The 60,948-nt window shown below is 49.8% G+C and overlaps 2 long non-coding RNA genes across 4 annotated transcripts in view; one reads left to right on the forward strand and one right to left on the reverse strand.

The window, feature by feature from the left end:
• Nucleotides 1–5,748, forward strand: part of LOC103878268 — a 10,559-nt gene extending 4,811 nt beyond the window's left edge. Inside the window, exons 5-7 of one of the 3 annotated variants that reach the window (XR_004182673.1) lie at nt 3,681–4,126; nt 4,766–4,869; nt 5,336–5,748. This is a non-coding gene — a long non-coding RNA (uncharacterized LOC103878268). The remainder of the gene's footprint in view (nt 1–3,680; nt 4,127–4,765; nt 4,870–5,335) is intronic. The other 2 variants (XR_638406.4, XR_638427.4) reach the window with 2 other exon arrangements.
• A 21,903-nt stretch (nt 5,749–27,651) lies between these two features.
• LOC103878296 lies at nt 27,652–60,305 on the reverse strand. The gene is made up of 3 exons (XR_638450.4): nt 59,904–60,305; nt 43,420–43,648; nt 27,652–28,312 (listed from the first exon to the last, which is right to left on the reverse strand). It is a non-coding gene; the product is annotated as an uncharacterized LOC103878296 (long non-coding RNA).
• Between the last annotated feature and the right edge of the window lie 643 nt (nt 60,306–60,948).

The raw sequence follows: 60,948 nt of genomic DNA on the forward strand, positions 1-60,948 counted from the left end.
AGAGCTAGGGTCTGTCGCTCAGGCTGGGTGCAGTGGCTATTCACAGGAGCAGTCATAGTTCACTGCAGCCTGGAACTCCTGGTCTCAAGTAATGCCCCCACCTTAGCCTGTAGCTGGGACTACAGGCATGCATCACCACACACAGCTTATGTGACTGTACGTTTTGATGATTTAATGCAACAGAGACTGCTCTTTGTCTTGGAAGGAACCAAGGCAAGCGTTTTATCCCAATGGCTAAAAAACTCTGACTGTCCTCCTCCACACCCTTGACAGAGGGCCATCTGCCAGTGATTGGGAATGCACTAGACAGCCCATCCTCATTTTGGACAGAATTAATTGTTAGAATCTGCTTTGTAACACTAGGCCAAATATATCTCTTGTAAGTCCCGGTCTGGCCTTCAGGAGCTGCACAGACTCAGCTCCTCTTTACGGCATTAAATATTTGGCGATGGCCCTGGGCTCTAGGCCACCCTGATAAGGCCTCCAAGTCTTCTGTTCACAAATTGAACACCTTACCCCAACAAAAAAGGTGCTTTTTTGTTTTCTTAACGATGCTTTTATGAAAATTCTTCTACATAAATCTCTTCATACTTGCCTTTGGATACATTTCTATAAATGAAACTTCTGAGACAAATGGCGCATTTTATAGTTTGTGCTCTCTATTTCCAGATTACCCTCAGAATGGATGATTTTTGCTTGTACGCCCACCAGCAATTTACAAGAGAACCTGTTTCCCCACACCTTACCTGCCAACATGGGGAGTTTTCATTCTTTTAATCATTACCAATCTGATAAGGGGAAATGATTATTTCATGGTTGCCTTAATTTTCGTTTCTTTGATTATGAGATTGGACATGTTTTCCAACCACATCCTGTACTTTTGCAGTCGAGTTTTGTAGCTCAGTGCAGGACCTTACATGTATTCCAGTTAAATTTTATCTTGTTGGATTCAACCAATCATTCCTTCCTGTTGAGATAATTTTGGACCTGACTCTGCAGTCCCAGCGTGTTGGCCTTCCTTCCCAGTCTGGTGTTATTTGCACAGTTGATAAGCAGTTATCTTTGGACTTATCCAAGCTGTTGACAGAATGTTAATGAGTGTAGGGCCAAGGACAGAACTGCTTGGCATTCCACTAGAGAAAGCCTTGGGATGATACCGTCCCATCTGCTGTGACAGTTCAACCTCACCATGCCTGGGAGTCATGGCTGTGTTAGGAGCCTTCACCTGGGACACAGGGCCTGCGCACAGATTCCGGCCCTGGCCCTGATTAGTTGCGTGGCCTTGAGAAAGTGCTGTCGTCTCTTACTGAGATGTACTTTTGAGCTCTAGCAGCCTTTTTCTCACTATTCTGTCCATAAGAATTTCATGAGAAACGGTCAAATTGTTGTCAAAAGTCATGGCACTGTCACAAAGTATTCACCCCATTTTCTAATTGAGTGGAAGCAACATAATGACAACCCTTTGTCATGAACATTGACCTCTGGGATCACCCTTCCTATGTGCTGGTCAACCATTTGTTTGATTTTCTGCCCCAGAATTTTGCCCATGATCAACATGAGGCTCAACAGCCTTCAGTTTATCCAGTTCGCCTTTTTTTTTTTTTTTTAAATACAGGGTTTTGGCCTCCTCAATTCTCCATGATTCCTCACAGCACCCTGAGACGTCAGAAGCGCTCAGCACTCCCTACCAGGGCTTGTTGGTTCTGTCGCCCTGGTTCAGTTTTCTTTCATATCAGGAAGGAGCAAGGTGGGAGGGCCACCTCTCCTCCAGGCAGGGACAGAGGGCCAGAGTTCATTCACAGCTGTGGCAGCATTGAAAGGAAATGGGGAAAATGCTTAGTTTGGCGGAAAAGGGACTTTGTGAGACTGACACATGGCATCTGCCCAAGTCATGAGCTGAAGAAACAGCTTCCATGGCCCTGCCAGAGGGACCTCTGGTTATGCATCATTCTCTCCAGCCCTGAGCTTCATCAAGAAAATAAGCATCAGCAGTATCATCTCCAAGTGAAATGGTGGCACATTATGTCACCTTTCTTTCCTTCAACATCAAAATCAGACAAGACTATTCTAAGGAGGGAGCAGTAAACATTAACCCCATGTAACAGATAAAAGACTAAAAGAGAAATTAGATAACTGGTTTAAGTGACACAGGGAATCCGTCATAACTCTGGTGACATGGCTTCTTATCATGCCTGGAATGTAGTTACTGATTTACACCTTGTAAATTTCTCAGTACACGATGTACAAGTGGCCACTCCGTACTGTCTGTTTATTCAGACTAATAGTAATCACGATAATATGCCAGGCACAGTGGCTCACACCTGTAATCCCAGCACTTTGGGAGGCGGAGGCAGGAGGATTGCTTGAGCCCAGGAGTTTGAGACCAACCTGGGCAACGTGGCACGATCCTGTCTCTATATAAAATTTAAAAATTAGCTGAGCATGGTGGCGTACTCCTGTGGTCCCAACTACATGGGAGGCTGAGGCAGCAGGATCGCTTGAGCCTGGGAGGTCAAGGCTGCAGTGAGCTAGGTTCACACCAGTGCACTCTAGCCTGGGCAACAGAGCGAGATCCTGGCTCAAAAAAGATAGGTAGGTAGATAGATAGATAGATAGATAGATAGATAGATAGATAGATAGATATTATATAATATATATATAAAATAGTAATAATGATAAAGGCTGCTGTGGTTTGTTTGTTTATTTTTGCTTGCTTGTTTTTTTGAGACAGAGTCTAGCTCTGTCACCCAGTCTGGAGTGCAGTGGTGCGATTTGGCTCACTGCAACCTCGCCTCTCAGGTTCAAGCAATTCTTCTGCCTCAGCCTCCCGAGTAGCTGGGTGCCACCATGCCTGGCTAATTTTTGTATTTTTAGCAGAGATGGCATTTTGCCATGTTGACCAGGCTGGTCTCAAACTCCTGATCTCAAGTGATCTGCCTGCCTCAACCTCTCAAAGTGCTGGGATTATAGGCGTAAGCCACTGCGCCCGGCCAAGGCTGCTATGGTTTGAATGTTGGTATCCACTCCACAACTCATGTTGAAGCCGATCCCCATAGCAGTGGTACTGAGAGTTGGGGCCTTTATAAAAGAGCCTGAGGGAGTGAGTTCAGACCCCTCGCCCTCCCGCTTACTGCCACCTGAGGATGCAGCAAGAAGGCCCTCGCCAGACACCAAATGCTGGCACCTTCATCTTGGCCTCTCCCAGAGCTCTGAGAAATGAACTTCTATTGTTGATAAATAACCCAGTCTGTGGTATTTTGTTAGAGCAGCACAGATGGGCTAATACAAAGGCCGGTGATCCTTATCGAGCCCTTACCACGTTCTCAGTGCTTTGCAGAAATGAACTGTTTCCTCTCACACGCCCTTGAGGTAGGTACTGGCTTCACTCCTTTTTTTATAGATGAGGAAATGGAGGCACAGGAGAGAGGCTAAGTAACCTGCCTCAGTTCACCCTCCTCCCATCCAAGACCCGACCCTGCTTAGCTTCCAAGATGAGGCAAGATCTAGCCCATTCAGGGTTCAATGGCCGCAGACAGGCCACCCCTCTTCTAAAGGGTAGAGCTGGGGTTTGAACTCAGGCTGTCTGACTCCGTGGTTCAGGCTCCGAATGGTAATGTTCTGCTGCTTCTATAAATAAATGAGGATAAGAAAGGAGTAATTGGAAATGATTTCTCCCCCAGACTGTGAAACTGCATTGCAAACAGTGGTCTCAGCTACTAAGGAGTAACAAACAGCTCTTTCATCTCCTAGAAGAACTGTGTGCAAAGGAAGGAGTGAGGAGAGAAGGGACACCCGGAGCCTGAAGAACCTGTGACTTGGATGCAGAGCCTCTAAGTAATCCCAAGTGAACCGTGTGAACCTGCAGTCAGTGTCTATGGCCACGAGGCAGAACACACAAACACCAGGCCTCAAGATTCTCACCAAGATCGTGTCATGAGACAGGACCTCGCCGCCCAGCCCCCGCCTCCCAATAACAGGATTACGAGGCTCAGTGCGGTTACTGCTGGCACAGCGAGCCACAGATGTAGCCAGGACTGGGTGCCAATCGACGGATTCCCAATATTGTCTTCCAGTTGCTAGACTACGCTGCTTTCCAGTACATTATTTGGAATATAAAAACTAAAATGTAAGTAAAGCATTTTCATACAAATAATTTCAACCGCAACAAGGCAATTGGCTTCTGATTAAGTTGGCAAGAAGAGGTAGTGCTCTCATTCCGATTGACATATTTGGAGATTCTCTTGCCAAATCCAATTGGCAGCTTCATAATTATGGAAACGTCCATGTTATTTCCACTCAACCAGGGTTAGGGCTGCTGGTATCTGATTCAATGTTTACTTCATGAATGAGGTCAGTTCCCAGCACAGCTGGGGTTTCAGCAAAGGAGTCAGCAGACAGCATTCCCACTAGAATCTGACCGGCGTTTGTCACAACTTCCAGGGCAACCTTCCCCCAGCTCCCCCAGGTCAGCTGCTCTCCCTAGCATTGTCTGGGGCCCGGCTCCTCTCCCTGTAGAAGCAGACCCAGCCTTGACATGATGAGGTCACATCCGAGCTTCCCCTGGCACAGCGGTTCATTCTGCAACCTGCCCCCTTGGTATTGCAACACCTCGCTCCTGGACAACCCCCGCACACCATGAGCTTCATGCTGCCAGGAAACGGTAGGGTTTTAAGAAATATTTATCCCAGGATGGTCCCACATGTGTGGTGTGAGAGTGACTCAGAGTGCCATGGAAGCCACCTCCAAAGGTAATGATGTCCCACAGGTCAGAGTGTCCTTTCAGCCAGCTCCCCACACTGATGAAAACAAAAACAAGTCACAAGTGCTCAGAACACTCCGGAAGAACACACATTCATGGAGTGGCCATCTGTGAGTTCACGGAGTTCCTGGGGAGACTCAGGGCAGAAGGGAAGGGCGGCACCGCACAACAATGCCAGGGGTCTAGCTCCCGCTGGCTCGAAGTGGCAAAGGGCTGGAGTGTCACTGACCTGTTTGTCCAAGTCCTGAGCTATTGCCATAGGATAGCGGCAGCAAGAAAGTCCATGGTCCAAGTCTGAAGCAGCTGTCTCTGCCCTGGCAGCAGTTTCCCTACCTGAGCGAGGTAAGCTAGGAGGAGGCCAAGCAATAGTGATTTGGTTTGGATCTCCAAATAATCGTGGCCATCGTATGATGTGATTATTTTTGCCTAAGAAAATCTGAAAAGTGCCATGGAGAAAAAGAATCTAGAGTGGGAGATGGTTTAGGCATTGGAGGCAAAGGCAGATTCAAGAAGAAACTTCCTCTGCCCCAATGTTGACAACCAGACTGACGGCCACACCCCATGCTTTCCCAACAGGAGAACAATGTGACCGAAGGCAATTGATGTGAACACAAGAATCAACAACATAGAGGAGACACAGTCCCAGGTGTAAAGAGGGGAGCTGTCTCTCCCTGTGGCCTCAACAGAAGGAGAGGGTTGTCAACCTAGGATGCAGACTCACTGTCTCATCCTAAGGGTCGGTCCAGCTGCCATAGGAGATTTTGGAACAACTGTCCTCACTTGAGGGTTGACATGCTGTACAGTCCATGGGGACCGCTGGACAGTCGCGGTCCCAGATCACTTCTCCTACTGGCTTTCCTCAGGAGCTCACACTACCCGTCTCAGCCCCAGGATGTTCCTTCTGTCTGCTCCTGTTCCTGACTCAAACACGGGTTGTTTGCCATCAGTTCTGTACCCTGTTTTATCAACATTGTTATTGTCATATCTTATAATGTTTATTTGTTTGTTTGTTTGTTTTTGAGACAGAGTCTGTCATCCAGGCTGGAGTGCAGTGGTGGGATCACAGCTCACTGCAGCCTCCAGCTCCCAGGCTCAGGTGATCCTCACACCTCAGCCTCCCAAGTTAGCTGTAACTACAGGTGCGCACCACCACCCTCAGCTGATTTTTTTTGTATTTTTTGTAGAGATGGAGTTTTGCCATGTTGCCCAGGCTGGTCTCGAACTCCTGAGCTCAAGCAGTCTGACCTTCCTGGTCTCCCAAAGTGCTGGGCTCACAGGCATGAGACACCACACCCAACCTCATTTTATAATCTTTTAAAATTATTTTTTCCCTTGAATATTCTTTGGAAAGTTTTTGAAGATATGGCTCTGACTTAGCGTGTTTTGTGCTGCTCTAACAGAATGGCTGGGACTGGGTAATTCATAATGAACAAAAATTTATTTCTCACAGTTCTGAAGGCTGAGAAATCCAAGATCAAGGCGCCAGCATCTGGCGAGGGCCTATTTACTGCATCATCCCATGGCAGAAGGCAGATGGGCAGGAGTGGGTGGGACAGAAAGACAGACCAAAGGGGGCTGAACTCGTTCCTTTATAAGGAACCCACTCCTGAAATAATGGCATTAATCCATCGTCCATTAAACACCTCTGAAAGGTCCTACCTCCCAACATCTCCGTATTGGGGATCAAGTTTCCAGCATATGGATGTTGAGGGACACATTCAAACCATAGCAGGCACTAAACCAAGGTCTTTCCTTCCCCCTCTCTGGCATCTCTACCCACTGGGCACAGCTGCACTGGCCGCCCTGCTGATGCCCATCGACACCAGACACACACCCACCTCAGGATCTTGGCACATGCCCTTCCCTCCAGCTGAAACACTTGCCAGGCCATCCCCACAGCTCCCTCCCTTCTTTTCCATCTTGACTCACATGCCCCCTCCCCTGGATCTTGCATGCATGTTCTTCCACACGTGATTCCCCCGGCTTCTATCCCCATCTGAAATAGCACGTTACTTGTTCCTTATCTGCCTCCCCCTCTAGAGTGCCAACTCTGCCTGGCAGGGATTTTTGACTCTCGCCTACTGCCACAGCCTGGTGCCAGCACAGTGCCAGGCATGTCCACCCTGCAGCATTTACTGAGTGCCGTGCCCACTGCACACCAGGCCCTAGTCTTGGATGCTTTTGCAAATGTTTCTCCAGTGATTGAAGAACTAAAATTCTTTAAACTCAAAGGAACCGTTGTGTCTTCTGATTCCTCCGAGAGGTTTGAGGAGCTGGGCAGATGCAATGTCACTTTGCTGTCTCCCTCCACCCGGCTGCCCCTCTGACTTCATATATCAGCTTTCCCAACAGACGTGGGAAAGTGGGGTCATTCCCAGGAAAGGCAGAGCCTTCCATGACTTAGGAACCCAGGTGTTTGCTCCACTGGGGCCAATTGCTCCTGACTTTTTCTGAGCTCCTAGGAGGAAATGCATCTGAAATGCTGTCACCCTCCCCTGATCATTAACAGAGCTGTTGAACTGGCGGAGTTGTCAGCGAGGCAACCACAGGCAGGCAGGCAGCCATCGCACCGGCTTTGCAGAGAGGGCTGGAGAGCTGATGCCCACGCCACGGGAAAGGGCCGGCGCCTCAGCCAAGAGCCTGACTGGAAAGTGTGTGTAAGGGACACCTGGAGGAAGCAGGGGCCTCCAGCGCCTCCTCCACCAACTAGAACCCGTGGTGCTCACCCGCCCGCCCTGGGGGCTCACTACCCTCCCTGCCCAGAGATACAGCAGGGCTGGAGGCTCACCAGGCTTTGTGATCCCAACACTCACAAGAGTTCTCCCAACAAATTGGAACTTTTCTTTCGTCTGATTTGAAAAAGTCTTTTGTGAGCTAGCAAGTGACCCCAAAGTAACCTCTCTATTCCTGTTGGAAGGGAAAATATTTCCAGATCAGAGAGACTGCAGCGCCAAGCCTTGGCCTATATGAATACTTGATTATGCCTCCTGAACGCAGTCTCCTGAGCATGTGCCAGTCAGTTTCAGAAATGATCCCTGGCTGGGTGTGGGGGCTCACGCCTGTAATCCTAGCACTTTGGAAGGTCAAGACGGGAGGATCACTTAGCTCAGGAGTTCAAGACCAGCCTGGGCAACATGGTGAGGCTCTGTCTCTGAAAAAAAAAAAAAAATTTTTTTAATTAGCCAGTATGCTGGTGCACACCTGTAGTGCTAGCTACTTGGGACACTGAGGTGGGAAAATCACTTGAGGTGGGAGGGTTGGTTAAGTCTGGGAGGTCAAGGCTGCAGTGAGCCGTGATCCACTGCACTCCAGCCTGGGTGACAGTGAGGCCCTGTCTCAAAACAAACAAACAAACAAACAAACAAACCCCTTAAGCAAAGTAACTGTCAATCAAGAGGTTTATTATTTGCCCCATTGAGTATTTTAAGACCGAAGCTTCACATTTTCAAGGGTGTGATGTCATGAAATTCCCACGTATGACCACATTTTGAAAAACAGTCGTCGTGTATGTTTTGGAAAGTGAGAGGGTTAGCCTATAATGTGGAAGATAAACTCCTAAAGTGGAAGTTTGAGATGCACAGGCAGAATGGGTCACCAAGCTATAGCATTTGCTACGGTGAACTCATATGACTGCCCCAGAATTATCTGGAAGTTCAGTGTTCATCTTCTGAAAAGAACTGGGACCTCGCTGTGCCAGCTGCTGTTGTTCTAAGTGCAATGTAAGCAGGTTTCTATTTAAAACCTTCACACCTGGCACTTGAGTAGTGCTTGTTTTCCAAAGGGCACCCTATTTCCCTCGGATTTTTCCCACCTTCTCCTTTTCTGGTTTAGTCCGGTTTATCTCAGCCTGCTGGCATGAAGAGAAGACAGTTATAAAAGCCATTTATACAAGTAGGGAGGTAATGGTCTTTTTGTCTTTGCTGCTGAAACGGCTTGGGTAGATACAAGATGGCCTGAGAAACAATGCTGGGAGTAAGGAGCATGGACTGGCCAGGGCGACAGGAGGAAAGCAGGTTTCCCTGTCTTCATGGTACACAGAAGGCAAAGGCAAGTGCTCAAGGCCATGTACCTTCCTAGACAACTTGGGTGAGGCCCTTGGACGCTCCCCTGGATCCCACATGCCCAATCAAAAACTCCAGATCTGAGCCAGGCGTGATGGTGGTGCCTGTAGTCCCAGCTACTCAGGAAGCTGAGGCAGGAGGACCACTTGAGCCCAGGAGTTTGAGACCAGCTGGGCAACATAGCAAGATCCCATCAAATTCCAGATCTGTCACCATCAGTTGTCTCTAGGGAGAGAGGGGCTCAAGAAAGGAAGGAGAATTTAGAAGTGGGGTAAAGAAAGGCTAGAAACGGGGAAATAGGGGACACACAGCAAAAACAATTTAAGGAAGAGACCAAGACTAAGACGGGGATGTCAGGAAACGAGCCCATAGTTTTTTTCTTTTTAATCCTCTACGTCCAAACACATCTTCATCACCTTAATTACAGACTGAGAAATGACAAGGCTAAAATAATCAAGGACTGGGAATTTAAGGTTGTAAAATGGGCTGGGCGTGGGGGCTCATGCCTGTAATCCCAACACTTTGGGAGGCCGAGACAGGTGGATCACCTGAGGTCGGGAGTTCGAGACCAGCCTGGCCAACATAGTGAAACCCCTTCTCTACTAAAAATACGAAAATTAGCCAGGCATGGTGGCGTGTGCCTATAATCCCAGCTACTCAGGAGGCTGAGGTATGAGAATCACTTGAACCCAGGAGACAGAGGTTGCAGTAAGCCGAGATTGCGACACTGCACTCCAGCCTGGGTGGCATATTGAGACTCTGTCTCAAAAAAAAAAAAAAAAAAATTGTAAAGCATCTCACTTCTGACCTTCAGAGGGTCCTCCCCTTCCTCTCCCTCCTCCTCCCTCTCTCTTCTTCACCTCATCCCCCACCTCCTTCTTCTCCCACTACCCCTCCTCCCTTCACCCTGGGCACAACCCGTCTTGGAGGAGCAGGAACCGCTCTGAATGACACTGGCTGGGACAGCAGTGCCCTGGAGTCAGGCCTGAAGCAGTCAGGCCCGAACAAGGCAGCAGTTGTGCACAGGAGCTTTTCAAGGAGGCTTTGCAGATACAAGGACGTTGGACAGAGAGGAACAGAGAAATTCCAGAGATTTTTCACGTGCAAGCGGATATTTCCTTTGAGAGTTTCTAGACTAAATAATACTCCTTGTGTCTAAGGGGACGGTGTATACTGCTGACCTGGCAATGTTCTCTGCCTGCGGGATGAGCACAGGCAGGCCTCGAGGCTGCCTGGAGGGAGCTGTAAGCAAAGGAAGGTGAAGTGGCCTGAAGAAATGTCCGCACTGGAGACAGTTGGGGCTGTGCGCCTCTGCCTGACGCAACATCTTTTCAGACATGGAGGAAGGATCTGTTGGCAGATCTTTGGACTCAAATGGGCTGGACTTCTAAGAAAAGATATACCCAGGCCTCTCTATTCCACCAATTTTCATTCTTTCATACATACATACATATTTATTTATTTATTTAAACAGACTTTATGTTTTAGGCAGTTTTAGTTCACAGCAAATTTGAGCAGAAAATGCAGAGGTGCCATAGACTTCCTTACCCAGCATACCCAGGGCCTCCCGCTCTGTCAACACCCTGCAGCCGATTCATCTTACAGTCGATGAAACGATATTCACACATCATTATCACCCAAAGTCCATCATCGACATTACAGACTCTTGGTGTCGTACATTCTGTGGGTTTTGACAAATGTACAGTGACGTGTACCTGCCATTGCGGTGTCATACAGAATAATTTCAGCGCCTGATAATCCTCCATGCTCCGCCTGCTAACCCCTCCCTCCCCCAACCCCTGGTCCCCAAGGCTTTGCTTTTTCCAGAGTGTCACATAGTTGGAATGGTATGGAACATAGCCTTTTCAGAGTGGCTTCTTTCACTTAATAATATGCATTTACGTTTCCTCCATATTTTTTAACGGCTTGATAGCTCATTTCCACTGAATAATATTCCATGGTCCAGATGTAGCCATTTTCATGTATTTTTAAGAAGACAGACTCTTTCATGGGGTGACATAATTTGTTAATAACTAGTATTATAATTAAACTTACAATAAAAGAAATGCATGGCTTAAATGAAACAACCATATGTCAACCCTCTGAATACTGAGGCTATTTTTATCCTTCTGGTTGCGTTAAGTAAACTGAAGCACAGAGCGACCCTGATTTACCCACAGCAGATAGGTCAGTGATGTGAGGGCCACAGGAAAAACAGAAGGGGCTGATGTGGTGGCTCAGGCCTGTAATCCCAGCACTGTGGGAGGTCGAGGCGGGCGGATCACTTAAGGTCAGTAGTTCGAGACCAGCCTGGCCAACATGGTGAAACCCCATCTCTACTAAAAATACAAAAATTAGCTGGGCGTGGTGGCATGCTCCTGTAGTCCCAGCTACTTAGGAGGCTGAGGCAAGAGAATCTATTGAACCTGGGAGGTGGTGGTTGCAGAGAGCCAAGATCACATCACTGCACTCCAGCTTGGGTGGCAGAGTGAGACTCCGTCTCAAAAAAGAAATGAATGATAAATAAATAAATAGAAATATAAAAATAAAGGAAAGAAAAAAGCACTGAACTAGAAAGAAAGTGTACCTAATCTACTTTCAGGGAATCCTTTGAGCTCTGAGAGAAATCTGACTCAAAAACTAATTTTAGACCAGAAATTCAACGTAGTAGTTGAATTCATACAATTCAGTAGTTGAGTTCATACAATTCTCTGTAGAAAAGGTCTACACACAACCAAATACAAATGAAGCTAAATTTCCATAAAAAACATTAAAGCGGCATCTAATTTTTGATGAAGTGTTGCAGAGACCCGCCCCCACCCCCACTTCTGTCCTAATGGTTTGAGACACGTTTTCGTTTTCTTTTTTTTTTCTTTTCTTTTTTTTTTTTTTTTAAAGACAGTCTCGCTCTGTCGCCCAGGCGGGAGTGCAGTGGCACAATTTCGGCTCACCACAACCTCTGCCTCCTGGGTTCAAGCAATTATCATGCCTCAGACTCCTGAGCAGCTGGGATTACAAGCACGCACCACCACACCCAGCTAATTTTTAAAAATATTTTTAGTGGAGATGGGGTTTCACCATGTTGGTCAGGCTGGTCTTGAACTCCTGACCTCAGTTGATTCGCCCACCTCGGCCTCCCACAGTGCTGGGGTTATAGGCGTGAGCCATCATGCCTCGCTGAGACACGTTTTCAAGCCTTGAGGTGCATCCCAGTACACCCAGCTCACTTTGTAATATCTGAATTTTCCTGAGTCAAGGTTTAAATTCCACTTCGATGATACGGACCACGATAGTAAAAAGTGTGATGTTTGCATGAATGTCTGTGTAGGGACTCTACTCGAAGTAGGATGAGCCCGTTGAGAATGGAGCCTGATTTCCTGTATTCAAAGTGTTATCTACACAGTGTCATTCATGTGAGTCTGTTAATAGTATTTGGTAATGAGGAGGAGGATGGGAAGGATGGGAAAGGCATTCCCGGGGAACAGCCAGCACCCTGGTTCATGTGAGCTGCCCAGTGATGCTGATGCTATAGGTTGACTAACATATCACTGTTCCCAACCCCCTTCTTGCTTGCCATCTCCACTCAGGAGGCTGGGAAAGCCGGATGCACCTGGCCCAGTCTACCAAAGGACACACATGTGCATGCCTTCCAAAGGCCCTCTAGGAGAGGTCTTGCTCTTCTTCAATAAGAGATGGATAGGACTAGAAATGCCCCTTCCCCTTCTTCCTACCTTGACTCTGGGCGTAATTCCTAGAGCAGCAGCAGCCATTTATGACCATGAGGTAACCAGCAACTTTTGAAGCCACTAGTAGCCTACAATTACTGCAGTAATTGTAGGACACTGGAAATGCCTAGAATATCAATAAACCAAAGACGACCAGCTATGCTATTAAAACTATCTCCTGGTCCTGCTACCTTCAGCAAATAGAAATGGAACAAGGTGTTAAAAATGATTCTGTTTGGGCTGGGCACAGTGACTTACACCTGTAATCCCAGCACTTCTGGAGGCCAAAGCAGGCGGATCACCCAAGGTCAGGAGTTCGAGACCAGTCTGGCAACAGGGCGAAACCTTGTCTCTGCTAAAATACAAACATGAGCCAGGTGTGGTGGCACATGCCTGTAAACTCAGCTACTTGGGAGGCTGAGGCAAGAGAATTGCTTGAACCCAGGGAGCAGAGGTTGCAGTGAGCTGAGATCGAGCCACTGCACTCCAGCCTGGATGACAGAGCAAGACTCTGTCTCAAAAAATAAAAATAAAAAAGATACTGTTTCAATTCTGGCAAAACTCCTGAGGAGGAAAACAAACCAGTAGGTGCCAACTCCTCCAACGTTCCAAAGTGAGGTGCTGAACCAGCTCACTGGGGCCTGCAAAGAGGCTTCTGGGAACTTGTGACCACCCCCAGGGCAGAAGGTGGCCAGGCCAAGAAAGGTTAGAATGAGAGACGAGTTGTTTTTTTTTTTTTTTTTTTTTTTGAGATGGAGTTTCATTCTTATCGCCTAGGCTGGAGTGCAGTGACGTCTATTTCAGCTCACTGCAGCCTCCACCTCTGAGGTTTGAGTGATTCTCCCGCCTCAGTCTCCTGAGTAGCTGGGATCACAGGTGCCCGCCACCACGCCCGACTATTGTATTTTTAGTAGAGATGAGGTTTCACCATGTTGGCTAGGCTGGTCTCGAACTCCTGACCTCATGACAGGTGATCCACCCGTCTCAGTCTCCCAAAGTGCTGAGATTACAGGCGTGAGCCGCTGTGCCCGGCCGAGAGATGACTTCTTTCAAGAGAGTGCTTGGATGCTGGGGCACATTTCTTCCCCATCCCGACCCTGCTATGGATGAAAGAGGGGGTGCCTAGCAAGAAGAACCTCAAGGAGACCCTTCAGAGAGCTGTCAGAGGTACCCAAGAGCTTGGGGACCTGACAACTGGTGTCTGTCACCTGCCTAAGAAATCCTAAAGGCAAGAAGCCCTAAAGTCAAAACAAGGAAAGGTGAGGCTGGGTGCAGTGACTCACACCTATAATCCCAGCACTTTGGGAGGCCCAGGTGGGAAGATCGCTTGAACCCAGGAGTTCAAGACCAGCCTGGTCAACATAGCGAAACCTTGTCTCTACAAAAATACAAAAATTAGCCGGGCGTGGCAGTGCATGCCTGCAATCTCAGCTACGAGGAAGGCTGAGGCATGAGGATCGCTTGAACCCAGGAGGCGGAGGTTGCAGTGAACCGAGATCGCACTACTGTGCTTCAGCCTGGGCAGCAGAGCGAGACTCCATCTCAAAAAAAAAAAAAATAGAACAAGGAAAGGTGGCTTCCCTGGGGAGAGTCTGACCCCTTGGGACAAAGGATGCATGAGTGTTTCCCATGGACCGGATATGGACCCTGAGAAGGAACTGCCCAGGGGGGCCACCAGGAGTAAAGGCTGAGCCAGGGAACCCAGGCATCTGCTGAAGATGTCCTCACCCCCAGCTTCCAGGAAGTCTCCAAGGAACCCTACAGCCCCTCACAGGAGAAACATTTGCTTGAAATACTTACACAGCCAAAGGAAACAATGGTGGGGGTTGACAGGGGTGCCGCCCCCTCCTCCCACTTCACCCTCCAGGAGTCCAGGCAGCCGAGGGAGTGGGAGGGAGGCCAGCAGACAGAAAGGCTTGCTGGCTGGGAAGAACTTTAACTTCAAGGGATCCCTGTCACAAACAGAGCACTGTGGATTCGAAGTGACTGGAGGATTTTTCTTATCCAAGAGCTGCTGGGAAGGTCACGTGGCTGTGAGAGATTTCATCTTAGGACTGGGGGCAAACCAGCCCCCACCCCACCCAGCAGTGTTAGTGTTGAACGTTCCCTGGAGAATTAAGAAAAGGTTTCCTTCTGCTGTAGCCGCAGACCTGCCTGTGTCCCTCGCCAGTTTCATAAACATGGCGTGTGATCCCCACGGGGTGCGGGGAACAGTTGTATTTTTAGATGAAACCTGAGTGTTTATCTGGTCTCTTCTCCCAAACGCTAACCTCCTCGGAGATCTGTGCAAGTTCTAGAGCAAAATACTACGTGGAATTTAGGTCCCCAGTTTATTAAATAAGAAGTAGCTTCAAGGAGCCTAGAATTACATAGTTCCTTTTCAAATGTGCACGAAAAGCAACTCTTTTCCCCTGTCATTTTCCATCCTGCAGGCATCCTGCTGGAATTGGGAAGATTGGCTCAGACTGAGTTCCAGGCTATGTCTTGGCTGTTGAGAGATGAGGTGGGTCTTTGCACCAGACAATCATGTTGAAAATCACCAGACCAAAAGCAGCTGATGCTTATCTGTCTCTGTCGAATTCCCAGGAATCCTGCGGGGGAGGGGGGTTCTGAACCCACGTGGGAAGTACTGTCAGCCTGTGCCTGGGGGCATCAGAAGAGGGAGATTGGGCAATTTCTGCTCCTTCACACCCGCCACCCTCATCTCGCTTGGGGCTCACTCTTTCCAAGTTCACTTCGCCCTTTTGCCAAGGCAGGGGAGACCCAGCCAGGATATTTATAGTGTTGGTACATGACTGGGCAGCTAGTAGGAGCAGATGTTTTCTGATATGGGCAAAGGGAGCTATTTCTCCTGGGAGCTGGATGAAAATTAGCCAGAAAGGAAGCCGCAGCCATAACTGATGTTGCTGGCCTCTCAACACTGGGGAAGGTACCCCACGTCCTTACATGAGCGTGTTCCCCATCCTCGCTGCCTGGACAGCTCAACCCAGCAGATGCGGCCTGTGTGCCAGGCACTGAGTGGGCACTGAGATAAATAAGACAAGGCCCACCTCTTATGATGGTGCAGGAAAACCACTTGTGTTGACCCACTCCATCCCTACAGGCCAAGACCCCGTGAGAGCCCGGTGACAGCCACATGGTGGCAGCTGCTGGGCCTGGGGACGGTGGTGGGGTGGCAAGAGGGAAGGAGTGGTCAAGGTGAGCCACACGGCCAGTGATGGCTCACCTGGCTTTGAAGGATGGGTGGGGGAGGTCCAGGTGAGAAGGGCAGAGGGAACAGAGGCTTTGCTGCCTACCCGATGCATTCTGGGGACATCAAGACGCATTAGATGGGGCCAGAAGGCAGGGGCTTTCCTGAGGGTGTCAGAGGAGGAGGCTGAACAGGTGAGCTGGGGCCAGGCTGCAGAGGGTCACCTTCCACACTCACGAATGTGGACTTTGGTAGACTTCAGCTTTAGGCGGGAGGAGTTGGTAAAGGTTTCTAGGGAGGAAAGGGATTCTTATTCTAGGAGACAATGAGAACTGTGGATCTGTGAGCAGATTTCTCCCTGTGCCCCCGTGTCCTGCGGCACTGTGCCTGGCACGGCCATTGCTCCGTAAGTGCTTGTAGAAGGAGCAGACCCACATGTGGCATCTCTGTCTCCAGACTGTCCATGAGATGAGACGGTCACTAGGATCACTAAGTGTGGCAGGCCTTCCTCAGGGCCCCGACCCCAAAACAGGTCCAAGCAGATTCCTGCATGCCTGACAGCAGCTGTAGGCATTATCTCCTTCCAGAGGGGTTCAAGCGCACCCAGACCCTGCAACAGGTCCAAGCCTCCCCAAGGCTTCTTCTCCTGGCTGCCACCTGCCCTGGAGCCCAGCCCCTGCCCTGTCCCCGCTCTGATCCTGTCTGAGCCTATGCCTGCAGCTTCATCTCCGAAAACTAAGTCCTATCATTGGGGCCCATGAATTTAATCACTCACTAAGCTGGGTGGTTACAACTATATATACGTACCAAGGCAAAGAAAGAGACCCATCTGTGCAGGCTGGAGCCTAGGGGACAGGAAAGAAGCTATTTCAATGACCTTACAAGGGAAGGGTAAACACTCCGGAGGGCCGGGCGCTATGGCCCACACCTGTAATCCCAGCACTTTGGGAGGCCCAGGCAGGAAGATTGCTTGAGCCCAGGAGCTCGAGACCAGCCTAGGCGACATAGTGAGAAATCCCATCTCTACAAAAAATACAAAAATTAGCCAGGCGTGGTGGTACATGCCTGTAGTCCCAACTACTTGGAAGGCTGAGGCAGGAGGATCATTTAAGTCCAGGAGGTGCAGGCTGCAGTGAGCCATCATCCAGCCACTGCACTCCAGCCTGGGTCATAGAGTGAGATCCTGTCTCAAAAAACCAAATGAAAACAAAAACACTCCTGGGCAATTTATCAGCTTTCAGAGAAGGAGATGATGGAGGTAGTAGAAGAAAGGCTCTTGGCTAAGCTTCAGGGATAGGGAGGATAGGAGAGTACAATGACAAAATCAGGAAGATGGAAAGAGAAGCAGAAAATAAATGGAGTTTAAATGCATTGAGAGGAGGAAACAGAGTTGGAGAGGCTCCCATGCAAGGTTGCGATTGTCTGTGAGCTCTAAACAAGCAGAGCCCAGCACAGCCAAGGACAGGACAGCGGAAGGAGCTCTGGACGGGTGGGTCTGGGCTGTACTTGGCAGACAGCAGTGTTTCCACCAGCAGAGCCCTCCAACCTTGGCCCTGAGTTGCTGTCAAGTTCTTGGTGGACCTTGTCTTTCTACAGGGATCAGGAACTTGCTGGAAAGCCCTGGTGTACTGGTGACCCTTAGGTATGTTCAGTTAAGTGTAGCCTAACTCTGCCTCCTTGCATATTCTAAGTTCAGCCTAAAGGTTTCTCCATGCATAGTAAACTGTCACTTCACTGAATGTGTAAACAGACTGCAACCTACTCTAGTGCCAATCACCAAGTTTTGGCCAATCAAAAGCAGTCAACTGTTCAAACCTGGTTCAAATAAGGTGAACATCCAGCTGTAACCAATCCGACTGTTTCTGTACCTAATTCTGTTTTTTGTACATCACTTTCCTTTTTCTGTCCATAAATCGTCTCCCACCACATGGCTACACTGGAGTCTCTCTGAGCCTACTCTGGTCTAGGGGCTGTCCAATTCGTGAATCGTTCTTTGCTCAATTAACCTCTATTAAATGTAATTTGTCTAAGGTTTTTCTTTTAACAGGTGTTTGGTTCAAATTATCTGTTTCTTCTTGGCATGCTTTGAAGGCTTTCCAGGTAATCTAGATTATTCTTCCCACTAACTTGGTATGTTCTTTGTCACATAGCCATTTGGCTTGGTCAGGGGTTCGTGGAGGAAGCCGGGAGGCAGACAGCTGGATGCTGCTGGGCTAGAGGGAGCAGCCACGTGCACGTGTGCACACACACACACGCGCACACACATGCATACACATGTGTGCACAATTACACGCACACACACGTGCATACACATGCACACAAGTGTGCACACATGCACTTATGCACATTCATGCACACATGCATACACATATGTGCACATACACACGCACATGCACACCCATACACATATGTGCACATACATACACATATGCATACACATATGTGCACACATAGGCACACACATACATGCATACACATATATGCACATATACACACACATGCACACACACACATATACTCATACATACGTTCTCAAAAGAGCCACAGAGCAGTTTGGTGGCACCAGAGAGATGCACTAGAACAAGCGTACAGAGATACAGAAAGGTTGCTATTCATGTGAACTTTCAAAAAAGCAATGCCAAGTGCTACCAGAGGTGGACACAGCCCAGAGGTGGAGGAGGGAGGGTGCATGGGAGAGAGGTCCCAGGTCTGCAGGGCACGCCGGGCCTGAGGACACATTCACAGATGTGTAGTGAGATGAGAAGGAACAGGACAGAGGTAGGAGGTTTCTCATCAAACTAAACGTAGTCCATCCAGTTAAAGGCCATCTGGTGGTCATCTATTCTGAAATTAAGTAATCCCATGGGAAGAGCTAAGCTCTCCTCTCTTTTATAAAATGAGCAGGGCAGCTTACAGAGAGGGCTTCAGGAGGAAGGCCTAGGATGAGAAATGAGTTGTTCTGCCTCCAACTCCATCTCCTCCCCACAGCCCTCCCCCACTCCCACCGCCAAATGAAATCTCTGTTGTAAAAATGTCAAAGGACAAAAACTTGCTTAAACCATGCCAAGGGGCATGGTGTGCACAGAGGCCAGTGCCATTCGGGGCAGTGGTGGCCAAAACACGGGTCCCCAGAGGACAAAGGGGCCAAGCTGAGCCTTAGACACCCTCAAGGATGCAAGCGCTGCTTTTGAGGTCCAGGGACCCAGGCTGTTCCAGGAGTGGCCTGGGAACTCCTGCAAGCAAAACACCTAGCTTGTGAGGCCTCCCGGGCTGCCCTGCCCGACATCCATAGCTTCCTGGGCGCATGGGTGGGAGAGCACAGCGGGGCCAGACCCCTGTCCCTGGTGGCATCATCTATAGGGAGAGGTGCAGTGAGACCGACCGCCTTCAGGAAATTTACAAAAGACACAGGCCCAAGAGCCAAGAATGGAGACTGCCCATGTGTGTGAACTCCCACACCTCCAGGCAGATGCTAGGAGAAGGGCAACCCCTGATTTGCATCCATGCGACTTTAACACACATGCACTCACATGTGCACTCACACCACACACTCAAACACATGCACACATGCTTATAGGCACATATATTTTGTGGCACAACCCCCTACCTCTTAGTCACTTGGTCAGGGAATCAAGCTCGCTACCTTTCTGCTGAAGCACGAGAATTGCTTAAACCTGAGAGGTGGAGGTTGCAGTGAGCCGAGATCTCACCACTGCACTCCAGCCTAGTCAACAGAGCAAGACTCCGTCTCAAAAAACAAAACAAAACAAAACAAAATTAAATTGGTTAACCTCCTCTGCTAATCTCTGCTGTCATAGGATTACAGTTTTTAAAAATTCCTTTACTGTTATTTTAATGGAGCTTACAGGAAGGGTGAAGTATACGCATTCATGTGCCGTTTCAAACCAAAAACCCTAAACCTCTGGCCTTTTAAAATGGAATTCCAGGCCAGGCACAGTAGCTCATGCCTGTAATCCCAGCACTTTGGGAGGCCAAGGCAGGTGGATCACTTGAGGTCAGGAGTTCGAGACCAGCCTGGCCAACATGGTGAAACCCTGTCTCTGGCTTCACCACTCACCCCACAGGACTCCTGAGCTGTGGGCTCCCTCAGAAAAAGTGCTCCGAGCAGCTTTCACTCATGAACCCCATGCACAGCGACAGCTAGGGCCGTGGAAATTCTGTGCCTGGGCCAACCTCGTCTCGTGCAGCGTGGAGGGGGTGCGTAGCCCAATGCTTGGGTTGGGAACCTCTGTCATTGTCTCCCTCACGGAGATGAACAGCTACTGAGAAAGAAAAAAATGTCTTCACGCAGTTTCTTGGAATAGTAGCTGCACCCGCAATTAATAGGGTCTGTTTCGGTAGATCTTTTTTAGAGAAAGGAAAACTGTCACCAGCTCCATTTTGTCAGGTTCATTTCTGAGGAATCTCTTGACCACCACGGCTTCCAAGTGGGATCGATGCTGGACTTGCAAAAGGGGAAAATTATTTTTGACTCATACACTGGAATGGAAGCCAAGGAAGAAACTCAGTTTGTGGTCTGCTGTTGCTAAATACAAAAATCGATTATTTTATGGAAGAAGAACCATGGCCAGGTCAGCTGTTTTTCCCTCATAAAATCACTCAGTGACCCGATAGGAAACTGCAGCGCCTAGGAGTCGTTTGCAGAGTGGTGCAACTGTGAGCATCTTCCCTGGAAGGGCTGCCTGACCCCTCTCCTGAGCCTCTGAAACTCGGAAGCGAGGCCAGGATGGTGATAAAGGAGGAGTGTGGCGCCCTCTGGCGAGAGTGGGACTGAGTCCCTCCCGGGAGCCCAGCCTGGGTGTCCCTCTGCAGTAAAGACCCCGTGGTGCACAGCGCAGAGCTTTGCACGGAGTCTGCACCTTTGGGCCACATGGAGCTGATGTGGTTGCACGTTGGAAGAGCTCATTTAGATTCCAGCCACGTTAGGAGAGAGGTGTTTATCCCAGCTGGAGATGCACAGGCCTGCAAAGGGCTGAGAGCAACCCAAAGCCGGAAGGCCAACGGGGCTTAGACCCCCTGGCCCCAGGTGCTGCCCCAGGAAAAGAGGCCATAATGCCATCTTACCCAGCCATCATTGCAGCAGCAGAACCTGTCTCCAGGTTAAGACTGAGCAGACATCAGGCAGCCTCCAAGTTGACCCAAGCATCTCTCATGTGGAATAAAAGTACTTGTCAAACATGATTATTCAGAATCTCAGGGAAAATAAAAAACGAGTTCTAAGGCTTGTGAAAGGGCATGGTCTCGGGAAAGCCCAACACCAGGACTTTCCCTCTGGGTCTGGTGGAAATGTTTTGAAAGGCCAAAGAAGAGGGTTCCGTCCTTCCCAGGCCCCGACTCAAAGCCTAAAGGAAGTTGTAGGGAGTTCTGGACGTGACACTAATGCTTCAAGAAATCTCTCCAAGCTCAGACTTACATGCCTGATAGTTCCAGGTCTCAGACTGAGATTTTCATCCAAGGCTGGGTGATTTGATTCCCATAAATCACATCTGTAGCTCTGTAGCATTGATAAGGGGCGCTCCGGGCGTGAACCTGGAGCCACTGGGGATCCAGAAGGAATTCCTGTCTGCGCCGTATGTGGGGGGTTCCTTCCAAACTTTCTACAGTTTCCTGGAGGGATCAGGAATGGCCACCAACAAGGGTTGCCCTCAGCTACTCAGGAGCACTCTCCTTCCTCCATCCTCAAAGCAGCAGTGGCACCTCGGGTCTGTCTCTCACTTTGAATTTCTCTGGCTTCCTCCTCTACACCAGCCAAAAACTGCTCTCTGCTTCACAGTCTCGTGCAATTAGCTTTGGCCGGCAGGATGATCTCCATCTTCCAGTCTTAAGGTTAACCATGTCATAAGCCATAATGCAGCAATGAGGGCGTGACCATGGGAGGAGAAACAGCCCAGACAGAGGGGCCAACATCCTCCCTGGAGGAGGAAGAGGCTAGGTCTGTGTGAGGCAATGAAAGGCCCCTGGACTGCAGGACAGTGAGCAATGGGCAGCGTGGCCTGAGGTGGGTGAGCGGGCAGAGGAGACCCCCTCACCCATGGAGGCCCTGGGAGACAGCTGTGGACAGGGCAGAGCCAGAAGGGTCCCAGGCCCAGGGCACTCAGCAGAGACCGCTCTCTAGAATTAGACCTCAAAATCCTGCTTTTTAAAAATAGCTTGATTGGCTGGGCATGGTGGCTTATGCCTGTAATCCCAGCATTTTGGGAGGCTAAAGCAGGCAGATCACTTGAGACCAGGAGTTCGAGACCAGCCTGGTCAACGTAGTGAAACCCTGTCTCTACTAAAAATACAAAAATTAGCCAGGTGTGGTGGCGCACGCCTGTAGTCCCAGCTACTCAGGAGGCTGAGGCAGGAGGATTGCTTGAACCTGGGAAGCAGAGGTTGCAGTGAGCCAAGATCATGCCACTGCACTCCAGCCTGGGCAACAGAGTGAGACTCCACTGCAAAAATAAAAAATAAATAAATAAATAAATAAATCTAGTTCAATTAAGGTATGATATATAATGAATAATTGACATGCAATAAACAGCACATATTTAAAGCGTACAGTTGATAACTCTTGACTTAGGTGTGCACCTGTGGAGACATGTCCACAATCAAGATAATGGAGACCTCCAGCACTCCCAAAAGTCACCTCAAGTCCCACTGTCATCCCTTCCTCCATCTCCCGTGCTCCTCCCTTTTGAGGAAACCAGGGTCTCCTTCCTCTCACGGTAGAGTAGTTTGCATTTTCTAGAGTTTGATGTAAATGCATCATATGGTATTGCCATGAGCTGACTTATGTCACCCTGAAATTCATACGTTGAAGTCCTAATCCCCAGTACCTCGGCATGTGACTGTATTTAAGGATAGTGTCTTTAAAAAGGTAATTAAGCTAAAATGAGGTCATTAGGGTGGGCCCCAACCCAATATGATTGATGTCCTTATAAGAAGAGGAAATTGGCCAGGCGCCGTGGCTCATGCCGGCTGTCTCAGCACTTTGGGAGCCCAGAAGTTCGAGACAAGCCTGGGCAACATAGTAAGACCCTGTATCTACAAAAATTACAAAAATTAGCCTGGTGTGGTGATGCGTGCCTGTAGTCCCAGCTACTTGGTGGGCTGAGGTGGGAGGATCACTTTGGAGCCCAGGAGGTCGAGGCTTCAGTGAGCAGTGTTTACATCACTGCACTCCAGCCTGGATGACAAAGTGAGACCCTGTCTCAAAAAAAAAAGGCAAAACATACTCAATCTATTAAAAAGAAGAAGGAGAAGGAGAAGAGGAAGAAGAAGAGGAAGAAGAAGAGGAAGAAGAAGAAGAAGAAGGAGGAGGAGGAGGAGGAGGAAGGAGGAGGAGAAGAGGAAGGAGGAGAAGAAGAAGAAAAACAGGAGGAAATTGGAACACAGACAAGTGAAGGGACAGTGATGTGAGACCACCAGAAGGCCCATTTACATGCTGAAGACAGAGGCCTCGGAAAACCAAGCCTGTCGACACCGCTATCTCAGACTTCCAGCCCCTATAATTGTGAGAAAAGAAACTTCTATTGTTTAAGCTACCCTGTCCGCAGTGCTTCCTTTTGGCAGCCCTAGCAAACGAACACAGGTATATACTTCCTTCTGCCCGTCTTCTTTCATTCAGCGTATTTTGAAATTCATCTATGTTGTCATATGTATCCGTAACTCTTTTTTTCTTTATTAATAGTCCAGTGTACAGATATGCCACAATTTGTTTATCCATTCACCTGCTAATGGACATTCAACTTGTTTCCAGTTTTTGCTTGTTACAAGTAACACTGCTGTGCTCATGCATCCCTGTACAAGTCTTCATGTGGACATGCATTTCCTTTTCTTTTAGGTAAGTACTTACTGTGAGGTAAGTACCTAGGAGTAGAATGCCTAGGTCATAAGGCAGGTGTGTGTTTAACTTTTTTTTTTTTTTTTTTTGAGACAGAGTTTTGCTCTTGCTGCCCAGGCTGGAGTGCAATGGCGTGATCTCGGCTCACCCCAACCTCCACTTCCTGGATTCAAGTGATTCTCCTGCCTCACCCTCCCAAGTAGCTGGGACTGCAGGCACCCACCACCACGCCTGGCTAATTTTTTTGGATTTTTAGCAGAGACAGGGTTTCTCCATCTTGGTCAGGCTGGTCAAGAACTCCCAACCTCGGGTGATCTGCCCACCTTAGCCTCCCAAAGTGCTGGGAGCCACCGCGCCCAGCTACGTTTAACTTTTTTAAAAAACTGCTGAACTGTTCTTGAAAGTGGTCGTACTATTTTCCATTCCCACCAGCAAAGAATGAGAGTTCCAGTTTCTCCACATCTTCACCAGTGCTTAGTATGGTCATTCTTTTCCATTTTAGCCATTCCAATAGATGTATAGCAGTATCACTTTGTGGCTTTAATTTGCATTTCTCTAATGACTAATGATTTTAGTACCTTCTCATATGCTAATTGGCCTTCCAATAAGCAAAATATAGGCTTATTAAATAAAGAAGTAGTTGTTTATTCAAACATTTTGTCCATTTTTATTTTTATTTTTTGTGACAGTGTCTCGCTCTGTCACGCAAACTGGAGTGCAGTGGCACCATCACAGCTCACTGCAGCCTCGACCTCCTGGCTCAAATGATCCTCCCAAGTAGCTGGGACTGTAGGTATGTGCCACCATGCCAAGCTAATTTTTTGACTTTTTGTAGATACAAGGGGTCACTTTGTTACCCAGGCTGGTCTTGAACTCCTGGGCTCAAGCGATCCCTCGGCCTCCCAAAGTGCTGGGATTTCAGGTGTGAGTCACCATGCCCAACCTGTCCATTTTTTAAATGGGCTGTTTTCTTACCAACTTTTGAGAGTCCTTTATACATTTTGAATACAAATCCTTTATCAGATATATGACTTACAAATATTTTCTTGTCACTCTCTTCACACTGTCTTTAAAAAAACACAAAGCAGACAGGCGCCATGGCTCACGAGGTCAGGAGTTTGAGACCAGCCTGACCAATATGGTGAAACCTCGTCTCTACTAAAAACACAAAAATTAGCCAGACATGGTGGCACGTGCCTATAATCCCAGCTACTCAGGAGGCTGAGGCAAGAGAATCGCTTAAACCCAGGAAGCGGAGGTTGCAATGAGCCGAAATCACACCACTGCACTCCAGCCTGGGTGACAGAGCAAGACTCTGTCTCAAAAAAAAAAAAAAAAAGTTTTAACTTTTCGTTAAGTCCAATTCTATTTGTTCTTTAATGGATCATACTTTTGCTACTGTATCTAAGGAACCTTTGCCTAACTCAAGGTTATAAAGTTTTTTCCTATGTTTTCTTCCGGAAGTTTTGTGCTTTTAAGTCTTATATTTAGGCCTACTTTGAATTAATATTTTTATATGGTACAGGGTGTGAATCAAGGCTCATTTTTTCACATATGGATATTCAGTTGTTCTAGCACATCTTTTGAAATGACCGTACTTTTCCCACTCAATTGCCTTTGTTTTTTGTTTGTTGTCTGTTTTTGAGACAGAGTTTTGCTCTGTCGCCCAGGCTGGAGTGCAATGGCAATCTCGGCTCTACCGCCTCTGCCTCTTGGTTTTGAGCGATTCTCCTGCCTCAGCCACCCAAGTAGCTGGAATTACAGGCACCCGAGTAGCTGGGATTACAGGCACGCCTGGCTGATTTTTGTATTTTCCGTAGAGACGGGTTTTCTCCATGTTGGCCGGGGTGGTCTCAAACTCCTGACCTCAAGTCACCTGCCCACCTCAGCCTCCCAAAGTTCTGGAATTACAGGCGTGAGCCACTGCGCCCGGCCTCACTGAATTGCCTTTGAACCTTTGTTGAAAATCTGTTTTTTTTTTTTTTAATGTGGGTCTATTTCCGGGTTCTCTCTTCTGTTCCGTTGATCTATTTGTCTTTACATCAGTACCATACTGCCTTGATTATCATAGCTATATAATAAGACCGGAAATCAGATGGTATAAGCCCTCCTACTTTGTTGTTTACCGAAGTTGTTTTGGCAATTCTATGTCTTGTGCATTTCCATTCGAATTTTGAAATCAATTTTGTCCATTTCTTTTTTTTTTTTTTTTTTTTTGAGACAGAGTCTGGCTTTGTCACCTAGGCTGGAGTGCAGTAGCACGGTCTCAACTCACTGCAACATCTGCCTCCCAGGTTCAAGTGATTCTCCTGCCTCAGCCTCCCAACTAGCTGGGATTACAGGCATGCGCCACCATGCCTGGCTAATTTTTGTATTTTTAGTAGAGATGGGATTTCACCATATTGGCCAGGCTGGTCTCAAACTTTCGACCTCAGGTGATCCGCCCACCTCAGCTTCCCAAAATGCTGGGATTACAGGAGTGAGCCACCACGCCCAGCTCAATTTTGTTCATTTCTACAGAAAAAAATCTTGCTGAAATTGGGGTTACATATCTGTAGATCAAATTGGAGTGAAATTTTGGAAAGAATTAATATCCTAACGATATATTTTTGGTTTTGTTTTTTATGATTTTTTTTGTTTGTTTTTTTGGTTTTTTTTGAGACGGAGTCTCGCTCTGTCACCCAGGCTGGAGTGCAATGGCACGATCTTGGCTCACTGCAACCTCCACCTCCCAGGTTCAAGCGATTCTCTTGGTTCAGCCTCCTGAGTGACTGGGACCACAGGCATGCGCCACCAGCCTGGCTAATTTTTTGTATTTTTAGTAGAGATGGGGTTTCGCCATGTTGGCCAGGCTGGTCTCAAACTCCTGACCTCAGGTAATCCACCAGCCTCGGCCTCCCAAAATGCTGGGATTACAGGCGTGAGCCACGGTATATTTTTAAGTCAAGATATAATTTATATACCATAAAATTCACCACTTTAAAATGTACAATTTAGGCTGGGCATGGTGGCTCATGCCTCCCAAAGCGCTGGGATCACAGGCGGGAGCCACCACAGCCGGCCCGCTATCAGCTTTTAAAGCACGTGTATTTGTCGTTCTTCCTCACAGTACACCGCATATTGCCTGGGAGTGTGGCTGGCTGGAGTTTAGACAGTCGCTGAACTCTAGAACTGACAGGAAACTTAGAAATGGTACAGTGCAGAGGTTGCAAACCGGCTGCCCAGAGGCCAACTTGGCAATCAGATGTGTTTGTGTGGCCTATACAGGATGTCCTGAAGGCGTGAGCCAACGTTTCAGAATTTGGTAGCTTTCACAAACATTTTTTTAAAAATCAGCCATCTGGCAGCCCGGGCCCACATCCCTCCTGGCGATGGTGGGCTGTGCAGGGTGGAGGAGCCTCTCCCGCAGGTCCCCTTGGTGCCTGCCACCCACACAAAGCCCCAACGCCCTAATGTCTGCCCTCTCCCCTGCCTCCACCACCCCAAAAAGTATGCCTTTCAGAGATAAACCCTGGAGAGGTTCCCTAATTTTCCTGGGACAAACCGTGCACGCTGACCCTGAAGCCTGTGCTTCTTCCCGCTCTGTGGACGTCCCCTCCCTCCACAGTGACCAACTCAGTCTGGTTTACTTAGTCTCTGGGTTTGTGTACAGAAAGTCCTGTAGCCCTGGAACCCTCCCAGTCCCAGGCAAAGCGGGATGTTTGGCCACACGACCGCTCACTTCCTACCCTTCTCCCCCACCAAAAAATAAAATAAGATAAAATAAATTGTAATTTAGGCAGGGTGCGGTGGCTCACACCTGTAATCCCAGCACTTTGGGAGGCCGAGGTAGGCAGATCACTTGAAGCCAAGTGTTCAAGACCAGCTTGACCAATATGGCAAAACCCCGTTTCTACTAAAACTACAAAAGTTACCCAGGCGTGGTGGCACCCCTGTAATCCCAGCTACTCAGGAGGCACAAGAATCACTTGAATGCAGGAGGCACAGTCTGTAGTGAGCCGAGATTGGACAGCTGTACTCCAGTCTGGACAACAGAGCAAGACTCTGTCAAAAAAAAAAAAAAAAAAAAAGTAATTTAATTAAAAAGCAGAGTTTTGTTGAACTAAGATTTCATCTCCTCTCTGGCCTGCTTGCTGGGCTAGACACGGAAGCTGCCAACGCCACCATCTCTTGATTTCTTCATGGTGGAAGAGGTGAGTTGTGCCGTCCTTCACCGCAGTGACCTCCTGGGGCCCAGCGCCCGACTCTGTACCTGTGATGGAGGACGCCTCGCATAGGATGGGCCCCAAGTCCCAGCCGACAGCAGCGCACGGACGCCTCCTGCCAGATGGCAGCGCGAGCCTCTGTTTATGATTAGGTGGCAGACTACACTCGGAACCCAGCAAGCCGATGATGAAAGCTGTTAAAAGAACATTGTTATATGACTTTTCATAGTTTCCCAAGTAAATATTACACTCACTGCTGCTTGAATTACTAATGCTTTGGAAGTGGAGGCCGAAATCCGTTCCCAAACAGACTCCCTTTTTTTCCCTGTCACCTAGGCGCTCGGCATTGTTGTCGAATTGTTTTCCCGGGCTCGCCCGTCCTCACAGCTCAGTACATTCCCTCCGAGTGATCTCTTGGCACCTCCGAAGCCCGAGTTTGCACAGCCACCTCATTTCCCAGCTCCTCCACGCCAGCTCCCTCCGCAGCAGGCAGCTTGCCGCAGGCAGGTGACCCTAAGGTCCTCGGCTGGAACGGCAGAAAAGGGAGCGAATGAAAGGCAGCCACGGCTCTGCCGAGCCTCTCCAAAGAGACCGGCTTTGCACAGGCAAGTTCAGGTGGAAGGAAAGGACCCTGCTGGAAGTGTCACCTCTAGGCCCGCACTGCGGCACTTAACCTCTTCTCAGGCTGCCCGGAGAGACAGCCGGAGAAAGTGCCTTGGACCCAAACAGCTCTTGGGTCCTCACTGTTTTTATTACTGCTTATAAAAGCTAGTAAACAGATGGTTTGGGTTAGAGAAAATATGCAGTCAGGGTTATTAAAAAGAAAAAAAGCAAGCAAGCAGAAGAATGAGGAGAGGAAAGGAAAAAGCAAGAAGGCTTGTATAACAGCGAGGACGCTGACAGCTCGCCAATCCAAACGCCCCTGGTCCTGTGTGTGTGTCTCTCCTGGGCTGGTGGTCTGTCCCAAAAGAAGCCCCCAAGAAGTCCAATCTCACATGGAAAACGCACTCCCTCCTCTCACCAGCCCACTTCCTATATTCTGTCCCACACATACTGGTGACATGCTGGTAAGATGAGTTTGGTGGTACCTGGAGCCAGAGGAAGGGAATGAAGGTTGACCCCAGAAAAGGCTGTGGATGGCCACAGAGGTAGACAGGGAGGGAGGACAGGAAGCTTACAGGTCTCTCTGGAGGAAGAGGCACCCCGGCTGTGAATTTCCTGCAAGAATAGAGAGGGCAGCCAGGGCGCTGGGGGCTCCGTTATGTACCTGCCAGCGACCTTGGCTGAATGAGGCTGCTGGCTCACACCAGTCCTAAGAGACCACAGGACGGATGGGCCTGGGATTGAACCACAGGACTAAGATGCTTAAACAAGGAGGGGGCAAAGATGCTTCTTCCACCCTCCAGAGACAGCCGCTTCCCTCGCCCCTAGCAGCCCCCAAGGAGAGAAACTGGGTACAAGATTCTGTGCAAGACATGGGGGGAAGAGAGGATCGGCAGGGACATGGTCCTCGTCAACCTGTATTGTGGGCCTATCCAGCTACTGAGGGAACTTGTTCCACATCAGAGAGGAAGAAGCCACAAGAGGCCAAAAGAAGCCATGTGTGACCCCTGAGCATCTAGAAGAAACTTAAGACAGCAAGGCCTGGGTGCTTGGGGCCTTGGGGCCAGGACTCCACAAAAGGTGGGCAGAGGTTTCTGTCTCTTTCACTTCAGCTAAAGCAACAAAGACAGAATCAGAATGAAGAGGGGGACACCAAGGAGCCGGGAAGGAGCCCGCAGGGTAGATGGAACTGCAGTCCTTCCAGGTCAGCCATGGGCAGAGGGCTGGTCCAAGGCAGTGGCCTCCAAGTGTGGCCCCCAGAACTGCTCCTGGTCGGCTGATGGTTTGCTGCTAGTCTGCCACAGTGTAAGTATACAAATCAAGAGTTAGTTGGCCGGGTGCGATGGCTCATACCTGTAATCCCAGCACTTTGGGAGGCCAAGGCGGGTGGATCACCTGAGGTCAGGAGTTCTAGACCAGCCTGGCCAACGTGGCGAAACCCCATCTCTACTAAAAATACACGAAAAATTAGCCAGGCATGATGGCAGGTGCCTGTAATCCCAGCTAGGCAGCTGGGAGGCTGAGGCAGAAGAATCACTTGAACTTGGGAGGCGGAGGTTGTAGTGAGCAGAGATCATGCTACTGCACTCCAGCCTGGGCGACAAAGTGAGACTCCATCTCAAAAAAAGAAAAAAAAAAAAGAAAGAAATCAAGAGTAAGCGCTTAGAAACGTTTAGATACCTTTTTCCCCTTGTCATGTTTGTTCTGCTTATATTTTTTGAAATGTCATATGCAGGATGGGTGCAGTGGTTCACATGTGTAATCCTAGCACTTTGGGAGGCCAAGGCAAGAGAATCAGTTGAGCCCAGGAGTTCAAGACCAGCCTGGGCAACATACCAAGACCCCGTCTCTACAAAAAAAATCAAAATATTAGCGGGTGTGGTGACACACACCTGTAATCGCAGCTACTCGGGAGGCTGGGGCAGGGGAGGATCAGTTAAGCCCAGGAGGTTGAAGCTGTGGTGAGCTGTGATTGTGCCACTGCACTCCAGCCTAGGCGACAGAGTGAGAGCCTACCTCAAAAAAGAAATAAAGGCCAGGCATGGTGGCTCACGCCTGTAATCCCAACACTTTGGGAAGCCAAGGTGGGTGGATCATTTGAGGTCAAGAGTTAGAGGCCAGCCTGGCCAATGTGGTGAAACCCCGTCTGTACTAAAAATATAAAAATTAGCCAGGAGTGGTGGTGCATGCCTTTAGGCCCAGCTACTCGGGAGGCTGAGACAGGATAATCGCTTGAACCTGGGAGACTGAGATTGCAGTAAACTGAGGTTGTGCCACTGCACTCCAGCCTAGGCAATAGAGAGAGACTCCGTCTCAAAACATAAAGAAATAAAAAATAGGGGCTGGGCATGGTGACTCACACCTGTAATCCCAGCACTTTGGGAGGCCGAGGAGGGTGGATCACTTGAGGTCAGGAGTTTGAGACCAGCCTGACCAACATGGTGAAACCCCGTCTCTACTAAAAAATATATAAAATTAGCCAGGCGTGGTGGCGCACACCTGTAATCCCAGCTACTTGGCAGGCTGAGGCAGGAGAATTACCTGAACCTGAGAGGCAGAGGTTGCAGTGAGCTGAGATTGCACCATTGCACTCCAGCTTGGGCAATAAGAGCGAAACTCCATCTCAAAAAAAATGAAAGAAAGAAAGAAAAGGAAGGAAGGAAGGAAGGAAAGAAGGAAGGAAGGAAGGAAGGAAGGCCGGCCGGCCAGGTGCAGTGGCTCACACCTGTAATACCAAGACTTTGGGAGGCCAAAGCCGGCAAATCGTCTGAGCTCAGGAGTTTGAGACCAGCCTGGGCAACATGGTGAAACCCCGTCTCTACTAAAAATACAAAAATTATCTGGGCCTGGTGGTGCATGCCTGTAATCCCAGCTACTCGGCGGGGGTGAGGCAGGAGAATCCCTTGAAACTGGGAGGCAGAGGTTGCAGCAAGCCAAGATCGTGCCACTGCACTCCAACCTGGGCAACAAAGTGAGACTCCGTCTCGGAAAAAAAAAAAAAAAGGAGTGACTGGAGCCCGCCCTGCAGTGGAGGGATGCCGTGACTGCAAAGACTATGGAGCTGCCCCCAGCATCCCGCCAGGAGAAATGAGGACTTTGGGGGCCAGGGTTCCAGAGACCCCTCAACCCGCCTCAGGCTTGTCAGTGATACAGTACTACTCTCCGTCCCCTAAACTGACACCGGGCGGATACAAACCCCAGTTACAAGGTACAAGGGAAAATGATGCTGGGCCTTTTAAAATAGTCAAGACCATGGCCTGTGGGCACAGGGAAAGTGCCTTCAGGCTGCGCACAGTGGCTTGCGCCTATAATCCCAGCACTTAGGGAGACTGAGGCAGGCAGACCACCTGAGGTCAGGAGTTTGAGACCAGCCTGGTCAACACAGTGAAACCCTGTCTCTACTAAAAATATAAAAATTAGCTGGCTGTGGAGGCTGTCACCTGTAATCCCAGTTACTTGGGAGGCTGAGGCAGGAGAATCACTTGAACCCAGGAGGCAAAAGTTGCTGTGAGCGGAGATCGTGCCACTGCACTCCAGCCTGGGCAACTGAGCAAGACTCCAGCTCAAATAAATAAATAAATAAGAAAGTGCTTTCTATTTCCTTTATTCTCTCCTCCCCGGTGCTGGAGGTGAGGAGACCAACTCAAGCCTAAAAATCCCACTGGCTTCAACCCAAAAGAGAACAGAGTGTATGATTCCATTTATATAAAGCACAAAAACAAGCAAAAGTAGCCAATGAGGAGACGGCATGATCTGTGCAGCAAACCAACACAGCACCCACTCACCTACGTAACAAACCTACACATCCCGCACATGTATCCCAGAACTTCAAGTTAAAAAAGAAACAGAAAACAAACTGACCAGCAACCAGCGCCGTGAGAAGTTAGAATGGCACTCACTTTGGGGGTGGAGTGACAGGGACTGGGGAGTAAGGAGGACTCCGGGGGGCTGGCTGTGTGCCTACCCTTGATCTGGGCGTGTTCCATTTGCAAAAATTGCACAGTTGGTGAAAGGTGTATGCTTACGGTTTGTACACTTTGTACATGGATATCAAACTTCAATAAGAAGTTTTTAAAACCTGTAGGGTCTAACCACACGCAAAAATAAAATATTAGCACCGAGGTCTTGTGAGACTCCTGCTGTGTTAAAAGCGCGCCATTGTAGGGACCCCAAAAAAAGAGCAATGACCCTGCAAGAGAAGCCGGGATTCGATTTTTGGGTCACTGTTTTCCCAGGTGGTTGCGGGGCAGGGGGTGGTTGACTCATTTTCCCTACTCCCCCCGCCCTGCCCTCGTCCCCACCATGTGGGGCTGGATGGGGGCCAAGGGCTGGGAGATTTGGGCCGTTGCCTTGGTGATGCTTAAATATTGGCTTCAAGTTGTGATGGTAAAATAAATAAGCAAGAGGCTTGGGGAGCTCCAACCGGCCCTGCCCGCTGTTCCCAGGTCGCCATTCAAAACCACAAAGGTGCCTCAAGTACTGTGAAGCCTGGAGCTCTCACCTGGGTGGACGGGGGACAGGTTAGGAGCAGGATGTGTCCTGGATGCTCAGGGATCCACGCTGGCTGCAGATGTCCGCTCTGAAGAGACTCTCCTAAAATCCTAGCTCGGTTTTCTGGCAGCGTAGCAGCCAGGAATGCAAATCCTGAGCATGGGGAAGTTTGCTCAACCTGCGAAGGCTGGATGGGCACTGAGGGAGTTCGAGAGCTACAATTCTGCTGTCAGGAGACGTGCTTGCCTTCAGAAGGGAAGGGCAGAGAAAACAGAGCTGTGTCTAGAGGTCAGGAGCCAGGCCACATCCAGCCTCTAACCCCTCTAACCTGCCCCCTGTCCCCTGTGCTCCCCAGGTGAGAGTTCCAGGCTTCACAATACTTAAGTCACCTTTGTGGCTTTGAATGGGAATCTGGGAACAGCGGGCAGGACCGGTTGGAGCTCCCCAAACCTCTTGCTTATTTATTTTACCATCGCAACTTGAAGCCAACATGCAAACATCACCAAGGCTTACATGATGCCCCAGGCCCATCCTGGAACCAGGAAGCAGAGGAGCTGAGATTCCCAACAGAGCCCGAGAAGACGAGGACCGGAAGTAGAGCAGAGCTTTGCCCAAGATAAACTCTCCGTTGTGGTCCTGCCTCTCTTGCCAAGATGCTATTTGACTTGGAGGTGTATAGCAAGTTCTTAGCTCCTCCAGGCCTCAGTTTCCCCATCTGCAAACCATTATTTTTATAGAGGAAGGCAGGAGAGAATGGGACTCCAGCCCTGGGAACACACCCTCCCAGGCGTATCCCAGCGCTCCCTGGCCAGGCAGCTGTGGCAGATGTGCAGAACATCTTCCAGGGTTTACAACTCGGCTGCCCTCAGGGAAGTGGAAACTGTTGGCCTCACCCATTCCCAAAGCATCCAAATCATAAACCGCCACTAAAGCCTTGGCTCAGAAGGTCTGATTGTCCTGCTGTGTGTGCAGGGGAGGGGAGAACACACAACGCTGGGCAGGGGTGGGGTGGGGACAGCTCCCTCCGGGCCAAGTTGAAGCACTGGGCAGAGCTGGGAGGGGCCGTGAGTGTTTGACAACTAGCATGAGGTCACAGCCGTCCTCCTCCTGGGGTGTGATGTGTCAGCAGGCAGCGATTGGCCTGTGGGCCATGATTCACAGCTGCCAGCATCCCTATCGAAGGCCTCAGCCCTCGGCCCTGCAGCTGCCCTTCACAGCAGACTCCTTGCTTTCCCTCCACCTCTGTCCTTCAAGGGCTCCAACCTCAGCCGCCAGCCAGCAGGGCAGGGTGACACCCAGCAGCAGCAGGAGCTGGGGGCCCCTGGATACCCCGGGATGGTCCCCTCCAGGGCCACAGGTTGCTGCTCTGAAAGGTGACAGAGCTATCCTGACAGTCCCTCTTCCTGTGTCCACACCTCCTACCTCCCACCCCTGCAGAAGGCAGCACAGGGATCCTAGTGGTTGTTTATTGAGCACCTACTATGTGCTGTGTGTCAAAGGCTTTAGGTGATAACTGTCCTTTGAGAGGGTGTGTTCATTTCCTGGGGCTGCCATTTCAAGTCGTCATAAACTGGGTGACTGAAAAGAGCAGAAATGAGTTATTTTGCAGTTCAGGAGTCCAGAAGTCCAAAATCAAGATATCGGCAGGCCACAATCTCTCTGAAGCCTTTAAGATAGAATCCCTCCTGGCCTCTTCCAGCTTCCGGGAGCTCCAGGCGTTCCCTGGCTGGTGGTCGCATCACCCCACTGTCTGTCTCTGTCTTCCCACAGCCGTCTCCCCTCTGTGAATGCCTCCACGTCTCCTCTTTTTATAAGCACACCAGCCATTGGATACAGGGCCCACCCTACATCCAGGATGACGTCCTATCAGGATCCTTAATTACCTCTGCAAAGGCCCTATTTCCAAATAAGGTCACATTCTAAGGGTCTGGGTGGACATGAATCATGGGGGCCTGCCCACTTCGTACAGATGAGAAAACTGGGGATCAGTGGTGTGAAGTGCTTTGCACGGCGTCCCTCAGCTGGGAAGTGGTAGAGTCAGGATTTGAACCCAGGCCACCTGGCCCAGGACCCACCAGCCGTACTGTCTTTGCCAGAAGCCGACCTCTTCGAGAATTCCTGTCCTGCAACATCCAAGCAGCGGGGAAACACGTGGGAAATCCTCGGCCTTCAAGAGCAAAACCCGGTCCTGGCCAGGAGCGATGGCTCACACTTGTAATCCCAGCACTTTGGGAGGCCGAGGTGGGAGGATCACTTGAGTCCAGGAGTTCAAGACCAGCCTGGGCAACATAGCAAGATCCCCATCTCTACAAAAAATCAAAAATTAGACAGGTGTGGTGCTGCACACCTGTGGCCCCAGCTACTCAGGAAGCTGAGGCAAGAGAATCACTTGAGCCCGGGAGGTCGAGGCTGCAGTGAGCCGTGATCGTGCCACCTCACTCAGCTTAGTTGACAGAGTGAGATCTTGTCTAAAAAACAAACAAACAGGCCGGGCGCAGTGGCTCACACCTGTAATCCCAGCACTTTGGGAGGCTGAGGCAGATGGATCACAAGGTCAGGAGATCGAGACCATCCTGGCTAACTCGGTGAAACCCCATCTCTACTAAAAATACAAAAAATTAGCCGAGCGAGGTGGCAGGTGCCTGTAGTCCCAGCTACTCGGGAGGCTGAGGCAGGAGAATGGGGTGAACCCGGGAGGTGGAGCTTGCAGTGAGCCGAGATCGTGCCACTGCACTCCAGCCTGGGCGACAGAGTGAGACTCCATCTATAAAAAAAAAAAAAATGTGGTTCCATACTCCAGTTATCCTCTAACTTCAATTTGTGGGAAAATCCCTGAAAGGAGCTTGCAGAATCAACTTGAGATTCTGACCCATGCAGCGGGTGGAAGTGGGTGCAGGCGGACTAGACCCCCAGGCCGGAGCTTAGCCTGTCTCCAGCTCAAAGAAGGAGCAGAGACTGGGCTCGGTGGCTCGCGTCTGTAATCCCAGCACTTGGCAAGGCCAAGACGAGTGGATCACCTGAGGTCAGGAGTTCAAGACCAGCCTGACCAACATGGAGAAACCCCATCTCTACTAAAAATACAAAAATTAGCTGGGTGTGGTGGCGCACACCTATAATCCTAGCTACTGGGGAGGCTGAGGCAGGAGAACTGCTTGAACACAGGAGGCAGAGGTTGCAGTGAGCTGAGATTGTGCCACTGCACTCCCCTGGGTGACAGAGTGAGACTCTGCCAAAAAAAAAAAAAAAAAAAATCAAAGAGGAGCAGAGAGCACAATTCAGCCCAAGAGACGGGTCCCCATGTCCACGCCAGACAAGCGCAGTGCCAGCCTGCTGGGGACCAGAAGTCATCCTCCCACCACCGCCGGCTTGCAATGAGCAACCCAAGGAAGAGGGTTTGGATGGAAACTCCGGTTCCTGAAGGAGCCAACGCAGGCTCGCTCTGGGAGAGCCCCGAGGCAGCTCTGGGCTCTGCCCAAACCCCAGCATGGAGGATTTGCTCAGAAAGTGAGCCAAAACCCTCTTTCCTCTTTACAATTCCAGTGTGCATGGCTCCTCCCCAAGCCCAGCCCTTTCTCATGGTGGCGTCACCAAGCATACCCCGCGCCAAGCGATGACGGAAATTCGGTGCTCCAAGTCTTCCCGGCCCGCTGGAGCTGCAGCTTGGACCCTAAGTTGTGACAGCACCCTCTCCTCCACCCACAGCCCAGAGGAACACAGGTGCAGCTGGCTAAAGGTCTGCCAGGAAAACCCGGTCACCAGCTCTCCTCTGAACAAGATGTCCCTGGCACCTCACTGGAGCTTGCTCGACCAGATCTCATGAAAATACAGGAACTGGCCTCTGGAGAAGCCACAGCGGCATGCCCACAGTCCCAGCAGTGGACTACGGCCCTGCCAGCCACCATGCCTGGAATTACCCTGTAGTAGCCTCTGGCTTAAAATCCACTGTGGGTCCCAAACCCTCTGAAGTTTAAAAAGGGAGAAAACAGGCAGAAAAGGAAGGAAAGGAGTCACCTCGTCTAGCAGCCCCTATGGAGGGGGGAGTGTCCCAGGACGTCTGGGGATGAGGGACAGGGACAACTGTCATTTTAAAATTTTTTTACTGAGATGAGATTTGCATTACATAAAAATCACCATTTTATTTTTTTAATTTAATTTTTTTTTTTTTTTTTTTTGAGGTGGAGTCTCGCTTTGTCGCCCAGGCTGGAGTTCAGTGGTGCAATCTCGGCTCACTGCAGCCTCTGCCTCCCAGGTTCAAGCAATTCTTCTAACTCAGCCTCCTGAGTAGCTGGGACCACAGGTGCCTGCCATCACGCCCAGGTAATTTTTGTATATTTAACAGAGAAGGGGTTTCACCATGTTGGCTAGGCTGGTCTGAAACTCCTGACCTCAAGGGATCCACCCACCTCAGCCTCCCAAAGTTCTGGAATTACAGGCATGAGCCGCCGTGCCAGGCCAAAATTCACCATTTTTAAAGTGACCAGTTTGCCAGGCATGGTGCCTCATACTTGTAATTCCAGCACTTTGGGAGGCCAAGGCAGGAGGTGACTTGTGCCCAGGAATTCAAGACTAGCCTGCGCAACATAGTGAGACCCCACCTCTAAAAAAAAAAAAAAAATTTTTTTTTTAATTAGCTGGGCATGATGGCATGCACCTGTAGTCCCAGCTACTCGGGAGCCCAAGGCAGGAGGATTGCTTGAGCCTAGAAACTAGGTTGAGGCTGCATTGAGCTGTGATCACACCACTGCACTCCAGCTTGGGCAACAGAGTGAGATCCTGTCTCAAATAAATAAATAAATAAAATTAAAGTGAACAATTTGGTGGCATTTAGTACAATCACAGTGTCATGCAACCTAATTCCAAAACATTTTTATCCCCCCAAAAGGAAACTCCCTACCCATGAAGCAGTCACTCCTCCTCCTCACGCCCCATCACTCCCGTCACCCACTAGTCAGCATTCTGACTCTATGATTTATGCATTCTGGGCATTTCATACAAATGGAGTCAGACATCTGCACAGCTCCCTTCTCTCCTTGTCCTGACCTCCCTTCAGTCCCCGTGGCTGCCTCACCCCCTGCTTTCAGGGGCAGACACATGGCCCAAGGTGTGCAAATCAGAGTCATCATGATTAGTTTCTGAGGGGAGCTTGTGACTCAATCCCAGCCCATGAGAACACTCTCAGGACATCTGCTGAATCTGCAGGACAGGAGGCTGGAGTCGCTGGCAGTCACCTTTGCTGCCACACAGGGCACAACCACCTGAGAATCAGACACACACGGAGGAAAGCAGAGACAAAGGGGAGGCCCATTCCTGTCAATATCACCTAAGCTCCTGGATCCAGCTCTGCCTGAAGGCAGACCTAGCCTTAGAGGCCGTTTACTTTTGAAAACCATTAATACCTTCTGTACTTAAGTTAGTTGGAACTAGTCTGTAATTTGCAACTAAAAGAGACCTGATTAATATTTGTGGCAAGCAGGACTCCACTTTCACTCTTCTGCCCTGGCACCTTCCCATTCCTTGTGGAATAAAATGCAACTTCCCTCTTAAGGGGTCCTTCCTCTCCTTTGAGGCTTTGTACCCCTGCCTCTCAGTTAACACACCAGCCCCACAATTTTTCTCACACACACACATGCATGACACACCCACACGCACACACACATATGCACCCACAGACACACATATACACACACATATGCACCCACACACATATACACATGCGTACACACACATGCTTCACACATATGCACACACATGCACATACACGTATACACACATATATACACACATGCATAAACACATGCTACACATACATATGCACACACATGCACCCACACACATATACACACATATACACATCCGCATATACACATGCATACGCACATGCTACACACACATATGCACAGACATGCACCCACAAACACACGCATATACACATGCATACACACATGCTACACACACATATACACACACATGCACCCACAGACATACGCATATACACATGCATACACACATGCTACACACACATATGCACACACATGCACCCACAGACACACACATATACACATGCATTTACACACAAGCATACCCACACGCTAGACACACACACACAGGCACCCACATGCATACACATGTATACACATGCACATACATACATTCATACACACACGCTACACACACACATATGCACCTACAGACATACACACACATATACACATGCATATACACACATGCATACCTGCACACAACACTTCCTCCTGCCATAGGGTCCTTGCTCTTGTCTCCTCTGCCTGGACACTCTCATTGCCCCCTCCCAGCCCCTAAACGCTTACTCATCCTTTCACACTCGATTCAGGCGTGACCCCATCCAAAAACGCTTCCCTGACTCAGCACCCTCCTCTCCTCCATCTGGAAGGCAGCCTCCCGGGTCCCCCACAACCCCACGTGTGGTTCCTCGCAGCACTGGCCCTCACGTTCCTGTCAGTTATCTGTCTGTGTCTCCCGTCCGCCCCCAGCACAGCCACACTGCGATTTTTCAGGGCAAGGTATGTATCTGGCCATGGCTGTCCAGTACCATGCTTGGGCCATATTAAGACCTCAGTTCACCTTTGTCGAATGAAGGAATGAACACAATGTGCTGGAACACTGTTTTAAAAGAGAGGTTATTGGCCAGGCGCAGTGGCTTACGCTGTAATCCTAGCACTTTGGGAGGCCGAAGTGGGTGGATCACCTGAGGTCAGGAGTTCAAGACCAGCCTGACCAACATGGTGAAACCCCATCTCTACTAAAAATACAAAAAATTAGCCAGACATGGTGGCATGCACCCGTAATCCCAGCTACTCAAGAGGTTGAGGCAGGAGAATCGCTTGAACAAGGAGGCAGAGGTTGCAGTGAGACAAGATTGCGCCATTGCACTCCAGCCTGGGAGACAAGAGCAAAAAACTCCATCAAAAAAAAAAAAAAGAGGTTATTTTCCAAGTTTTCTCCAAAGATACAGAGTTTAAATTTATGCCAGCAGCCTTTATCCAAGCAAGTGGCCAGCTCCCATTCTGTCCCATATTTAAGGATGCAATTTCTAATACTGCAGCCATCAGCTGTTGCTTCTGCTGAGGTCAACCTCTGGAGCCCCCCTGCTCCCTTGCCTGCAGTGGCTCACAGGGAGACCTCTGACGCTAACAGCTGGAGGAGGGGTGGAGGTCGCCCCCCAGCCCCAGTGATCTGACTAGGCCTTTCAACACCACCCAAAGTCTGTCTGACGCTCTCATAGTGACTGCATTCATGGGTTTTTATTGTTGTTGTGTTTTTTTTTGAGACGGAGTCTTGCTCTGTCGCCCAGGCTGGAGTGCAGTGGCTCAATCTCAGCTCACTGCAGCGTCTGCCTCTCTGGTTCAAGGGATTCTCCTGCCTCAGCCTCCTAAGTAGCTAGGACTACAGGTGCATGCCACCACGTCTGGCTAATTTTTGTATTTTTAATAGAGGTGGGGTTTCATCATGTTGGCCAGGCTGGTCTCGAACTTCTGACCTCAAGTGATCCTCCCACCTCGGCCTCCCAAAGTGCTGGGATTACAGGCTTGAGCCACCCCACCCGGCCGCATTCTCGTTTTTCAATGTGAGAGCCCAGAGACTGTTAGACAGGGTCATCCACTGTCCCCCACTTCCTCACTTGATTCTAACTTGGAGACCAGCAAAGATGGTGATGTCAGGCCTTTCGCCTGACCATCGCCTCTGGATGCCAGCTAAGGTGTGGACAGATGGGTGGGGCTAAGCTGGGTGACCCAGGACTGCTTGTAAACTGGCTACCAAGAGAGGACCTGAGCCAAAGTACCGAGATGCATAGTTCCTCCGAACTGCAGACAAGACCAGTTATGATTCCTTGGGGTGGACTCGCTCCCCTGCTGGTGCCACCGTGGACTTGTCAGGGAGCAAAGGTTGTTTCTCCATGCCCCTTGGAGCTGCTGGGCCTCGGAGCCAACTGTCATATTTACCTCCCCTGGACCAGCTCCACACCCAGCCCCTAGAATTCTTTTCTTTTTTTTTTTTTTTTTTTTTAAGTGGAGTCTCACTCTATCACCCAGGCTGGAGTGCAGTGGTGCGATCTCGGCTCACTGCAACCTCTGCGTTCTGGGTTCATGTAATTCTCCTGCCTCAGCCTCCCGAGTAGCTGGGATTACAGATAGCCGCCACCACGCCCGGCTAATTTTGTATATTTAGTAGAGGCGGGGTTTCACCATGTTGGCCAGGTTGGTCTTGAACTCCTGACCTCAGGTGATCCTCCTGCCTTGGCCTCCCAAAGTGCTGGGATTACAGGTATGAGCCACCACACTCAGCTCCAGCCCCTAAAATTCTAATAACTTAGTCTCTCCTAAGACTTAGCCTAAAAGAACAAACAAGCCCCCCTTTCCACACTGTCCTGGGGGAACCCAGCACTGGCTGAGTGCCAGCAGGTGTGGCTTCTCTCCTGTACTCAGCCCGGCAGGTGCTGGCTGGCCCAAAGCTTCGTCCTCTGGAAGCCTCCTTCACCCTCCTGTCATACAAGCACCTACTCTTCACTCCCTGCCACTCGCTCGCTTTGGGCTCACTTAGCGAACCTCCAAGTTCCCAGCCAGACCCAGCATCCGTGATGGATGACCCTGGAAACATGGACTCAGCTTTGAGATTCCTTTGGAAATTACGGTCAAAGCTTCCTTCACAGGGACTCATTTTTCCAGGAACATTTTCTACCAATTTGGGGAAGGTGGGAGTGTCTTATTCATTCATTCATTTACCCAGCACCTACACTGAGCCAGGTGCTCTGCCAGGTAATGGACGGGGCACAGATATTTCAGGCAGTGCCCACCCTGGACCCTACAACAGAACAGCCAGGTGCTAGAAGAACACAGTCATAAAGTGCTCTGGGAACAGAGAGAAGGAGAGAGCTAGGGTACCTCTGAGGACTACCCTCTGTTCGTTTATGTCACAAAAACACATAGAACATTCTGTGCCACCATTGTTTTGCAGTGTGCAAATCTGTGCAAACCTACCCCCAAAGTCCAAGGGAGCTGAGAGGTAGAACAAAGAGGCTGATAAATTCTTTCTCAGAAAGGAATTTTTTTTCTCTGTCTTTGAGACAGAGTCTCGCTCTGTCACCCATGCTGGAGTGCAGTGGGTCCAGATCTCGACTCACTGCAACTTCTCCCTCCCAAGTTCAAGTGATTCTCTTGCCTCAGCCTCTCAAGTAGCTGGGATTACAGGCACCTGCCACTGCACCTGGCTAATTTTTGTATTTTTAGTAGAGAAGGGGTCTCACCATGTTGGCCAAGCTGGTCTCAAACTCCCGACCTCAAATGGTCCACCTGCCTCGGCCTCCCGACATGCTGGAATCACAGGCATGAACCATCACACCCAGCCTCAGAAAGGAACATTTAATAGATACTTAGGAACAGAAGCTATCATTTCAGGCGGCCGCAAGGCAAGATGGTGGATCCCTACGCCATTCACTCCCAGACCCAGGGCTTATACACCAATAGGGAAGCAATGTATAAGACAATTGTGGAGAAAGGTAAGCATGCCAAATGAATCTGCCTAAGGGCAGGGCTTATGGTCTAGGTTGTTCTGGGACTGAGTATGGTGGCTCATACCTGTAATCCCAGCACTTTGGGAGGCTGAGGTGGGAAGATCTTTGGAGGCTGGGAGTTCAAGACCAGCCTGGGCAATATAGTGAGACCCTGTCTCTATTTATATTCTTTAATATATTTTTTGAAAGGTGATTTTGACCTAAAGGCAGAATTTGCTGTAAGTACGTATTCTTACACAAGAGCAGTAGACAAAATAAAAATCTTAGAGGCATTCCTGGAACTGGTGTTAATCAGACGTCAACACAGCGGGTTAGTGTCCTAGACAGAGCTGCTTTGGCCTGCACGCAGGCATTGTTCTAAGTATGTTACAAACGCTAAGTTGCTTAATTCTCATAAAGACTTTACGAGGCAGGCACTATTATTACCACATTTTATAGATGCAAGGGCACAGAGAGGTTAAGCAGCCTGCCCGGGGTCACCCCATTGCTAAGTGGCAGAGTGACATTTGTATCCCAGCACTCTGGCTCCAGGCCCCTGCTGTTAGCCACTGACAAGGCTGCCTCTGCTGATGGAGGGGCTCTCCAGCTGAGCAAGGGTGGCCAAGCCTGAGCCAGCTGCCGGGCCACTCGGGGAGTGACACAGGCATATCTTGACACCAAGGAGCACAGAGGGAGCACTCTGGGAGCACCCTGCTCAGCCAAGCAACCTTGAGGTCAGAGGCCTGCCGAGCCAAGAGGCTCCAAGGGGAACTATGAACTCCCGGGCTGGACTGCTCCATCTTTGTTCACAGCCTTCAAGGGAGAGCTCCAAGGACCGTGTGAGTCTCCGCAGGGGAGCCATGGGAGGTGGCCTCCCCTCCCCAGACAACAAGGTTTGGTGCCTGCCCTTGAGTGAACGGTTTGTCCCTGAAGGAAAAACAAAACAATAAAATGCAGCTCAGGGTATAGGATGTTCCCGCTGCTACTCCACCAGGGAGAGGGAGTGCACTCACGAGAAGGACTCGCTTTTGTAGAAGCAGGTATGTGTTTTTCCTGGCCTGGAGCCCATGACAACCGTGTCATAAACGGCGTGCCAGAGAGCGTGCTCTGCGTGCTCTGCGCTGGCCCCATGAGGCCCACATCACCTCTCCCAGAGGGCTGGAGAGCGAGCAGCAACACAGGAGGTTCCGGCAGGTCCTGGCCTTAAGGGTCACCGGCTCCTTGTGACAGCCGACTCCACTCCTGGAAAGAGGAAAAGGAGAAATCCTAGAACCAGGAGCCGATCCCATCCAAGTGGTCTCTGCCCTCAGAAACAGGCAATGCTGGAGAGAGGCATCCCCCTCCAGGATGGAAACCACACGGGCCCCAATTTCTGTCTGTCCTGTTTGCCACTGGGTCCCTAAAATACCACTGGGTGTCTAAAATGCCATTTTTTCTCTAAAGGATTCGATGTGAGAAGCTTAGGCTTTGCAGTTCACCAGTCTCGGTGCAAATCCTCCACTTGGGGCAAATCCTCCACTCCGCCATTGGAGAGCACACACGGCCTATAGCTTCTGAACGGATGAAGCCTTGTCCCAATCAAACGTTATATATGGACACTGAAATGGGATTTTCTCTTCTTCTCTTTTTTTTTTTTTGAGAAGGAGTCTCACTCTGTCATCCAGGCTGGAGTGCAGTGGCACGATCTCAGCTCACTGCAACCTCCGCCTCCCAAATTCAAGCAATTTTCCTGCCTCAGCCCCCTGAGTAGCTGGGATTACAGGCACCCACCACCGTGTCCAGCTAATTTTTGTATTTTTAGTAGAGATGAGTTTTCACCATGTTGGCCAGGCTGGCCTCGAACTCCTGACCACAAGTGATCCGCCCACCTTGGCCTCCCAAAATGCTGGGATTACAGGTGTAAGCTACCACTCCCAGCCTGAAATTTGATTTTCATATCATTGTCAGATGTCATGAACTACTACCCTTCTTTTTTTTTTTTTTTTTTTTGAGATGGAGTCTTGCTCTGTTGCTCAAGCTGCAGTGGTATGATCTCGCCTCATTGCAACCTCCACCTCCCAGGTTCAAGCGATTCTTCTGCCTCAGCCTCCTGAGTAGCTGGGATTACAGGCATGCGCCACCACACCCAGCTAACTTTTGTATTTCTAGTAGAGATGGGGTTTTGCCATGTTGTCCAGCCTGGTATCAAACTCCTGACCTCAGGTGATCCATCTGCCATGGTGTCCCAAAGTGCTGGGATTACAGGCAGGAGGCAATGCGCCCAGCCATGAACTATTGTTCTTCTTTTGATTTATATTCCCAACCATTAAGAAAAGCACAAACTTGGCCTAGCGCAGTGGCTCACACCTGTAATCCCAGCCCTTTGGGAGGCTGAGGCTAGAGGGTTGCTTGAGCTCAAGAGTTCAAGACCAGCCTGGCCAACATGGCAAAACCTCATCTCTACTAAAAACACAAAAATTTAGCCCAGCATGGTGGTGTGCACCTGTAGTCGCAGCTACTTGGGAGGCTGAAGCAGGAGGATCACTTGAGCCCAGGAAGCAGAAGTTGCAGTGAACCAAGATCATACCACTGCACTCCAGTCTGGCAACAGAGTGAGAACCTGTCTCAAAAAAAAAAAAAAGTAAAAACCGTCCTTTGCTTGCAAGTTGTACAAAAACAGGTGGCAGGTGGGGTTTGGCCTGCAAGCTATAGTTTGCTGACCCCTGACACCTGATTTTGTGGCCACAGCCCCACGGAATTAAACCCAAATAGAAGGCTCCCAGTGCTCTGCCAATGAGGGATCCCCTGCCCCTCTGCATGGACCCCCATCTAACGACTGCAGTTCTCAGTTCTCAGTTCGCACCTCTCCTGTGGGCTCTCGGGATCATGCTTGCCCCTCCCTTTCCAGCACTCACTTGTTTTTTGAGACTCAGTTCCAGTGTCTCAGGCTCTGGGAGCCCTCTCTGGATACCCTGTAGGGTTCTGATGCACCTCTCTTTACTGCCAAGCCCCAGCAACTAGCCCCTCAATGCACTTGTTGCCAAGTCTGATGGTGGCGGTTTGCTACTTGGCCTCCTCCGACGGCCCGGAAGCTACTGGAGGGCCAGGCATGGGTCTTCCAGCTCCCTCTCCCAGTGCTTGGAACGTGGTACATGCTCTGTAAGTGCTCATTGGGATCCTCTGTCCAGCCCACTCCCTTCTCCTCCTCTTCCTCCTTCCCCGAGTCTCTCAGCCTCTAAGATTGGCTGGCGCAGAACTCAAGCCTGGAGTCTTGTTTTCTCCACCTGCCTTCACATCCTAAGTGAGCTCTCCCCAACTCAGGGCTCTAACGTCATCTACATGGTGACAACTCCCAAACATATATCTCCAGCCCCAACTTTTCCCATGAACCCCAGATCTGGAATGTGTTTAGCCACTCTTAAGGTTGGCTTCAACTACTAACGATGAATAGATAAAGGAGGCAATTGACCTGAAACTGGTAAACATGAGGGCGAGTCAGAAGCGTTGAGGCATCGTGACCCCATGGGACAGAGGATTACAGAAGTCAAAGAAACTGTCCCAAGAGAAACCAGTCAAATGGGGCCAGGCATGGTGGCTCACGCCTGTAATCCCAGCACACTGGGAGGCCGAGGTTGGTGGATCACCTGAGGTCAGGAGTTCAAAACCAGCCTGGCCAACATGGTGAAACCCCGTCTCTACCAAAAGTACAAAAATTAGCTGGGCATGGTGGCGGATGCCTGTAATTCCAGCTACTCAGGAGGCTGAGGCAGGAGAATCACTTGAACCCAGGAGGTGGAGGTTGCAATGAGTTGAGATCGTACCACTGTACTCCAGCCTGGGTGACAGAGTGAGACTCCATCTCAAAAAAAAAAAAAAAAGAGAGAAAGAGAGAAAGAAAAGAAACCGGTGAAACGTTTGCTCAGCTCAGACCAGAGACCAGAAGCCCACTGACTGTTTACCCCTAATATTCCAAGAGCATCCCACTTCATCTGTTTGCTCCTTCATCCTTCGCCCCCTGGCGGGATGAAGATGATCTCTGGCTCTTCCACCCATCTGCTATTTGAGACTCTCCTAGAAGGAGCAGAAAGCAGGCGTGCTGGTCCTCTTTGCTGAACTCTCCTCCCAGCCTGTGTTCCAGGGCCAGAGCCCTGTCCACAGCCCAGAAGATCGAGGCTGCAAACCCACACAAACGTGTGAAAGAGGCAGAGAGCCTGGAGATGAAACGCCCAAGTTGGGGAGGAGATGGTCACTCCCGACAGAATAGATCCTGAGACTTGATCTTGTAAAACGTTGACTGTATCAAGCAATGGAGTGTTTCCAGGGCCCTTGGGACACCATTATTCTCCTCAACGGGTTTTTGGCCCAGAAATCGTCTTGAACCTCAGCCTATCACTTCCTTTTCATAATAGCACTTCATTCCTCCTCCTCACATCCTCCCAGACTCTCCCCAACTTCTCCTTCCATCTGGACCCTTAGCATCAGTCAGCATGAGGCCGCGTCTCCCCCAGGTCTGTGCCACAGCCAAGCTGTCATTTCATCTCTCCTCATAATTAGGCCCGACAGCCTCTCCATCACTTTTATTGCCTTTTCTCCTCAAAATTCCCTCCAAAGTCATCACTGAATTCCATACGGGAAGACTCAAAAGAAAGGGGAGGCCCCTGATAAGAAGCATCCTCTTATTTCCAGGGGTGCTTTTTGGTGTGAGTACTTCTCATCAGCCTGATTACAGACGCGGCTGCAGCCAGATGGGGAATGTTTGCAATACTCACGGGTTTCTGTTCTGTCTGAGCCTGAATCCAGCCTGGGTTTTCTCCCCTCTTTCTGGCCCGCGTTTCTGCCCTCTCCGGATCCTCTTTGTCAAGCCGTAAGAGGAGACTGCTCCCTGTTACGTCTCTGTTTCTCCCCGCAGAACATTCCATCCGAGAGCAGAGCCAGGAGCCCAGTGGGGAATCTTGGAGCCCCGAGTCCATTCCCACCAGCTCCTCCTGTCACTCCAGCATCCTAGGCCTCCTGTAAATGTCAGTGGAGGCCAGACACGGTGGCTCATGCCTGTAATCCCAGCGCTTTGGGAGGCTGAGACAGTAGGATCACCCGAGGTCAGGAGTTCAAGACCAGCCTGGCCAACATAGTGAAACCCCATCTCTACAAAAAATACAAAAACTGGCCAGGTGTGGTGGTGTACACCTGTAGTCCCAGCTACTCTGGAGGCTGAGGCAGGAGAATTGCTTGAACCCTGGAGGCAGAAGTTGCAGTGAACCGAGATAGCGTCACTGCACTCCAGCCTGGGTTACAGAGTGAGGCTCTGTCTCAAAAAAAAAAAAAATCGGTGGAGCATCTCCCATGTGCCCAGCACTGCCAGGGAGCTTTGCCACATTGTCTCATTCCATCAAACAAACAAACAAACAAAATCCAGGTTTATTTTTTCCTTTTATTTTTCCTTTTTTTTCCTTTCTTTTGAGACAGGGTCTCACTCTGTTACCCAGGCAGGAGTGCAGTGGTGCAACTGTAGCTCACTGCAGCCTCCACCTCCTGGGCTCAAGTGATTCTCCCACCTCGGCCCCCCTGGGCAGCTGGGAACACAGGGGCACGCCACCACACAGTCCCAGCTACTCAGGAGGCTGAGGCAGGAGAATTGCTTGAACCTGGGAGGCAGAGATTGCAGTGAGCTAAGATCGTGCCACTGCACTCCAGCCTGGAGGACAGAGCGAGACTCCATCTCAAAAATTTTTTTTTATTTTTTGTAGAGACAGGGTTTCACCATGTGGCCCAGGCTGGACTTGAATTCCTGGGCTCAAGTGATCCTCCAGCTTCAGCCTCCCAAAGTGCTGGGATTACAGGCGTGGGCCACCACACCCAGCCACCTTAACCCTTTTTTTTTTTTTTTTTTTTTTTGAGATGGAGTCTCACTCTGTTGCCCAGGCTAGAGTGCAGTGGTGCAATCTTGGCTCACTGCAACCTCCGCTTCCCGGGTTCAAGTGATTCTCCTGCCTCAGCCTCCCGAGTAGCTGGAACTACAGGCGCGCACCACTGCCCCCAGCTATTACTTTTTGTAGTTTTTTTAGAGACAGGGTTTCACCATGTTGACTAGGCTGCTCTCGAACTCCTGACCTCGTGATCTGCCTGCCTTGGCCTCCCAAAGTGCTGGGATTACAGGCATGAGACATTGCACCCAGCCCTACCATTTTTAAGTGACACCAATATTACTGGCCTGAGCAAAATGAAGGATGGGGCTGCTAGGAACAAGGATAGGGAAGTCTAGGAGAAGCAAGTTTCCACCAGGCAAACGGAAGTGGCTTTGCAGAAGTTAAGTATGAGCTTCTCAGCAAGCCTCCCGTGGAGGCAGCTCGGCATGGAGTCTGCAGTAAGGGGACACTTGGGGCTGGACTGATGGCTGGGCGTTACTTACAGCCTGAGACCTGCTGAGAGCACCTGGGGGTGAGCTGACCAGCAGAGAAGCAATCTAAGGACATGTAAGCATCAGCAAGCTGGCAGCAGACTGAGAAGGGGCAGTCAGGGAGGCGGGAGGAGGATCCAGAGTGCTGTGGTCCCAGAAGCCAGGAAGGACGTGCAGAAGAAGAGGAAGGCCAGGTGCAGAGGCTCACACCTTTAATCCCAGCACTTTGGGAGGCCGAGGCTGGCAGATCACGAGGTCGGGAGTTCGAGACCAGCCTGGCCAACATGGTGAAACCCCATCTCTACTAAAAAATACGAAAATTAGTTGGGTGTGGTGACTCGTGCCTGTAATCCCAGCTACTCGGGAGGCTGAGGCAGGAGAATCGCTTGAGCCTAGGAGGTGGAGGTTGCAGTGAGCCCAGATTGCACCACTGCACTCCAGCCTGGGCAACAAGAGCAAAATCCCATCTCAATAAAAGGAGGAGGAGGAGGAGGAGGAGGAGAAGCAGGAGGAAGAGGAGGAGGAGGAGGAGGAGGAGGAGGAGGAGGAGGAGGAGAAGGGGAAGGGGAAGGGGAAGGGGAAGGGGAAGGGGAAGGGGAAGGGGAAGGGGAAGGGGAAGGGGAAGGGGAAGGAATTTGTTTGCTAGTTGAGTAAGACCAGGGCTGAGACAAGGTCACCGGCGAGCTTGACAAGGCTGATTTCAGGGGAGCAGTGAAGGCAAGTGGCTACCCAGAGAAGGTTTCAAGGCCTGCCCCTCACCATGGTTCTAGAAGGAATCCTTAGACATCCTGCCCACCTCGCTGGCCAAAAGGCAGCTCCTGCATTTCAGTCTATTTTTTTAAACCCTCACCATTTTTACCATTCTAAAGTGTATAACTCACTGGTTTTTAGCATATTCACAATGCGGTGTCATCATCGCCACTGTCTAATTGCAAGACACTTTCATCACACTGAAAAGAGACTCCATACAACAGTCATTCCCCAGCCCCACCTCCCCAGCCCCGGGCAACCACTAATCTATTTTCTGTCTTTACCAATTCGCCTGTTCAGAATATTTCATAACAATGGAATCATACGCTCTGTGGCCTTTGTGTCTGGCTTAGCATCATATTTTCAAGGTTCATCTATGTATCAGTCTTCATTTCTTTTTATAGCTGAATAGTTTTTCCTTTTTTTTTTTTGAGACAGAATCTCGCTGTGTCGCCCAGGCTGGAGTGCCGTGATGTGCAGTCTCAGCTCACTGCAATCTCTGCCTCTCAGGTTCAAGCGATTATCCTGCCTCAGCCTCCTGAGTAGCTGGGACTACAGGTGCGTGCCATCATGCCTGGCTAATTTTTATTTTTAGTAGGGACAGAGTTTCACCATGTTGGCCAGGCTGGTCTCGAACTCCTGACCTCAAGTAATCCACCCACCTTAACTTCCCAAAGTGCTGGGATTACAGACATGAGCCACCACGCCTGGCCTGAACAGTATTTCATTGTGTGTGTTTTTAAAAATCTGCACATTCTAGACCAGGCATGTTGGCTCATGCCTGTAATCCCAGCACTTTGGGAGGCCAAGACGGGCAGATCACCTGAGGTCAGGAGTTCAAGACCAGCCTGACCAACAAGGTGAAACCCCGTCTCTACTAAAAATACGGAAATTAGTCGGGCCTGGTGGTGTGCACCTATAATCCCAGCTATTCAAGAGGCTGTGGCAAGAGAATCACTTGAACCCAGGAGGCAATGAGCCGAAATCGCACCATTGCCCTTCATCCTGGGCAACAAGATCGAAACTCCGTCTCAAAAAAAAAGAAAAGAAATCTACGCATTTCGTTTATTTATTTGTTGATGGACATTTGAATTGTTTCCACTTGAGGGCTATTATGAATAGTGCTGCTAGCGGCAAGTTTTTGTGCTGACATATGTTCCCAATTCTCTTGGGTATATACATAGAAGTGGAATTTCTGGGTCATATGGTAACTCCATGTCCAGCTTTCTGAGGAACTGCCAATCCATGGGCCATCGCAATCAATTTTCCTGTCCCCATAGAAATGTCTGGGGGTGGGGGGTTGGACCCGTGTGAACTGTAATGTCTCATCTCCCTGGTCTGATTCCCTGGGCGTACACGTGGGCAGCACACATGTGTGCATTGTGGAATGTGAACCCATGCTGTAGACCCCAACTCATCAGAGTCTGCTTTCCGAGGAGCCGGTTTCATCAAGCAGTCTAGAGGCTGTCGTAGCAATCTGCAACTTCCGTGTTCTGGACCATGCTCGCCCAGGAAAAGGGCAGGAGGCCCAGGGGCCCCCATCATACTCTCAGCTCCAGCATGGGAGGGAACGAAGCCTGCTCACGGCTGGGCATGGTGGGTCATGCCTATAACCACAGCATTTTGGGAGGTGAGACAGGAAGATCACTTGAGGCCAGGAGTTCAAGGCTGCAGTGAGCTATGATCGTGCCACTGCACTCTAGCCTGGGCAACAAAGACCCCATCTCAAAAAATCAAATAAGGCCAGGTGTGGTGCCTCACACCTATAATGACAGAACTTCAGGAGGCCCAAAAGTTGGCCTTCGCCTTCGCCTCATGCACGTCTCAGGTTTGTGTGTAAAGTTTCCCCCAGCAAGGCGTTTGCAATCTCAGCAGATCTCAGAGCGGGTCACCCAGGTTCAGCCTTTGCCCAGCCTCTCTGTCCTGGGCGGGTTAGCTTGGTCTCAGGCTCCCCCTGGCGGACACTGAGCCATAGAAAGCCGCATCTGGAGGCAGGTGGCGGCTGGACCAAGTGTGACTTGTCCAGCACTTTCTCCCAGCCCACTGCATGCCTGTCATAAGGTAGGTCCCTTCACACCCAGATAAGGTGAGTCCCAGCCCCTGCAAAACCTCTTTTCCAGTTGTTAAGAACATTATATTATGGATAGTTTCAAACATTAAAAAACAGAATAATCTCATGAACAATTGACACTCGGCCGGGCACAGTGGCTCACGCCTGTAATCCTAGTACTTTGGGAGGCTGAGGCAGGTGGATCGCTTGAGGTCAGGAGTTCGAGACCAGCCTGGCCAACATGGCAAAACCCCGTCTCTACTAAAAATACAAAAAATTATCAGGGTGTAGTGGCGAGCGCCTGTAATCCCAGCTACTCGGGACGCTGAGACAGGAGAATCTCTTCAATCCCGGAGGCGGAGGTTTCAGTGAGCCAAGATCACACCACTGCACTCCAGCCTGGGCAACAGAATGAGACTCCGTCTCAAAACAAAAACAAACAAAAAAAGCACTTGACCAATCTCGTTCTCATTTCATATTCACCTGTATCCACTACCCCCAACGGTACTATGTTAAAGCAAATCCCAGATAACATGTTATTCCATCTGCAAATATTTGCACATGCATAAAAGATAAGGACTCTTTAACATCAACACAATGTTATTACACACACCTAAAACAATTGATTCAACATCACTCACTTATCAGTGTCATATTATCAACAGTCTTATCAATGACAGACATGTTCTTTTAAAAAAATTTTTGTGGCTGGGCGCGGTGGCTCAAGCCTGTAATCCTAGCACTTTGGGAGGCCGAGACGGGCGGATCACAAGGTCAGGAGATCGAGACCATCCTGGCCAACACAGTGAAACCCCGTCTCTACTAAAAAGTACAAAAAACTAGCCGGGCGAGGTGGCGAGCGCCTGTAGTCCCAGCTACTCGGGAGGCTGAGCCAGGAGAATGGCGTAAACCCGGGAGGCGGAGCTTGCAGTGAGCAGAGATCCGGCCACTGCACTCCAGCCTGGGTGACAGAGCGAGACTCCGTCTCAAAAAAAAAAAAAAAAAATTTTTTGTAGGGCCTCACTATGTTGCCCAGTCTAGTTTTGAACTCCTGGCCTCAAGAGATCTTCTTGCCTCGGCCTCCCAATATTGAAGTTTAATGTCATTGATGTCCCCCTGGAAATCGGGGTGCCACCAGGAAACTGGTTCTGTGGCTGGTGATCAGGGCTGGAGGATGGCTGACTTTTTTTGGCAGGAGTGGAGAGCAGTCAAGGGCTCCTAGTCCAGACTGTGGCCGAGCTATGGAGCAGGTGCGGGGAGAGGCCAAGCAGTGGCCTCCGCTGCTGAGTCCAAACCTGGTCTCAGGTGCTTGGAGTTCCTTGTATATTTCACACCACAGGATCATTCACAGGCTGACTCATTCTTCTCAAGAGGCTCAGAAATCTCAGAAGGACTTAGACAAATGCTGGTCATTTGAAGAGTGTAGGGGTCAATTGTACAGTATTTTTCCTTTTTTCCCTGCCAGTGCCTCAGGTACATTTTCTGTTTAAAAAATAGTTTTTCTGTAAAAATGCGATAGAACCACAGAGAGTTGGGGAAACTAGGACAGAAAGACGAATAAAGCCCCTAGAGCTCCGACCACAGAATTCGCTGCCTCAGTTCATTAACACATGACCCTGTTCATTAACACAACTGCAATCCCAGGCCACGTGCAAATCTCAATTATATGTTCAAATAGAAAAGGCGGGTTTTTTCAACAAGTGATTTGCAAGTTAAAAACAAAAAGGTAAACAGAGAACCTAAAGATAAAAAGATTTAAATGGAAGAACAACCAATCTCAGTGGATCTTAATTCAAACTGATTTTAAAAAAAGAACAGCTGGGTGCAGTGGCTCACACCTGTAATCCCAGCACTTTGGGAGGCCAAGGAGGGCAGATCAGGAAGTCAGGAGTTCGAGACCTGGCCAACATGGTGAAACCCTGTCTCCACTAAAAATACAAAAATTAGCCAGGCTTGGTGGCGCACACCTGTAATTCCAGCTACTTTGGAGACTGAGGCAGAAGAATCACTTGAACCTGGGAGGCGGAGGTTGCAGTGAGCCAAGATCGTGCCATTGCACTCCAGCCTGGGCAACAAGAGCAAAACTCCATCTCAAAAAAAAAAAAAAAAAAAAAAAAAATTCAATACTGTATATTGTGACCAACTCAGATGTCACTTTGGGCCAACACAGCCCTTTGAAATTTAGACAAACATGGCTCGAATGCCCTGATTTCACAGCCTGTGCAGGTCCACACTAAAATCACAAACACATTTGGGAAGCCGAGGCAGGCGGATCACTTGAGGTCTGGAGTTTGAGACTAGCCTGGCCAACACAGTGAAATCCCATCTCTACTAAAAATACAAAATTTAGCCAGGCATGGTAGCAGGCACCTGTAATCCCAGCAACTCGGGAGGCTGAGGCAGGAGAATTGCTTAAACCCAGGAGGCGGAAGTTGCAGGGAGCTGAGATCACACCACTGCATTCCAGCCTGGGCGATAGAGCAAACTCTATCTCAAAAAAAAATAAAAATAAAAATAAAAATCACAAACACAGACACAGTCACACAATTTCTTCCAGTTCTCAGTTCACTCCCGTCATGGTTCCCAGTCTGCTCTTCCGGCTGTGGCTGTGCCACCACCCAGCTGTGGGACAGCTCACCTGCACCTGTTGGCCAGTGGCCTCCAGAATCCAGCCACATTCAGGATGTCCTGGGACTCACACCTTACTAACAAGGAAGACCTGGGGGAAGGGGGGACTTCAGGGCTCCCTCAAAGGAGGACACAGGGGTGGCTATTAGCTGGCCAGGGGCCCATTTACATGAAAGATGTCATCAGCCATCAGAGGACAATAACAGAAAATAATACAAAAAGATGTTATTGGGCAGGTGCGGTGGCTCACAGATGTAATCCCAGCACTTTGGGAGGCTGAGGCGGGCAGATCGCTTGAGGTCAGGAGTTCAAGACCAGCCTGGCCAACATGGTGAAAGCCCGTCTGTACGAAAAATACAAAAATTAGCTGGAAATCACTTGAACCCGGGAGGCAGAGGTTGCAGTGAGCCAAGATCATGCCACTGCACAGAGCAAGACTTCATCCAAAAAAAAAAGATGTTATCAATAAATACTTTATCCTCGACCAGGCAAGGTTGCTCATGCCTGTAATCCCAGCACTTTGGGAGGCCGAGACGGGCGGATCACGAGGTCAGGAGATCGAGACCAACCTGGCAAACACGGTGAAACCCGTCTCTATTAAAAATACAAAATATTAGCTGGGCGTGGTGGCGGGTGCCTGTAGTCCCAGCTACTTGGGAGGCTGAGGCAGGAGAATGGCGTGAACCCGGGAGGCGGAGCTTGCAGTGAGCCGAGATCGCCCCACTGCACTCTAGCCTGGGCGACAGAGCAAGACTCCATCTCAAAAAAAAAAAAAATATATATATATATATATACACACACACACACACACACATACACACACACACACACACACACACAAAAATTTTTATTTGGAGTTGCTGGGAGAGAAGGAGGGGCAGGTAAAGCCCTGGCACCCTCTCCTTTTAGCATCACCTCTGCATGTCTTAACACTCAGCCTCCCTCAAAAACCAGGTGGCAGAGCCCTTCCTGGACTTCTCGCTCATAGAGGGAGGGTCCTGGGAGGGGGCCTCTCTGCATTCCCCACCCTGGCAGCTCTGGCTTAGTGAGTGGATGGGCTACCCTGGGCAGGTGTGGGCATTCCGTGGGGGAGGAGTTTTGCCTCTCTCCGCCTCTTGGGGTGTGTCCTGGGAGAGCCCGAGGGGCAGAGCGGGGAGGGGAGGGGCTTGGTCTTCGTCCTGGGTAAGGTTGGCACTGGCTGGGTAAAGGGCTTTAGGGTACCATCTTCCAGAGGGGCCGCCAAGGGTCCACCAATCTGGTTCTGAAGATGGCGGCTCAGGACCCTCGAGAAAGCAAGCGGGGAGAAGACTCAGCGTGGCTACCGTCGGGGACCTTGATTAGTAGGTCATACTGCAGTGCCCGCCGCAAGGGTGGCCGCTGCGGACGTGAGTGCGGTCCCGCCCCAAGTAGCGCCCCAGAGCGGCCGCTCCTCGTGCAGCCACCAGGGGGCGCAGCAGCGCCAGCAGGAAGCACGGGAAAGGGGCCGCCATGGCCTGCGAGAAGAATGCGCCCGCCGCCGGCCGCGCTGCGTCATGCTCTGCTACCCCTCGGTCCTCACCAGCAGTGCGGGCATGGGGTGGTAACTACCCCAGCTGGAAGGTGAGGGTGCCGGGATGCAAGCCCGGGGGAAGGCTCTCAACTGCCCCCGCCCTTGTTTCTCAATCGCCCTGCACACAGCCTCCCCCGAAACCAAAACCCCCCCAGGAGAGTGTGGTACCTCCCTTCCAATCGATATGTCATTGTCACTAAAGTCAGAGCTGACACTGGGGCTCACTCCTGGTAGTTTTCATCCTACGGGCTTTGACAAATGTAAAATGTGTTATAGCGTGCATCCACTATTGTAGCGACGTAAGAATAGTTGCACTGCCCGAAAAATCCTCTGTTCTTTGCCTGTTCACCGCTTCCTACCTCCCCCAACTCCTGGCCACCACTGAACTATTTACTGTCTCCACAGTTTTGTCTTTTGCAGAATGTCACATAGCTGGAATCATGCAGCATGCAGGCTTTTCAGACTGGCCTCTTTCCCTAGTGATATGCACTCAAGCCTCCTTCTGTCTTGTCTTTACTTGGTAGCTCATTTCTTTTCAGCACTAAGTAATATTCCACTGTCTGAAGTTCCACCGTTTTGGGGGGTTTTGGTTTTCTGTTTTGTTTGTTTGTGAGACAGAGTCTCACTCCGTCACCCAGCCTGGAGTGCAGTGGCACAATCATGGCTTACTGCAGCCTGGAACTCCTGGGCTCAAGCAATCCTCCTGCCTCAGCCACCCAAGTAGCTGGGACCACAGGCACACACCATCATGCCTGGCTATTTGTCTATTGATCTATTTGTCTATTCTCTCACCAGTACTACACTGTATTGATTACTGTAGCTTTAGAGTAAGTTTTTGTTTGTTTGTTTGTTTGTTTGTTTTTTTCTGAGACAGAGTTTTGTTCTGCTGCCCAGGCTGCAGTGCAGTGGTGCTATCTCAGCTCACTGTAACTTCTCCCTCCTGAGTTCAAGCAATTCTCCCGCCTCAGCCTCCCAAGTAGCTAGGATTATAGGCACACACCACCATGCCTGGCTAGTTTTTGTAATTTTAGTGGAGATGGGGTTTCACCATGTTGGTCAGCTGGTCTCAAACTCCTGACCTCAAGTCATCTGTCTGCCTCGGCCTCCCAAAGTGCTGGGATTACAGGCGTGAGCCACCATGCCTGGCCAAGAGTAGCTCTTGAAGTAGTGTCAGTCTTTCAACTTTGTTCTCCTTCACTGAGTTAGCTATTCTGGGTGTTTTGCTTCTCCAGAAAAACTTTAGAATTGGTTTGTTGATATCCACAAAATTAAATGCTGAGAATCTATATATAAAGTTGGGAAGAACTGACTGGGCTCAGTTCACAATATTGAGTCTCCTATCCATGAACATGGATTATTTCTCTATTTATTTAGTTCTTTGATTTCTTTCATCAGAGTTTTACCATTTTCCTCTGATCTTGTACATATTTTGTGAGATTTATACGTAGGCATTTCTTTTTCTGAGACAGATTATCTCCCTGTTACCCAGGCTGGAGTGCCGTGGCTTGAACTAGGCTCACCACAACCTCTGCCTCCTGGGTTCAAGTGATTCTCGTGCCTCAGCCTCCCAAGGAGCTAGGACTACAGATACACACACCACATATGGCTAACTTTTGTATTTTTAGTAGAAACAGTGTTTCACCATGTTGGCCAGGCTGGTCTCAAACTCCTGACCTCAAGTGATCCACCTGCCTCAGTTTCCCACATTCTGGGATTACAGGTGTGAGCCACTGTGCCCGGCCTTATTTTTGAGGGATGCTAATGTAAATAGTAATATGTTTTTAATTTAAAATTCCACTTAATTGCTGGCATTAGGAAAGTAATTGACTTTTGTATATTAACCGTTATCCTGGAAACTTTCGTCACTAGCCTTCTCCCGGGACTGGCATCTCACCCTTTAGATTAGAACCCCATGACAGCAGGCAGTGGCACTGGGACATTTGAAGGCCTGGACAAGGCTGCCCTGTAAGGGTGGGCAGGGTGTGCACACTGCACACTGAAGAGAGAGGCATTCACATCACCTACATACTGGATATTGTAGATTTGTACGTTTTTGGTGTCAATTTCCTAGCAGTCAAGCGTCTTGAGGAAGAGATACTGTTTTCGAATTCTCACAGAGGAGGCTCTGATCCCGCGATGGCCCTGATCAAGGCTAGAGTAAGCCGGCTGCCTCCTGTGCTGGGCGATACCGAGGACACGGCTGAATGAAGACAAGGGAAAGGGCTGGGAGGGAGAGCGTGGGTTCAGATGCAACTGCAGGCCTGCCGTTCTCTCTGTTCTGTACTTTCTCCTCCTGGTGTTGCCCACTGGGCGAAATGCAACCAGCTACTGATTAACAGAGGCCTCCGGGCAGCTGTGTGTGGCTTTTTCCAATGAACCAAGTGTGTAAACTTTTTCAAAGTCGAATGTGGGTCAAGAGGCATTAGGCAGAGAGGTTAAGAATAAGGCTCGTGGGCCAGGTGCAGTGGCTCACGCCTGTAATCCCAGCACTTTGGGAGGCTGAGGCGGGCGGATCACGAGGTCAGGAGATCGAGATCATCCTGGCTAACATGGTGAAACCCCATCTCTACTAAAAGGAATACAAAAAATTAGCCAGGCATGGTGGCAGGCGCCTATAGTCCCAGCTAGTCGGGAGGCTGAGGCAGGAGAATGGCGTGAACCCAGGAGGCGGAGCTTCCAGTGAGCTGAAGAGCCTGGGCTGCAGAGCGAGACTCCATCTCAAAAAAACAAACAAACAAAAAAGAATAAGGCTCGTGGAGTGTGACAAGCCATGGGTCTAGTCCCAGCTGTCCATGACCTTGGACAAGTTATCTGATGTCTCAGCGTCTTTGTCTGTGGGTACAGTAGGTAGCAAGGGTACCTACCCTACAGCCTGTTGTGAGGAAGAGATACGAGTTTGCATGTAAATCACTTCACATGGTAAACCTTGATAGCAGAAACAAAGAATAAAACAGCGAAGGGAGGGTGACACCAGCACCCCCAGGACTGACTCAGCATTTGGGCCCAGGGGCTCTGATACATTTAGGACCCTGAGAAAATGTTTTAACTCCTTTATAAAATCAGGAGGAAATGACCAGGCTTGGTAGCTCACTCCTGTAATCCCAGCTTTTTGGGAGGCTAAGATGGGCAGATCACTTGAGGTCAGCAGTCTGAGACCAGCCTGGCCAACACAGCAAAATCCCCTCGCTACTAAAAATACAAAAATTAGCTAGGTGTGGTGGTGCACACCTGTAATCCCAGCTACTTGGGAGGCTGAGGCAGGAGAATCACTTGGAGCCAGGAAGTGGAGGTTGCAGTGAGCCGAAATGGCACCACTGCACTCCAGCCTGGGTGACAGAGGGAGACACCCTCTCAAAAAAATAAAAATAAATAAATAAATCAGGAGGAAAATGTGAATATAATAATAAATATATATCATAATGACTCCAGCTTGGATTTTGTTTGTCTTTATACCAATGTAGCTATAAAATATAATTTTTAAAAAATTTTCACGAAGGAAGGTACTCACGAAAGAAGAAGTACCCAGGGCCTGTGAAAAGCACAGCACAGCCCTAAGTCCTATAAAATATGTTTTTGAAGCCTTGTCTCCAGGGACTTCAGTCTACTTTGTAAATAAAAATGAAACTCTCGGCTGGGCGCAGTGGCTCATGCCTGTAATCCCAGCACTATGGGAGACTGAGGCGGGAGGATCGTTTGAGCTCAGGAGTTCAAGACCAGCCTGGGCAACATGAGGAGACCCCCATCCCTACCAAAAAAAAAAAAAAAATTAGCCAGGCGTGGTGACGCATGCCTGTAGTCCCAGCTACCTGGGGGATGAGGCAAGTGGGTCGCTTTACCCTGGGAGGTGGACATTGCAGTGAGCTGTGATCGTGCCACTGAACTCCAGCCTGGGTGACAAAGTGAGACCCTGTCTCCAAAAAAAAAAAAAAAGAAGAAGAAGAAAATGAAAGAAAGAAGGAAGGAAGAGAAGGGAAGGGAAGGAAGAAGGAAAGGGAGTTCGATATGTCCGTCTCTGAGAAAGGACACCCTCGGGGCAAATTCTAGGGAGAAGCTCTTGGGAGCACCTCCCCCTCCAGCCCATAGCTCCACCATTTCCTTCCCACAGCCAAGATATTTGTCCAGAGGAAAGGTGGAAGGAAAACCTCACCTTTGAGCTTTTGAGGGCTTGAGTGTGTCTGGTGAGCAAGTATTGATCCAGTGATTTGATTCTGGGATTCTGTCCGTGCTCAGATGCAGATTCTTATTGGAGAAAACGAAAGAAGAAACTTGGCACTGGTGACCCAAACAAGCCAGTCTGATCCAGGCACATTGGAGGCAGCCAGGGCTTATAAATAACCACGCCGGCCGGACCCGGAGGAGCCTGGGCCGCACAGTCTGTCCCCACGAGGGGCCGGCGGCTCCTGGGCCCGAGTTTCACACCATGGCATCCGCTGAGCTGTTATTTCATTCCGAGGAGAGGAGGGAACACAGGGAGGTGGCTCAGGTGACTTTCCCGGGTGCCTGTTGTTCACTTGTCCTGGCCGGACAGCCGGACGAGCTCCCCAGCTGGCATTGGAAAGGTCACAGGGCTAAAGGTCACTTGCCTTGAATGAGCGTTCCTCAGAGCCCTGCACCTCAGGACCCACACCTGTTTATTATTCATTTTTTTATTTTATTTTTTGTTTCTCTTATTTTATTTATTTATTTATTTATTTTTGAGATGGAGTTCCACTCTTGTTGCCCAGGCTGGAGTGCAATGGCACAATCTCGGCTCGCCACAATCTCTACCTCCCGGATTCAAGCAATTATCCTGCCTGAGCCTTCCAAGTAGCTGGGGTTACAGGCGTGTGCCACCACACCTGGCTAATTTTATATTTTTGGTAGAGACAGGGTTTCTCCATGGTAGTCAGGCTGGTCTCCAACTCCCGATCTCAGGTGATCCGCCTGCCTCGGCCTCCCAAAGTGCTGGGATTACTGGTGTGAGCCACCACACCCAGCCTATTTTTTTATTTTTTATTCATTTTTTTATTTTTTTGAGACGGAGTCTTGCTGTGTTGCCCAGGCTGGAGCGCAATGGTGCAATCTCAGCTCACTGCAAGCTCCGCCTCCTGGGTTCACGCCATTCTCCTGCCTCAGCCTCCTGAGTAGCTGGGACCGCAGACGCCTGCCACCACGCCCAGCTAATTTCCTGTATTTTTAGTAGAGATGGGGTT

Source organism: Papio anubis, chromosome 1, assembly GCF_008728515.1.
Source record: "Papio anubis isolate 15944 chromosome 1, Panubis1.0, whole genome shotgun sequence".
NCBI classification, from domain to species: Eukaryota; Metazoa; Chordata; class Mammalia; order Primates; family Cercopithecidae; genus Papio; species Papio anubis.